The sequence below is a fragment of the Lissotriton vulgaris genome, chromosome 2_1, assembly GCF_964263255.1.
Source record: "Lissotriton vulgaris chromosome 2_1, aLisVul1.2, whole genome shotgun sequence".
Lineage (NCBI taxonomy): Eukaryota > Metazoa > Chordata > Amphibia > Caudata > Salamandridae > Lissotriton > Lissotriton vulgaris.
In genome coordinates this window covers 1,119,603,019-1,119,675,107 of record NC_141687.1, presented here as the reverse complement: position 1 = coordinate 1,119,675,107, position 72,089 = coordinate 1,119,603,019, and positions in this window count along the sequence as shown.

Genomic DNA, 72,089 nt, shown 5'->3' with positions numbered 1-72,089 from the left:
ATCACCAAATACCGGTCGTTAACGGCCGAAATCGGTCATTACCGACCGGTATTTGGTGACCTACATCTGGCCCTCAGTGACTAAAATATCTCTAGACATAGTATGATGTAAATTAGAAACAAATGTAAATTCACAAACATCTGGATTACAAGTTTTCCAGATGTCAAAGCAGTGGCCAATTGAAATGCCTTATTAGAGTTGTTGTGATTAAATTTACAATTGGATCTCCAATCAGTAAATGGATCTAACCACTGATTAAAGTCTCCTGCTACTCTAATATTAGGATTGTCAATTGAGGCCAATTTTATTTTAATATGATTTCAAAAATCAGGATCAGGTTTGACAGGACCACAGATATTAAATAAAGAAATCTGTGCATTCTGAATTATCACAGTAGCCAATACCCATCTTCCATCAGAATCACATTGAGATGATACAATCTGAGCACTTAGAACTTTATGAAAAAGTATGGCAAAACCATCTTTAAGGTTAATAGCAGCAAAATAAACAACCGCGTCAACCAATTGCCATTTTTACTTAAGTGATTCAAGATCTTTACAATGGTTTTTCTTTAAAAAAGTAACATGTGAATTCAATTTTGCCAAATGAGAAAGTACCTTTTGTCTTTTTACAGGGTGTCCCAAACTACGGACGTTCCACAAGATAACATTAAACATACTGGGAATTAGGAGTAGGGAGACAGAACTTGGATGACAAGCAAAAATATGAAGGGGAACACAAAAACACCATTTATTACCATCTACATAAAATGTGAACAGTACAACCATGATAACAATAGAGAACAAGAAACCACTCACACAGGGCGGAGCCAGGCCGGCGGCCAAGATGGCCGCACCGAGTCCCGGCTCCGCCGACCTTCTCTCCTCACCGCCTGTTCCGCTTGCCTGCCTCGTGAGAGCGCCGAGCTTCCGTGCGTCGGAAGGGACGCCGAGGTGAGGCGTCCGATTCCGGCAAAATTCCTGGCTCCGGGGACGGAGATGCGCTCTCCAGAGCAGGGCAGCCTGCCCAATGCAGGCGACCGGGACCTCGCGTTTCGCAGCACCCGACCGCCAATGCAACAACAACGGACACATCGACCTGTGGGGCGCCGGTCTCCCGCCAGGGAGCCTGAAAATACCCTCGACACCGCCGAAGCCCTTTCCAGGTGCAATGCACAATTCTCCTGTGCTGCTTGCTTCTCCCCCCCCTTACTTCCCCCCCCCCCCAGTGATTTTTGTTGGTTGCCGGACTCTGAGAATTGCTCCCTGTCTATCTGGAGCATTTTGCATGCCTGCAAATCGAATTGATGTTTTATCTCCAGCTCATGGGCGCTGGCGAGAGCACGATGTTACTGTGCCTTTTTGTGCTGGGGGGGCCCGCAAACAATACTCGGTGGTGGGGAGAAGGGCACCCTGTGTTGCCCATTGCTGATACACAGGCAATTCGCCATCTTGACTGGAAGGGGACCGAAGACTGCTAAGCCTGCCTTTACGGCACCGTGGCGCTGCTTGTTGGAACAGTGGCGATCCGATGGATTATACCTTGTGGCGGCAGCTGGGTGTACTGGAATCCGGGGGACGGCGACTGTGTTTCTCTAAGGGGCCACGGACCTACGTTCTGGTGATGGAGGGAAGTAGTCCTGATTGTTATTGAACCGATGTTTCATTGGGGCCGTCACCAGCTTCGTTCGCCACTTTCATTGTGGTAAAGGTTACTGCTATCACGGCGGAACTGCGACTCGACGTGGAGGTGGCTTACTGATGGCGACACTGTGGACTTGCTCCCTGGGGGGCCTTCCTGATGTCTCACGGCGGATCGGCTACAGGACAGCGTATTCCGTGGACTACGATCGGTGGTGGCTGATTGCTCGTTTCATGTGACTTTGGAGAGGTTTGGGTTATTCCTGGAATGCCATGACTGTTTCACTTTGTGATTTCTACCCCTGTCCGGCATTTTGGGGCGGGTGGGACCTGCATCATTGATCCTGTTTGCCTCTGAGAGTCGAGTGTGCTTAGGGCGCCGTTTCTGCGCCTGGGGGTGCATTATGCCCCCCCGTGGGACTTGGACTGCGTAGCGACTGATACATCCTGTTTAAGTAGGTGCTCCCGATATTGTGTATTTGCTCTCTGATTGATTTTAACGGTGGGCGAAGACGGGGGGAGGTTGGGGTTCCCGCACTGGGAGTCTCCCCCATGTTTCCTTCCCTATCGTGGGCTGTTGGTTACTTCCTTTCCTTTTCCTTTTTTATCTCCTTAGTTCTCTTAATCTCTTGTCTATATTTCGGGTTCACAATGGGCGACAGGCACGCTGCTGGGGGGGTAGGCTGTAGCCACATGCAGGTGTGCAGGGTGGGGGGATGGGGGAGGGGTGTTGTTGTTTTCCTATTTTTCTTTGTTTCTATGGCCTTCTTATTCTTTTTGTTCCTGGCTAATTCTATTTTCTCCTTTTCTTTATTCAGGATCTTTGTGGGGGTAGTTCTCTGCACACTTGCCTTACTTCGATTATTAAGGGGGATTTAGACTGCTTTGCTATGGCGATCGGGAACTTGTTGGTGGGCGGATTGCTTGTTCTTTGGCTATCCTGGTACCGAGTGGACTCATTACGTCCCACTGGCAGTTCTCCTGGACTACGATCATCCTGCCCCTTGAGCTTCCCCTGATTTGCTTTGATCTACATATACTGCCACAGATCCTGCCCCTCCTACTTTATTTTAAAATTAAACCTTCATTAATCCTGTTGTTTTCTGACAAAATTGCTCTCCTGGGTTGCAACCGAGCATTTGTGGGACGGAGCTTTGCACTGCCATGGTCTAATTGCTTTGCTCTGTTTGAACCTGTTCCGATGGCTGATTATGATGTTCTGCTTTGTATCGATTGTAACTGATCTCACTTCTAATAAAGGTTTTCCAAAAATTAAAAAAAAAAAAAAAACACTCACAGAAAAAACAAGCATTGGAATAGCCAATAGGTCTCGCTTTTTGGACCTTATAAGTGATTAGCCGTGCAACACTTGATTTTGTTTAAATAAATGATGGTTATTGTGCTGGATAATTAAACACTTATAATGTTCCAAAGGCAAGACCTATTGGCTATGCATTGTGGGGGCCTTATAAGTGTTTAGGTAGAGCTATTGACTTTGCCAATGTTTCTAAGCTGTGCTGTAGAGAAGCGTGGCTGCTGTGCAGCATGCTGAGAAGTTGCAATTAAAAAGTGTAAGAAGCACTGAGTGATGCTGTGCTGTTGTTGTGTGATGCTGAGTTATGCAGTGGTGGCGTTGAGTGATGCTGTGATGCCCATGAGTGATGCTTTGGTGGCCCTGAGTGATGCTGTGGTGTTAAGAAGTGATGTTGTGCTGGTGCTGAGTGATGCTGTGACTGAACACCTGACAAGCTGTCACGAATCACAAGGGAAAAGGACTCAAAGTGCTGGGGATCTGTGATATTCCTATGTTTGTGAGCTGCACAATACTCCAAAACTACTGGAAGGAGGTAAGTTACGTAATACTGCAAATTCTCTGGAAGTACGCTCACATACGGTTCTCTATGGCATCGACAGCCAATTAAACAAGTCAATATTAGCCAACTTGAAACAGCTAGTTTTTTATTGAATTTTTGTCACTAGGAGAGAAAACGTATCAAGTGGCTATCATGAACTCCTCCTTCTGCAAGGAATGTGTGGCCTCCGTAGATAAACTTTCCAAGCTGGACAGAGGAAGTTGTCGAAGTGAAAGAGTTAATTTTCTGTGATCTAAATTTTTAAAACGGTGAGAAGATCAGTCCAATGAGTAACCAAGGGAATCTGGTACAGCTCCAGTAAGGGAGTAGCCAGCTAAGCAGCATCCAGCAGAACTATGTACATATGAGTGGGCGCCCCAGCACGGATTTCATCTGACGAGGAGGGCAAAAGAAAACAAAAAGAGAGAGAAGAATTCAGAAATCAAGGCTTGATCTAAGCCGGCAGTTTAAAATCAGATGTAATATTTAGGAGTAACAGACAAAGGCCTTCTGAGGATCAAACATAGATCTACCCAATGGACTTTATTTGATTCCAGGGCGGCATGGAGGATTGCCCGATGGACGAGAACAAGAGACTTTATGCTATGTGTACGAATCTAACCATGCACTTATTCACATTCATGTTCTGGGAGCTGGGGACAGACAAACCATCTGTCACTGCAGAGAATAATATTAACAAACGTATTTAAAAGTAAATCCAGACCCCACATAGGCTTATGTACTGTATGACTCCCTACCACCAAAGTGCCTACAGTGGCTACTATGGAAAACCAGAGAGTCTCAATCCTAGTAAAGGAGCCCAGCTGGATTCATTGTGCAAGGTGTTCAATCATGTGTCACAAGTGTGGATGCCACAATCTGAACACATCAGTGAGTGCAGAGATGTACTCGGTGGCAGCGCTCTGTCGCAATTACTCAGGTCCCAGACCTTTAATGGATATAGAACAAATTCAACCAGAGGGCTGTCAATCTACAACTTGATTATTACTGCCTCATGAAATCCTGTACTATATATGAGCGTGAGACTTTGTAAACTCAATAAAAGGTGCTCAGCTCTGCATCAGGCCAGCACAAGACTCTAGATTTGAAACAAGGATCTGTAAACATCCCAGCTGGGGATTCAATGCAAGTTATGGTGACGTACAAATCTTTTTTAGGGCAAAAGAGCCAAATATGTTCATCTTTTAAAGGAAAAGCAATATGTTGATGTGGGGATGAAGAAATGTGATTCAGTCAGCACCACATAGCAATAGAGTTAACCACGTATGAACGTCTAAATGTTTGCTGAAATATTGGTGTGATCTTGTGACAATCAATGCATACATGTTAATTTTGTAAGTTTCCATAAAACAGATTTACATCAATGGACTGTGAGGCTTTACCACAGTGCCTACACATGGACAGCAAGTTACTGGTTCCTGGAAGGCTGCAGACACCTCAGGTCATTCCCCCACCGCTGCAGGTGCATCATTCTGGGCTGCGAGTCTGGGCCTCATGCAGGCCTTGGCTCTGCCACCACATTCCTTTTTTTAATTTATTTATTTATTTATTTTTTATTTACAAGCCGTAGGAAGATAAGAAAAATACATTGGTACATTAATTTCTTCATGATTAGACATACATTAGACAAAAATTTACACTATCCAAGAGACAACTCTAGACAATAAAATGCCACAGCGATAATACAAAAAAACTGCAATAATGCACAGCTAGCCTTATCGATATAGAAATACTAGTTGAAGAACAACTGATATTATGCTTCAAAATTTAAGCCTATCAAAATATTAGTTTCAAAACATCTTAAATTACCTAATATATAAACAACTGGTAATAAGCAGCATCGAGATTATTATTATTATACCGTTCATAAAGTGCTAGTGCAAAAATGGAAAGACTAACGCTTTAAAACCACAAAGAGAGAAAAAAAACAAAAAACATTAATATAATTCTGAAAGTGCTAGTGTTATTGCGTGCTAAATTTTGGCCTATATAAAGTGACTAATGCAATAAAGTGCCGATGTATAATATCACAAATAGTAATACATTTCATGAAGTGTAAATATAATGACGTACAAAAACTTTTTTTCTTTTCTTTTTTTCCCTCCCCCTCTCCCTCAATTGCAAATGTAATACCATCTTTCAATTAACTAAAATATAATATAAATTTGACCTATATAAAGTGACTTATGCAATAAAGTGCCGATGTATAATAGCACAAATAATAATACCATCATGTAATTAGCTAAAATATAACAATCACCTTCCTTTTAACAGTTCAAGCATGTTAAAATAATTCCAATTCCTTTCAAATCTTGCAATTGCACCCACTCTACCTGCATAGGCTCTCTCAAAATTATATGTTCTTCTCATTTTATTGACCCATTTAACATGACAAGGACTCACCATAGATTTCCAATTTTGCAAGATCAGGGACCGTGCCACAGCAGTGGAAATAAAAATAAAAACTTCAGATTCATTGAACCTGTTCCTTTCTTTAGCAATGCCAAAAAGAGCCACTTCTGCTTCTGGAAGAAGAGTTTTCCCAGTTGCTATCTCCAAATCTGCGAAAATTTCCTTCCAGAAGGGCTCTAACTTTGGACATGAGAAAAAAATATGATACCAACCACCCTGTCCCCTGGTTTTGCATCTAAAACATTTATTCTCACATTCAGGGAACATTCTCTGTAGAGCCTCCGGGGTATAATATGCCAACCAACGAGAAAGAAAGGACATTCTCTTATAGTTAGCTGCTCGAAGTGTTCTGTTTCCTAAATAACATATTGTCTCCCAGTCTTTATCTGACAATTCACACTGTAATGTAAGACTTATTTTCTCCAAGTGTTTAGTTATTATAGTAGATGATCCAGAAGGTAGTAGCTTTTTATACCAGAATGCAATACCCTTATGTTTCTCCCCATATAACGCTGTTAACAAAGCATTGGGTGTTGTATCTAGACTTCCTACTTCTTTTCTTATAAAATAGATCAATTGCAAATATTGGAAAAACATGAGCTGCCTCGGATGCGTTCTATCTCTAACCTTTTGCCAGCTAATTATCGTACTTTGAGTGAGAAGGTGCCTTATTTCACCAAATCCGGCCAATTCCCATTCTATCAGATGACTTGAAGAAATCATAAGACCCAATTTAGTACATTCTGACAGTTTCAAATAAATGGATCCATCTGAACCGTGTTTTTCAAATAGAAGCCGTAATCTCGATGAATACCCCACCAGTGTCTTATATCGTGTTCTCTTTGGAAGCTTTGCAGTTTTTAAGAAAATAAAAATTTGAGAGCCTGATTCCTCAAGCATTCTATTTAAAAAAAAGTTGTCTCTTGTCTGTCTAGCCTTTAGTAATCCTGCCATTATATCGAAAAAAGCTGCTTCGTAGTATGTATTAAAATGGGGAAGAGCAAGCCCGCCTTGGTTAACAGGAAGTTGTATCACCGCGAGTTTCACTCTGTTCGCCTTTTTGTTCCAAATAAATCTTCTCATCATGGATTCTAATTCGTAGAAAAAGGCCATATTGATTTTGATTGGAATATTACTAAACAAAAATAAAAGCAGAGGTAGTATGTTCATCTTAATCAAAGCCACTCTGCCAATCAATGATAAGGGCAGTATATCCCATTGTTCTAAGAGGCTCTTGATTTTAATCTTTGTTTTTATGTAATTCAATTGAAAAAGTTCTTGATAGTCTCTGGTCACATATATCCCTAAATATCTTATTGGGTCCCTTTTCTCTGCTTGAAACTGAAGATCTAGTGGAAGAAAGTCTAAATTTGAATTTAAAATAAGAACTTCCGTTTTTTTCTCGTTGATTTTATAGCCCCCTATCTTCTCATATTCCTGAAGCTCTTTAGTAAGATGTAAAATATTTTCTGTATCAGGAGCAATATACAGGATAATGTCGTTCGCGAATAAATTTTAACTTCGACATTCCTGCAATTGGGGAAGATATTGCATCATTATTTCTTATTTTTATTACCAGGGGTTCGATAAAAAAGGTGAAAAGCAGGGGTGATAAGGGACAACCTTGCCTTGTGCCCCGATTTATTTTAATCTTCCCTGCTTGCTTGGCGTTTATTATCACCTGGGCTGAAGCCCCTTCATAAATATTTTGTAGCATGCTAATAATAGGGGCGGGGAATCCAAAATAACCCAGGGAGAAAAATAACGTTGACCAGTTGACTAAATCAAATGCTTTTTCTGCATCAATCATAAGAATGCATGCAGAAATTGAATTAATATTAAAATAATCTATCGCCTGTATTAAATATTCTGTGTTGGCAGCCATACAGCGACCGGCTATAAAACCCGTTTGGTCTTGATGTATTACCTCCTGGGCAGCCAACACAAATCTTTGAGCCCAAATTTTCATAAAAACCTTAAAGTCAGAGTTTAATAGACTAATTGGTCTATAGGAATTTACGTCCTCCGGATTCTTGCCTTTCTTAACAAAACTAATAATTGTGGACTCTTTAAACTCAGAGGGAACCCTACCACCTAATCTAATATAATTAAATACATTTTTCAAAGGATCTACCAATTCCTTCAAAAAAACCTTATAGAATTCGATTGGGAATCCATCTATCCCTGAAGCCTTTGCTCCCGCTGTGGCTTTTATACTATTCTGGATTTTCAGATGACTTATATCGCAGCCTATTTGATTAGATCTGAAATTGGAAATTTGGGGGATATTCAAATTATCAAAATATTCCCTGATCAATTTTTCCTCCACTTGAATATCAGTAGAGTATATTCTCTCGTAATGATCAAGGAATATTTTCGCAATTCCCTCACTGCGAGTATCTATTACACCTAATGGGTCTTTGATTTTTACAATGATGGAAGACTCTTGTTTTTTCCTGATCGAATTTGCCAGCAGCTTACCCATGAGTTGACTGTCTTCGTATAGATTTTGTTGAAAGGCTTTTGAGCTATTTATCTCTTCGAGGATGAAGAAGTCCCTAAGCGATGTTTTAGCTTGTTCCCAGTTATTAGGTTTTTGATTCAGTTTCAATGCGTACTCATTCTCAGCAGCACACTGAAGGGCAGATATTTTACTTTTTCGATCCTTTGCTTTATTGCAAGAAAATGCTATAATCTGTCCCCGGGCTGCTGCTTTGAATGCCCCCCATACTGCAAAAGGCTCTGCTGAGTCCTTATTTACTAGAAAAAATTCCTTTATCCATTCTTTGAAACCCTCAACCCATTATTATTATTTATTTATTTGTGTATTTTGTAAAGCGCAACAGCTGCCCCAACGGGGCGTCCCGGCGCTGATAAATCATGGAACTTAGAGGCTAGGCACCAATGGGGCATTATATGGGGAAGAGATGTGTTTTCAGGGACTTTCGGAATGCTCATGTCATGTTCTGTAAAAGGGTATGATCCAACTGCCACCTAGATCGTTCCCCTGTCGAACCCTATAGTGTTAGTTCCACCTCAATCCTCCCATGATCTGAAAAGGGATTGCAGCCTATCAATGCGTTGGAAATTTGAAGCGATCTAGAGGATAAAAAGCAATCTATTCTAGAGGCTGTATGGAACCTATTAGAATAGCATGTGTAGGCCTCTAGATGGGGGTTTAGGGAGCGCCAGGAGTCCCGCAATTGATATCCTGACATGAAAGCCTCTAACACCCCTTTAGTCTTTGGTTTTAGTTGTTTCTTATTCTTGTTAGAGGTATCCCTCTTTAAATCCTGGATGTAATTGAAATCACCACCCACTATAATTTGCCCTGCAGTGCCCCTTAGTATTTCACTAATTTCAGTCAGGGCAGAGGTGTCATCAAAAATTGGGCCATAATAATTTACAAAGTTGAATACCTTTCCCAACAATTTTACTGCAACCCAAAGCCATCTACCTTTAGAGTCTCTTTGCATTCGCAAAATTTCCCAGGGTAGATTCCTTGAAAAATAAATAGCGACGCCCCTCTGGGCGACCCCAGCTGAGGAAAAAAACCCGTAGGAGAAGTATCTAGGTAGAAACAACCTTGGAGAGTTTGATTTCAGGTGCGTCTCCTGGAGAAAGACTACATGGGGTTTAAAGGAAATTGCCCATTTCAAAAGGGCTCCGTATTTCTGTTTATTTAGCAGCCCTTTCGCATTAATGGACAGGATATTACACAAGTCATGACTCATTTACGAAGCTATGAATTTCTAAACCTTTACTGTACCAACCAATGTTAAGAATAGAAAACCTACTTAACTTGTATTTTGTCTGCCACCACATTCCTGTGTCTGCACTCTGCATTCATGCCTCAGCAGCGAACCTGCCACCGAGGAATGCACCAGCCATCATTCTCAGGAGGTGTGGCAGTGCGGGTACAGTTCTGCCAGAAGCTTCAGAGGCCAAGCCTGCAGACAGAAATGAAGAAACTCCCTCAGAGGGCCTCGGATGCACTGGTGCTTTGGGCTGGCAGGCACATGGGCCATAAGTGACAGAGGTTTATGTGGAGTCTACAGGAACGCACAGAGCTGCCCTTTTAACCAAGCATTTGGGAGGTACCCGTCGGGCATGCAGCTTCTCTCCCTAGCTTCGGCCTGGTACCAATCTACATTGGTTGGTGCTTTAGGGCATGAATATCAACCTTTTATGTGAGAAATGTGCTTTTAAAGGGAAAGGGTAGCCTGAAGTGGTGTGAACATGTAATGATGTTTGTGTACATTAATTGCAGCATTGAGCTTTGTGTCGTTATTCTAAGTGACTGATAAGGTATTGTGTGCTTTGATGTTTTAATAGACACATTGCTTTAAGAAACTTATTTTAAACCAGAGCTGTCAATTAAAATATACAAAGTTAATTCCTTAGAACGGAGAGGGAGCGCTCCGAGACCCTCAACAATGAGTCAACAAAGTTAAACTTCTTAAAATGAGTCTGTTAACTAAATGGGCCATAGACCTGTCAGCTCCAACAGCACCCAAAGGGACTGACCCCTGATGGACACCAACAGGAGACCCGTTCTGTGTGTACAGGTTTAGCCACCGATACAAAAGATAGGCTCTAAGCTCAGCTGAAGTAACATGGCTCTCCACTTTAGAAGTGAACAGAGTCATAGGAAAATGATGCTCAAGTAAATGATAGTGTTTGTTGTTTAACTGAAAACCACTTTTCAAAGCAGGAAATATGACATTTCCATAAACAAAACACCAGCTGCACCTGTGAGACACAATACTAAAGAAATAAAGCAAGTGTAGAGTGGGAAAGGAAGCAAGTGCAAATAGCGTACAAATCCCCAGATACCACTGAAGTACGTTAAACTGTGCTGTCTGAAGTCGTGCCAGCTGGCAAGGAAGGATTGGAACCAGAGATTAAAACTACATACACAGTGATGCAAGCGAACTTATGGAAGGGTATAAAAATGATATGAAGACAGTTTTCTAAAGAAAAACACCAGATGTTGGTCATTGTTTTCTGCCCTAAGACATCCACAAATAGAAGATTACTTTGTGAGTTGCAGCGTCGCGCGGCGGTGCCAAAAGTGAAAGCATATGCAGCGTTGCGCGCTTGGCGCCGAAAGTGAAAGCAGAAAAGTGAAAGCAGCATCTGTTTGTAAGTGCACGCCCGCGCATAAGAGCAAGCTCATCGCCACAGTGGTAGCATTTTTGGAGCCCTTACTAAAGTCTCACCAGTGCAGCGCATGCGCTGGCTCAGGCGAGACCTAACAAGGAAAAGAGTAAGAGAGCAGGAAGAAGAGATAGAAAATGGCCAGTAAGGCAAAGAGATAGATCAAGGAAAGAGATCCAGATCTGAAGCAAAAAACTTGGAAAATGAGCATGAGATGTGTCAGCACCTAAAATAGTAACAGCAAAGAGACTGAGAAAAGAATTGGTTTTTTTTAAGATGAGAAGAACATGCATGTAACAGATTTATTAAGAACAGTAGTATTCATAGAATGAGATAAGATATTTTGAATGAACAATTTTAGTTTAGCAGGGTCAACAAAGGATTGTGAAGTGACTTCATAGGTAATAGTACATAGACAAGGATGCAGAATGACATAGTGAATATTCCACTGTCTCATGACATCAAAGAGCAAGGAATTCTCTTCTTCAAGCATTTGTGGCATTGGGGAGGACTTGAGAGATGAAAATATTGGGACCAGACAAGACAACATTTTTCTTTGCCTGCCTTCAAGACACACATCAAGTCAGTGAATTCCAGAAATAGCATTACAATGCCCTTTGGGCCTAGTAGAGTGAGGTTGGAGGGATCCTCAATTTATGAAAGTGTTTCTTTAGTGGCACTCATAAAAGGTTTTGGGCCCCTCACCTCATCAAGTATAGTATCCAAAAAAGGATTATGAGAAGACATAATGGGTGATGGAGGATAATGTTTTGCCCTTTTAGGTTTTGTGCCAGGGGTAAAGGCTTTGGAAGTAGCAAGAAGATCGCTGGTCATCTTAACATAATGCATAGAACTATGTGGAATCTTGAATGAATAAATGAATGACCTGTACTTATAAAGTGCACAGCTACTCAAAAAGGAGTTTCCCGGTACTAACAGTTCACACATGGCAGCCCTAGTAGGCGCTTAGCTCTTAAAAGGCCATGTTTTCAGATGTTTCTTGCAGTGGGTAAGATCTGTTGACGATCTTCTGGTGAGATTTAATCTTGCCCATACACAGTAATGACAGATTGTAAAAATATGTTGGTAAAATAAAACGACGTGTGGCAACTTATAAGATATAGATATTTGATAGCTGCAGAAAGTTGAGTTTATTAGCATAGTCGGAGTACCAGAGAAGACGCCTGGTAATATTTAGTCCAGCACAGCAATATAAGGGCTGTAGTATAAAAATGAGGCAATGATAAAAGGGAGAAAGAATAAAAATGCAGACAAAGAAAGTCCCTCTATTGTAATGTATATTAGGAAGAGTGCCACTGGAAATGAGGGTGACATGTGGAAAATAAAATTGTGAGGAACAGCTGGCACGCATACAATATTATGGCTGCTCATTGAGAAAATAGTACGTCACATATGCAGATTATAAATGAAAAGAAAAAGCTTTATTAAAACATGTGTGAGAGGGCAACTGCAGCGCAAATTTGTGATTTCCAGAGATACATATATCAGGGCATATGATGAGCAGAGAGTGAAGTGCCACATCGGAAAGCCAATGGAGTGAGCGGCACCCTAATAAAATGGTGGCCACTCAGGTCTGACAGGGACCTCTCTGCCATGGCTCCAAAATGAAGAAGGAGCTCCAACAAGGTAAATACTGGATCAAAATGCCGCAGGAATCATGGCCAGCATATGGAAAGGTTTCGGCAGTAAAAGCAAAAGTGACTATTTAACACAGAAGAGCTTTGCGCTGTAACGGAGCTCAAGGAAATGCCGCCATCTTGTATGGTGCATAAACCACGCCCCATCCCTCAATATTCTGTCTATAATATTCACATATGTTGATGTTCTTGGGCTTGATAGTCAGTAGTACAACACCATTGTCACTCTCATTTGCCTGCTTCTTATTTAATGACATGGGCTTGGCTCCCTCTTCCTGTGTTTGTCCCATACCCAGAACACAGTCTCTTTATGATCGTTTTGATTGGCTTACTTGGATCCTTCAACTGCTCACATTTAAGTAACTACCTTTTTATTTTTTATTCCGCACTCTATAAGAGTGCATGCATTTTCTAGATGCATCCATCATGTGTTATTTCACCTTTAAAATCCCACCCTGCACTTTCTTGCCCCCTACCCTTGCCAACTTGTCTGTAAAAGCACAGCAGCAGGGATATTTTTGGGGGGTATAGCCGAAGAGTAGACTTTAAGGGTTGTTCTTGTTTAGTTTCCTGCAGTCAACATATTACACAATAAAGCACATGCTTTGGTGGATTGGTGTCAGTACAACGCGTTGTGTTACAACGCATTCCGTTACAACGCAGATTTTACAACGCGGGATCCATTACAACGGATGTCAATACAATGCATGGCATTACATCGCAGATGCTATTACAACGCATGGCATTACATCGTAAGTATAGGTAAGTATCCCTTTTTTTAAAAATGTTATTTAGTTTATTGTAATTAATTTTTTTTAAATAATTTAATTAAAAGACATTTAAAAATTGTCATTAATTTAATTTAATAAAATAATATCTATTTAATAAATGTAATTTTATTAAAAATTGTAATTAATTTAAATTAATTAAAAAAAAGTAATTAGTTTAATGTACATATTTTATATAATGAAATTAAATTAAATTAAAAATATTAATTTATTTAATTTAATTAATTTAATTAAAAAATGTAATTAATGTAAAATAATTAATTTAATTTATTAAATATATTTTAAAATGGTAAATATAATTTAATTATCCCTAAACCCAAACCCTGCCCTTAAACCTAAAAACACCCCTGTACCCCAAAACCCAAACCCTGCCCTAAAACCTAAAAACACCCCTGTACCCCAAAACCCAAACCCTACCCTAAAACCTAAAAACACCCCTGTACCCCAAAACCCAAACCCTGCCCTAAAACCTAAAAACACCCCTGTACCCAAAAACCCAAACCCTACCCTAAAACCTAAAAACACCCCTGTACCCCAAAACCCAAACCCTGCCCTAAAACCTAAAAACACCCCTGTACCCCAAAACCCAAACCCTGCCCTAAAACCAAAAAACACCCCTGTACCCCAAAACCCAAACCCTACCCTAAAACCTAAAAACACCCCTGTACCCCAAAACCCAAACCCTGCCCTAAAACCTAAAACACCCCTGTACCCCAAAACCCAAACCCTGCCCTAAAACCTAAAAACACCCCTGTACCCCAAAACCCAAACCCTGCCCTAAAACCTAAAAACACCCCTGTACCCCAAAACCCAAACCCTGCCCTAAAACCTAAAAACACCCCTGTACCCCAAAACCCAAACCCTGCCCTAAAACCTAAAAACACCCCTGTACCCCAAAACCCAAACCCTGCCCTAAAACCTAAAAACACCCCTGTACCCCAAAACCCAAACCCTACCCTAAAACCTAAAAACACCCCTGTACCCCAAAACCCAAACCCTACCCTAAAACCTAAAAACACCCCTGTACCCCAAAACCCAAACCCTGCCCTAAAACCTAAAAACACCCCTGTACCCCAAAACCCAAAGCCTGCCCTAAAACCTAAAAACACCCCTGTACCCCAAAACCCAAACCCTGCCCTAAAACCTAAAAACACCCCTGTACCCCAAAACCCAAACCCTATCCTAAAACCTAAAAACACCCCTGTACCCCAAAACCCAAACCATGCCCTAAAACCTATAAATACCCAAACACCCCAAAACATATACCTCAGTACCCCAAAACATATACTCCTATACTCATACTTATTTAAAAAATCACTTAAATTAATATATTTAATTTATAATATTTAAAAACAAAAATATTTTTTTTTTTATTATTAATAATAATTAAATCAATTAAATAATATTAAATAAAATAAAAAAAAATTAAATACTTACCAATACTTACGATGTAATAGTATGCGTTGTAATAGCATCTGCGATGTAATGCCATGCATTGTAATGACATCCGATGTAATGGATCCCGCGTTGTAAAATCTGCGTTGTAACGGAATGCTACGTAAAAGTTGCGTTGTAGGAGTAACATACCGCTTTGGTACATAAAAGCTTTTATGGTGCTGGGGAATGCCATCTTCTGCACTCATTTCCCTTGCATCTCAGGCAAAAGGTGTGTTTAGCGTGACTTATCCTTTCCATTCTGACAATGTGTTATTCTTATAACATTCTGTTCAGAGTTTCTTAAGTGAAAAATATTGTAAAAAGAATCATGCCATTCATTCAAATTTGAAATATTGACTCCATAATACAATTTTGAGATACTATAGATATGTGTTTGCTTTTCTTCCTGTATTTTGATTGTTTTTTTATTTATTTGTTTTACTTTTTTTAAACAATACTTCCCTAACCATGTCAGAGACAACAGCTTGACACTTACTGTGTAAAGGTGAGCCCTACTTGTTTTTATTTTCTTTTTTTATATTCAACAGCACAATAACCGTTAATAGCATCAGTGTGCTTTGCAACCAGGAACTGCTTCAGTTCAAGGCAGAAAGAAAAACATATTTTCCAACAACATTTCATTAACTTTTAGCTGCTCGGTTGATGCAATTTTACTTGGTTTTATTTTACTTTATCATGTGATTTTAGGTAGGGTCTACTCAATAGTGACTGTCAATGGCAATGCAAGCTGTGCAACATTCACAAAGCTTTGCTTGTAGCCAAAGTATCAATGAAATATATGTTAAAAATGTTAAAGAGAACAAAACTAAAGATTATCTGCTGGCACGATGTGGATGATCTATTCTTCCTGTAACTAAAAGAAAATTCCAGATACCAAAATATCCAGACACTACAAGGCTATTGTAGCTTAGGCGAGTCGTAAAATAAAAACAACCTATGAAAGCATAACTTTCCAATAAACCTACCGAAACAAGAGCCAACCAGCTCCAAAAACTACATGAGAAATGGGATACACATATTCAATGAATACACTACTTAAGAATAACAATAAACAGGCGGCCTCATTTATGGGGAATTGGCGTAGGGAAGCACCACGTATCTCCTTGCAGTGCTACACTACAGGTAGTGAAAGGGCAGGAATGCTCTGTACTTATGAAATACGGTGCATGCCGGTCCTTTCCCCCTGCGCTTGCGTACACTTAGCTTCCTAGCGCCAACGTGGGCATCTTTCCACCATGGCGCAAGGATGCCTCCATTGCAGGTAGGATTGTTTTTGTGCAGGAAGGGGCACCTTCCTGCACAAAAACAATCCCAAGAGGCGTTTTCCTCTTTCTGTGTGTGTTGCAGAATGCAGCACACATTGAAAAATGAAAATAATAGGAGAAAGAATAATATTTCTCCTCATTATGCCTTTTCTGGAGAGGTGTACGTTTTTGATATTGTCCCAGCTTTAGGATATAAAGTCATTCTGGGGCAGAGTCAAAATCCGTGGGTGTCGTCACAAAACCCATGGAAAGCCTTCTTGGTGCAGATAAAGGCAATGCAGGAATATGTGCTGCATTGTCATACTCCATATCTTCGAGGCTATGCAAAGCGACGCAGAGTTGCTTTGCGTGGCCTCATTTATATGATAAAGAGGCTTACGCCGCTGGAGCATCAAAAAAGTGACAGTCCGGTGACGCAAGCTTCTCATAAATAAGCCCCTGAGTCCTTTTGACCCTTGCAAGTGAACCACCTGCCCACCAGAACAGCAGGTTCTGAGCAGCATATTTATGTCTATTGTGGCGCAGAGCAGTACAGCAAGTCACCTTGTTGCACTGTCCTGCATCACAAGGAAAGAGCAGGAATGCAGCATATTTATCCAATGAGACACCTTCCTGTCCGTTTTCGTTGCGCTGGTGCTGTTTTGGCAGCCTACCGCCAATGCACACAGCCTTGGTCGTAGGTGCAAGGAAACGTTCATTACATGCAGGATTGTTTTTGCGTGGGAGGGTGCACCTTCCTGCACATAAAAATCCATCAAGGCATTTTCCTCTTTCTATGTGTGCTGTATCCTTCAGCACACAAAGAAAGGGGAAAAAACAAGGAGAAATAAATGAATATTCTCCGTGTTACACCTCCTTGTGAAGACATAAGAATTTAGCATATTCCCAGGTTTACAAGAACTTGTAAACCTGGGAATGTTTAAAAAACCACAGGAGTTGCTTGAGAACACCCACCGCAATGTGCATGGAACACCACCCTTAGACAGAGCATGGCAACGCAGCGATTTATGCTGGGTTGTCTTAGTCCAGATTTTTTAAGCCATTCAAAGCCATGCAAAGTGTATTGGCGTGGCTTCAAAAATCGGACTTAGAGATTTGTGTCACGGATGTACCACATTGCTTGCTGCAAGCAGGATACAAGGCTCTCATAAATATGCCCTTGAGTTTCCCTTTTCTCAAAATGAGACAAGGGAACTGGAGGCCATATTTACAGTCAAGTCCCACAGGGCAGCGCAGCAAGTCACCATTCTGTGTTGCACTGCGTAACAGGGAAAGGGCAGGAATGTACTGTATTTAGATCAATATATTTAAATCAATATGGCCAATTTCGGCCTTTTCCCTAGGGTTGGCTGCAAAGGTGCAAGAAGGGGCTCCTTCCTGCACAAAAAGAAATATCCTCAGGGTTTTTCCTTTTTCTTTGTGTACGGCAGAATGAAACACACATGGAAAGAGATAAAAACGAGGAGGAAAAAAGATATTTCTCCTTGTTACGCCTCACCAGGGAAGTGTTCTTTTTTGGCACATTCCCAGGTCCACCACTTCTGGGAATGCCTCAAAATTCATGGATGTTGAGTTAGATCACCAATATAGCACCCGTGGAAATGCCTCCTTGGCATAGTGTAATGTAGCACAGCAAATTGTGCTGCATTGAATTATTCAAGATATATTAAGCCAATCGGGGCCATGCATGGTGGCCTTATGTGGCTCCATAAATCTAATTTTTAAGTTGCATTATTCCTGCATCACGTTGCGTATTGCAAGAGCGATGCAAAGCGGCTCATAAATATGCCCCTTGGTCTTTTTTACCGCTTTTGGCCGCCATAAGTGTGGCAGGGTATGCTCAGACATGAGTCCCTTGCTCACTTTGCCACTGGATTCAAGCAAGCCGGGCTGAAAACGTCTGGAAGGCCAGAAACCGGTCCTCCGAAGCTTGTTTCCGGTCCAGGGAAGACATGGCTTGGCAGTTCGGGCTGGACTGTTCCCATGAGGCACAGGGTCAGACTGATTTGCATAGAGCCATGTCTGAACTGGGGTGGCAGAGTGGGCTAAAGAACGGTGATGGATTAAACCCAGATCTTTTGACTGGGTGTGAGTGTTTGATTGATTCAGATGCTCCGTCCATCACCACCCCCTTTTGTACCGTCCTTGGTCTTTTTAGCGGTGTTAGTGAACCACCTATTTTTGATAGTTCACCCACTGTGCCAATCTCATAATAACCATCAAAAGCCCTCAAAAACATAAAATGTCTCCAAGAGACAATACTCAAAGGACTAATCTTCTCTGTGAAAGTCTGAAAACGACTATTCCACGGAGTTATTAAACCACTACTCTTATGTGGCAGAAACATATTTCTAGGGTGTTGACTTTCCTATGGTCAAAACAACACTAAATGTGACCCTTCTCTGCAAAAAATCTCCATATGCTACTCTGTAAAGAACCACTCAAATTTCACTGAAACTTCGCTAACAATGCTTTTTAATGACCCCTAAATTCAATATACATCCCACAAAAAGCAACAATAGCAGAGTACGAATTCAAAAAATATGATAATCTCCAGAAACAAGACTGTGTTAATAGAGAGAAACTGAGACTATAATAACATCTGAGAAATATCACAGAAGATTGTGCAATAACAGAGAAAAGGAAGCCTAGATCATTACAAGATGGATCTATTATCAAAAGAAAGAAAGCAAAGAATCACAGCACACTAGTAAATCCAAATAAAGGGGTGAGGCAGAATGGAAAACTATTAACTCCCAAGAAGAAACTAGGGGCACATTACCAAGCAATAGCGATAATTATCGCTATTGCTTGGTTAGAGACAAAACTTTACCGCTGAGCTGTGGCGATTTTTACCGCAAATAAACCTTGGTATTACCAAGGTTTAATCCAAATGCGATAAAAATCGCCGCAATGCATGAATATCGCTGAAAAGTCAGCGACATTCATGCATTACCGAGCTAATGCTCTTAGCCATGTTATCCACCTCCCATTGGATAACATGGCTAAGAACTGCTCAGGGCAGGTGTTAGCTTTTGGAAATATTTGCGCTTAGCGCGAATATCTCCAAAAGTTGGTAATACGAGATAGAGATGTTAGCTACTGTTTTCAGTCGCTAACATCTTGGCACGCCCACTTTGCATGTCATTAGTGATAAATATCACTGACATGCAAAGTGGGACCTAAGATGGTCGCTATCTCCTACTAGCTGTCGCTAACTGGTGTTAGTGACAGCTAGGTAATAGGGAGATAATTTTATCTCTGCTTGCTTGGCTTTTAAAGCCAAAAAAGCGGAGATAAACCCCCTTGATAATATGCCCCCTAGTGTTTAGCAGAACATTTGTCAACATTCAAGAATTCCGAACACTCACAATTAATGACCAAATTTGAAAGCACCAGCTACTGATTATATGTTGAAGGCAGATTTCACAAACAGGTCTGGAAACCAGATGGGCAATGTATTTCTGAACAATGTCACCTGGGCCTAGGAAATACAATTCTTTAAACATCACCCTAGATATATGGCAGTAGGGGGGAATATTTATGACCCGAATTGTTTCGCGTTTGTATCACGCAAAGTGATGCATGCACAATGCAAACCTCAAGTGAGATTTATGACGCAGTGTGTTACCTCACTCTGCCCTGGGAAGCATTCCTAGATTTACCAGAATTGTTAAATCTGGGAGTGCACCAAAGAGATAACCCATCTCACGGGAGGTATAGTGCAGAGACAAAATGGTATTTCTCCTTTTTATTTCTTCTTTCTATGTGTGCTGCAGCACACTAAGCGAGATCTATGTGTGATGCATTAGCAGCGCACTAAGAAAGAGGAATATGCCTCTCAGGATTGTTTTTGTGCATAAATGTGCCCCTTCCTGCACAAAAAAACCATCCTGCCTGCAACAGAGGCACCCTTGCACCATGGTGTAAGGGTGCCTGCATTGGCACTAGGCTCCCAAAAGGGAGCCAGCGCAGAAAGGGCAGGAATGTGCCATATTGACTCAAATATGGTGCATTCCTGCCCTTTCCCGGTCACACAATGCAGCACACAATGTGATTTGCTGCGCCGTCCTGTGTGACAATCTCGTAAATCTACCTCATTGTACCATTACTATATAAAATTCCTTTGCAATATTTGCAAATCCTGAATGCTGAGAGATTAACATAAGCGCCACGTCCAATTGTGGGAACATCCAGAGGTGGCATAACAAGCAGCAGATTACATTCCAGACTTAGGTGTGTGCACAGGTTAACCCATGGACTCTGTAGCAGGGAAAATTAAATCTGATTGAATATGGACACAGTTTCTTAAATGTAGCCTGCCACTGTGCTAATTTCAAGCCATGGGCTGTCCACAAATGAAGAGTGAACAGCCCTCTCGGAAGCAGCACAGATGGAGCATTATGCACAGCGCAGAGGCTGGTGTGCAGGGTGAGCTTAAGCTCTTCAACTGTACAGTGTTTCAGTAGTCAGTCAGTCAGTCAGGATTCTTTATTCGATGATTAAAAATCTATAACAATGGAGCGGGTGGAGGTTGTAACACACTGATAAGAGAACGGGATTGCAGATTGTGCCAGGATTCGGTTGGCGAAATTGGGAGCTTTGGGCAAAATATTCTTGTCATGGGGGACCTTAATTGTCATCTCTGTCCGATTCTTTTCCCTCTAGACAAGGCCTAGTCACGCTGCCCAGAGGATAACGGGGCTCATTTTGAGCGTTCAGCGGATGGCCATGCACTAACAAAATTTTTGCACAACCAAGACCTGGTGCATACCATGGATATGATGCATATACCGCAGGATGGTACCTTGCCACCAACCTTTAAGGGTAGGGGATGTTCCTCATATATCGATTATATTATTGTCTGAAGGGTTTTTAAAAATAGAATTTCTAGAGTTGGGATTGACTGGAACCCGTTCAGTGACCATAACCCCCTGGTACTAGATGTACTCTATTGGGCTTGTCCAAGAGGGAGTTAGCCTGATGCGATAACTGAGAGGGTCACTGATCAGGGCAGACGCCTCAGGTGGTCCAAAATTAATGGAGAATTGTTTTGTAGATCACTGATGGAAAAGGGGAAACCAGCTTTTGAAAAATGCTTAAATACATCAATAGAAGGGCAGCAGATACTTACAGCCTTGGATCAGATCGCTGGTTTGGTAGATGGCCTGTTAAAGACTAGCGCCCCGGTAAAAAGAATCTGTAGTCAGCCGCGGTGGTTTGACCGGGATTGCTCTAAGGCCCTGAGGGAGCTTAAAAATAGTATTAAAGTGAAGCCAAGGGATGCTTCCCGAGTTGCAATTTGTAGGAAAAAATACAGGAGTGAGCTGAGTAGGAGAAAATTGGCACTTCAAGCAGAAGGATGGGCAGACTTACTGGAGGCGGGGGAAAAGAGGGACATGACAGAATTTTGGAGGATTATTAATAGACCCACATTCCAGGATGACAGGGCACCTGAAATAGGAACGAACATTACACCTGACATGTGGATCACTCATTATAGGGGTTTATATAATCACGAAATGGAAACGCCAGGTGAACACGGGAATGCTGATCAGGGCCAGCCCGTAGTGTTTTCATTAAAGGAAATCAAGGACCGGATTGAGGGCTTGTCTAAAAACAAAGCCCCTGGTCCAGACAGCATTCCGCCAGACTTGTTCCTAAGCTCGGTGGAATTATGGACCTCTCTAATGACAAGAGTCATTAACACAGAAATTCGTTATGGTTTGCCGCCATCCTGGTCAACGGCCATCATTGTCCCTATTTACAAAAAAGGGTAGCGGAGACGACTCCCAATGCTATCGCCCAATCTCCCTGATTGACGTATCCGCCAAAATTTTAGGGAGGGGGATACTAAATCGGCTGTCGGAATGGACAGAGGCAAATAACATAATCTCAGACACCCAGTACGGTTTCAGGATGGGCCGGTCTACGAGCGACCAATGCCTGAACCTTTACATGCTAGCAGCCAAATACACGAAGGCCAGTAACGAATCAATTTATATGGGGTTCATGGACCTGGCAGCTGCTTTTGACCATGTAAATAGGGACAAGCTCTGGGACATGATGACCAGAATGGGGATAGAGATCGGCCTCGTTAACATTTTAAGAAAATTGCAGAGCAGTACTTCAGCGCAGGTTAGGTGTAACATTGAGGGTGGGGTATGCCAAGGTTGCATTTTGGCGCCGTTTCTGTTCTCCCTTTATATTAATAATTTGGAGCAGCATCTCCTACAGCTGAGAACCGATTGCCCACGAGTAGGGACCCGTCATGTTCCTGTGTTACTTTACGCAGATGACGCGGTCCTTCTTGGACGTACACCAAGGAGTTTACAGATTTTAATTGATGGTTTTGTACTTTTTATGGCCTCATTAGACCTATCTGTTAACTTGAGTAAATCCTATGTTTTAGCCGTCGGCAACAAGCCCTGTAACAAATGTACATTTACAATAGGGAGCCACAAGATAGAGAAAGTTAAATCATTCTCGTATCTGGGCCTCCTATTAGACATGCATTAAAATTTAATCGCTTGGTGGAGGAACGCTGCCGCAAGATGAATGCCACAAACGGGGCAATTGCAGGATACGGGCGAAGGTTGGGGAGATGGTGCCCTGAACAGGTTTTGAATCTGTATAACTCTATGTGTTGCTCTAAGGTCATCTATGGGGCAGAGGTGTGGGGCTTTGTGAACATTTGTCAACTGCAGCGGGAAGAGAATAAACATCTACGCTCCATCCTGAAAGCCCCACAGAGCCTAGCTGCATCAATTACACACAGGGAGTTAGGGATACCTTATCTTGAAGACCTGGTGAAGGTTAGGCCTATCTTAGCTTGGTTAAAAATCTGGGCCTTGGGAATTTATTCTCCGATCCAGCTGCAATTACCCCACAGCATAAAAGGACCGTAAAAAAAGCATTTCTGGCACACAAGGCCATACAGAGAACAGTGCAAGAAAGGCCTAAAACCACAGTGTGTGCCTATAACCTAGTAAAGATTAAAGAAGGAATGGAACCTTACTTGTATTTGATATATAATGCTCAGGACAGGTTTTTAATGAACCGTTTTAAGCTCAATCTTTTACCGTATTTATTGGCATTACCATTAGGGTACTCATCTACAATTGAGCAGACGGGAGCCTGCGGTTGCGACAATAGGTCTCCGCGGGATTCCCTTCATTTTGTATTGTTATGTTCTTTTTATTCTGAGCCCAGGCGTAGATTCCTGGTTGATATTTTAAAACAAGCTAATATAAAAAGTGCTCAAAAAGCTCTGATTTTTCTACAACAAGCGACTGATCCCCTTACATTGTGCTGCATTATTAATTTTATTAAAGTAGCGGTACGTCTGAGAGTTACTAGAGTGGGGGGGGATTGTGAGGTTTTATTGATTGCTGTTAAAGGCTAGTTATGTCTCTTTTAATATTGTGATTCGTCTGTATTAACATTGGGATTCATGTAAATGTAACTGTTTTTTTTTTTTTTAAATGGGGAAAAGTTGGGGGGGTGTACTTTGTATGTTTGTACTTTTATGGTGATTTTTAATCATCGAATAAAGAATCCTGACTGACAGTGTTTCGGTAAGAGAGAAGACCTCAAATGGGAGGATGATGTTAGGGCAGTGTGGGAAAGTGGGTTTCTGTTGCAATAAGCTCCCCCACTTTTTGCCAGATTTCTGATGCACATTGATTTGATGTGCCCAGGTTTGTGTTCTTTCCCAAAACTGTACCTTTGTAACCCCAATTGGCACCTCTCTGGCCATATGTACGTTCCTTTCAAAAGGTACCATGAGTACCAAGGGCACTGTGACCAGGGAAGGCCTCTAAGGACTTCAGCACATATTGTGCCACCCTTAGAGGTTCTGTACCTTAACGTATACACTCTGCCATTGCAGGCTTCATGTTTGGTGCAGAGAAAAGTGAAGAGTCAACATGGCCATGCATGCAACCCACTGCCTATGGTATAGGTAAGACACCCCTCTAGCTGGGTGCATGATACCACTGGCAAGGGTACAGTTGCATGAGCACTGTACCCCTACAGTGTCTAAGTCATTCTTAGACATTATAAGTGCAGTAAGCCCATAAAAACTATATGGTCTGAGAGTTTGTCATTACGAACTCCACAGCACCATAATGGCTTTACTGAATTCTGTGAAGCTTGGTAGCAAACTAATGCCAGTGTGGGAATTATTATACTATGCACTCAGCAGGCATCTTAGAGATGTCCCCTGAAGAGTGACCAGCCTCTGGTGGGTTCCCTGACACCACAAGACAAATTTCCGGACCCCTGTGGTGAGAGCCTTCGCTCCCTGGTCCCAGGAACAAAGCCTTTCCTGGACGGAGGTGGTCACGCCTCCCCCAGGTCAGGAAGATCCATCTGTGGCAGGGGAGTTTCAAAGGCCTTGCTGCCTTTGTAACACAACCCCCAGTCTCTTCTGCTATCAGGAGCAGCCCGCCTTCCTGTCTCACTCCCTTTTCGGAGGGAAGACCGGTGGGAAAAATTAGAGCAGCATCTCTGCAAACCCCACCCCTCAGGTGGGGAAGACAAGGTGAAGCCCACTCTTAAGTGCACCCCATCTTGCAAATGGCAGGCACTCTTGAATCAGGAATAGGGATTTGCCCACTCCCACACATGGGTTGAGTACACCAAGGGTGTAGTCATTCTAACGTCAGTAGCCCATTGGCTACTGACATCGAGACCCCCAAAATACCCCCTAAATACAGTATATATGGGGCATCCCTGAACCAAGAAGGCAGATTCTCACAACCTATGAAGAAAAAGGACAAATGAAGATACCCAGCAGAGGAGATTGCAGAGAAGAACTGACTTTGCCCCAGCCCTACCAGCTAGTCTGCAGTTTCCCGAGATCCTGTGGCAAACGTCACCTTGTCCTGCAGCAAGTGACCTCCAGAAAACCTAGGAGGATTGACTGCCTTTCACAAAGACCAGATCTCCTATGAACAGCAGCTCCATTCATAGGAGATCTGGTCTTTCATCTGAGTCCACCATGGGTTGATCCTTCCAGGACTCCCCAACGTCGCCTGCAGCCTCAGCACAGAGACTCCCCTAGCACGAGTGACCAGATAAGTTGAAATCCAACCTCAAAAAGCACCCCTGCATCCGACCGCCCCGCACCCTGGAGAAGTGAACCTGAAGTGCAACTACGTCTCTGAGCCCTCCAACTTACCTGCCCAGTTGTTGGTTCCTCCCGTTAGACTTCCTGGACCGAGCCTGCAGCTAAAACCAGCAACTCCCATTGAAAAAACAGGGTAGCCGACACCAAATCAACACTCTGCACCCGCTCGCCCATGTGACGGAATGGATGCACATTGTCTACTAAATCGATCCCCCTTTGCCCTGAGCTTAACTCCAGGAGCTTTGTTCCCACAACCTTGTGGCTTGCGCGTGAGCAGCCACTAACTGGAGGCCCCCTATCCCCATTGGAAAACATTGGGACTCAGCACTCTGCACCCAGCCGCCTTAGTGCAGCTGAATTGAAAAACTTTCTGTGTGGAGTTGGAAAATTGTATTAAACCTTAAGAAACTGTATTTTTACAATAACTCATTTACTCACCTTTTTTGTCAATCTTAGTAGAAAATGTTACTTAAAAACGAATCTGACACGCTGGGGATAATGGTTGCTAGAAGTGTGGGACGGCGGAGGTGCCGTCTCTGGCCGCATGGTGCAAGGACATGGACATGGCTATGGTGGCTGAGAGGACAGTGTTTATTAATCAGGGCTGCCCCCAGAAATGGAGCAAGGTGTGGCGAGCGTGGAATAAATTCAGGGGAGACATTTGTGAACCACCGCCGAAATGAAATGAGTGCAATTCGGAGGAGGAACATTAAAGATAGTAACATGGTCTATATGAGGCGATTGATTGTAGACTCTGAAGATCTAAATGAGAATGTGAACATAGTGTTTATACTACTGATATGGGAATGTGTAATAATGTGTTATAATATGACTGTAATTCACCTGAAATGTTCGGCAACGCTAATAATGAAAATAATAAAAAAAGAATTTAAAAAAAAACGAATCTGAAAAGCAACTTACAGAGTAATCTCAATAGTAACTGAAAATTAATTCCAACTGTTTTATGAACAAGTGACTTACCTGTATCCAATCCAATTGCATTCAGCTGCATTCACATTTATTTAACTGCATTTCTCTTTCAAAGTACTATTACATGTACCAGTACCTGGCATGGTTTGGTTCTAGAATTAAAATAAAGTAAATAGTATTTTAATACAAAACAAATTGGTCAAAGTTCAGTCTTTGAGTGTGCAACATCATTTCTTGCCTGAGTGTGTGCAATAAATGCTTAACACTACTCTTTGATAAAGCCTTACTGCTCACCCACACTACCACAAATAGAGAGTAAGATATTATCTACTTTAGCCTCTGCCTAACTTTAGTGATCCACTGGACTGTATGCACATTATACCTTACTTTGTATCGAGCCAGCTTTCTACAGGCAGGAATTGACAGCTTGAGCTTTGGGCAAGGAAAGTATCCGGTGTGGGGCATCATATAAGCAAGTTCTCAGGGGCAGTGTCCATCCATTAGAAAAGGTATCTTGCTACGTTTATGAGCCAGTAAGGCTGTTTTTTCTAAACTCTGCTCTGCTGGCGGAGTTAACTGAGTTTTGCTCACTCCGTACTCCGTTGTCCGCATGGAGTTCATTAAAAACGTCACCAACTGCTATATGGCTCAGTTTTTCTCACATGTAGCTCACCAATTTTAAGTTGGAGAGTGCAAGCAAGAAAAACGAGCACTAGACCACCTCATGGCAAGAACTCACAATGAAGGCATTTGTGGCAACCAGCTACCACTTGCATTGGGAATATTGCCTCTTGCTTAGCAAAAAACCTGCAGCTCGGGTAGAAAATCTACACGAGCGGCAGAAAAAAACAGCGCACTCTGGCAGGCATGGAGTGTCATCCATGCTGATTTTACAGTGTGGAACAAACTCCTGGTGCAAAAAAATGCTGGAACTCTGCCGTTCGTGGAATGTCACAGAATCTTGGTGAGTTTTTAGGTACCCGCGGATTTCTGCAGACCAAAACTCTGAATAATCTGCCCACCGTTTGTAACTTTCACATGCTTTTCACTTCTCAAAGGTGTTGTGTCTCGAGCCTGGAACATGTTCGTACTCTCCTAGACTCGAGCACTGCACTGTTGTGTTCTTGTGCTCGCGTACCGAGTGCATCCTCGCTCTGCCAATATGTCATCAATCAATGTGCATCCACGTTCTGCTGATGTGTTCATTCAAACTGTGGATGGGGCTCGTGATGCATGTTGGTGGTTGGTGGGCAGATCGGGTGAAGTGAGCTGGTTGGCGGCTGCGTCCGCGTCTCCTCTGGAATCGGGGTTATGTTTCTCAATAAAGAATAACCTGCAACTTTGACTACCTCTATTCTTTATAACAATGGCGACGATGGTACATAAGCCCTGAAGAACCTACGCAAGCGGCAATTTAATAAAGAATTTATGAAGACGAATTTGATGGGAAAAGGAAGTTTAAGGAGAGGAGGAGCACCAATTGAGGACACCCGATGTAAGTCACTGATTACGGTTGTAAACTTAAGCTAACGTAATTCGTTGAAACGCAATTTGAAAAGAAGCGTATATGTGAATTGATACTGATATGAAGTGAATGATCATTACGTTATTGAATTGATAACGCAGTTAAAAGTTAAAGTGATTTAACGCGCCGTAAAGGCTACGTTGTTGAACTTATTACAGCAGTTTGAAAGTGTTACTGACACGAAGTGAATTTCTGAAACTGCAATTTGAATTCGGAAATAACACGTAGCGTATTTCTGAAACTGGAAAGGAAATTGATACTGACAGGGTGTGGATAAACTTCACGATACGGAATTTGATACTGTAAAGATGGTTATGTATGACAGGCAGCAGGTGTGGTTGATCAAACTTGTATTTATTAATCATACAAGTAATTATTTCCGAGGAGCGCCGGCCGGCGCTCTGCTCCCTGCAGTTCTCAGCGCGCACTGAATGCGCGCGCATCCGGCGCCAAGATGGCCGCCGCACGTCACGTACGCGTGACGTGCAAAGACTAGACCGCTACATATCTCCCCCTTTTCCCAATGTCTTAATTAGTCACTTACTCTTCGTTGTCCAGCTCAAAGTCTCGAAATCTGGAAGGTCTTACCACTTGCCTCCCACTCCTGGTTACCTTACCAGTGTTCTCTTGAGTGCCTTGTAACTGCGTTCCGGTTCCTTCCATGTCTTCACTTACTGCTCCATCACCATTGGTATTTCCACCCGACTGAACCCTCTCAGCTCCTTGATTCTCCCTCTCTTCTTCACCTTCTCGTGTCTCCACTGCACTTGCTCCATCGCATTGTTCACTTTCCTCTTGCCCACTTTCCACGTTCAACTCATCCATGTCTTCACTTCCCGTTCCAGTTCGTTCCCACCTCAGTACCTTGTTGCACCGGGCCATGTGGTCCTGTGACCACACATTACCGTCGCTCAGCAGGGCTGCCCGATCATATACTTCTTTGACTTGTAACGGCTTGCTATATTTGCTGTCTCCTTTCTTTTGTAGAGTGGCTAACTTTACTCTCACCCACTCTCCCTTTTCCAGGCCAGTCTCCTTCACATTCCTCCGTTTGTTGTAGTGGTCGGTGTAAATTGTCTGTGCTCTTTCCAGATTTGCCCGTACCACTGCAGGGGACCACTCACTGGTTATCACCTTTTCCTTCCAAACCCTGTTGTCATGCGTGAAGGGTTCACGTCCTCTCAATATTTGAAACGGGCTGTACCCAGTGCCTGTGGGAGTTATTCTGTAGGCCCACACCATGTTCTCTAGCGCTTTTTCCCCAGTCTTTATTGCTGGATATGGCCGCTCGTATGGCTCCCATCACTACCCTGTTAAATCGTTCAACTAGGCCGTTTCCCGCTGGGAGGTAAATTGCCGTGTGTCTTATGTTGATGCCATTTCTCGCCATGAATTGCTTCCATCTGTCTGACGTGAATTGTGGCCCATTATCACTTAAGATGGACTTGGGGATTCCTTCCCTTGTAAAAGTTCCAGACAAAAACTTCAAAATGTTCTCAGTGTCCATGGATTCGCTCACCTTTATCTCTGGCCACTTAGAGTAACGATCTATGAGGACACACACATACTTCTGCATGCCCTGGTCATCAAGCACAGGTCCTAGGATGTCTATGGACAACTCTTCCCACGGGTTGGAGGGAGTCTCGAACTTTCCTAGGGCTGGACGTAGTGGTCTCAGTGTTTTGTCAGCTCCCTGACATTGTGGACACTCCCTGACATGCCTCTCTGCTCTTATGTCCATACCTGGCCACCAATAATTTTGTTTTGACCTGGCCTTAAGTTTTCCGATGCCCAAATGGCCTTCATGTAATAAGTCCAACAACTTGTGGATAAGGTTCCTTGGGGGAATCACTTTGTCTCCTCTGTATATAAATATCCCCTTATCTCCTACCGACAGTTCCCCCTTTACTTCATAATATGGTCTAAGGTTCGTCTTCACATTTCTCTTGTCTGGCCATCCTTGCATGATATGCGCTCTCACTTCCTTGATATCGGTATCTTCTTCATTTGCTTCAGTCCATTCTTGTTGGCTGATTAGCCTCTCTTGGTCTTCTATGAGAGCTACCATCTCTCCTCTGTCTGCCGGGTCTTCCTCTTCAGGCTCCATGGCCGCTGCTCTACTCAAGTAGTCCGCCACTCGGTTCCTGTTCCCTGGGATGTACTCCACATCGTACCTGAATTCCAGCAACTTTAGGGACATTTTGGATATCCTGGGTGTGGCGCTTGCATGTCCGCACGATGTTAATACCTTCACCAACGGTTTGTGATCTGTCTTGAGCAGGAATCGGGTACCCCACAGGAATTGCCGGAACCTCGTCATGGCCCACACCACCGCTAGCATTTCCTTTTCAATGACGCTGTATTTGCTTTCGGTATCCGTCAATGCCCTGAATGCGAAGCTGATTGTCTCCATGTCCCCTCTTCCTCGGTCTTGCATCAGTACAGCGCCCAGCCCTTTGTCGCTGGCGTCGGTGGTGAGCACTGTGGTGCCCTGTGGGTCATATCCTTTGAGCGGTATGGCTCCTGAGACCTCCTTTTTGATGATTTCAAACTCTGCTTGGGCTTCCGGTGTCCACTGAAATGCTGTGCTCTCTCTGGTCAGCAACCTCATGTTGTAGGTCTTGGAGGCAAAGTGTACCACAAACTTACTATAGTACTCCGCCATTCCCAAGAACGACCTGACTTCTTCCTTGTTCTTGGGGGGCGGTGCTTCAGCGATGGCCTTTACGTTCTCCGCCTTTGGTGTGACCCCTTGTTGTCCGATTTCATGGCCTAGGTATGTCACCGATTGCAGGCCCAACCGACATTTTGACCATTCTGCCGTAAGGCCCTTGACTTCCAGTGTTTGTAGCACTTTCTCTAGTTTCCGGTCATGATCCATCCTATCACACCCCATCACTAAGATGTCGTCCTGGAAGTACTGGACGCCCTCACAGTCTCTGAATAGTTGGTGCATCATCTTCTGAAAGACTGCAGCCGCCGAGGCCAGTCCGAACGGCATTCAACAGAACCGATAGCACCCAAACGGGGTGATGAATGATGTTAGGCTTTTGCTGTCCGGATGCAGTGCTATTTGGTGGTAGGCCGAGGTCAAGTCAATAGTGGAGTACCACCTTACTCCTCTGGTCTTGGCTAGCATCTCTTCGATTCTGGGAAGGGGGAATCTCTCCACTACGATGTTTTTGTTCAGTTCTCTCAGGTCCACACAGAGTCTGACCTTCCCATTGGGCTTCATCACGACCACCAGGGGCGCCAGCCATTCCGCACAGGTGATGGGTTCTATTATGCCCTTCTTCTCCAACTCTTGGAGTTCCGTCTGGACTGCTTCTCTCACTGCTATGGGTACGTTCCTCACTTGTGTGCAACTGGGGTAGCTCCTTCCTTAAGCACGATCCTGTGTTGGAACTTTTCCATTTTACCCACCGTGCCTCCGAACACCTTCGGGTAGTTCTTCTTCCATCTGTTCATGTCCGGCCATTCCTCCTGTTCCGTGAGTAGAATTTGTTCCTTCCCTCCGGGGTCTAATTTTATTCCTAGGTCACCCTGGTCTAGCCATCCTAGGACTGGGGGTCCTTTTTCTGCGACGTATAGTTTGCACCATGCCGATCGGCCTCTGAACTCAAACAACAGGCGTCGGAATCCCAGCATGGGAATGCGATCACCATTGTAGGTGACCGGTCGAATGTCTAGTTTTTCCAATTCTGGGCCCAGCTGGGGTTGGAACTCTACTTCCCATACTGCCCGTTGAATGATGGTAAATGGAGATCCGGTGTCTGCCACTACTGTGATGGTGCTGCCGCCCATGGACATGTCTAGGACAGGTTTGGTTGATCTTTTCCCGTCTACACTTAGTACCTGGTCGTATATGCATAAGACGGTGACCACTTCTTCTTCTGTGACTTCCTCTTGGTCATCTCCTTCTTGGTCGACATATTTCACCATTCCCTTCTGTTGTTTCTTCCGGCACACCTTCTCGTAATGGCCTATGATGCCACAGTGTAGACATTTTGCTCGGAATGCCGGACACCTTCTGTCGTGTGCTTCATGGGACCAGCTTCCGCACCTGTAGCACGTTTTTCTGCTCTCATTGTTCGCCTGCTTCCCTTGCCATCTGTTGGTTCCTTTGGTCCCTGGCATCTTGCTTCTTTGGTCTTTGCGGTGTTCCTCTTCTTGTATTCTGTTTACCAGGGTCGGGGCGGCTGCTTCTTTCTTGGTTGCGTTCGCACACCTCCGTGCGAGTTCCGCCCTCTTCACTATTACCAATACGTCTTTGAGTGTGGTGTCGCCGCTCGCCCACAGCTTGTCTTCTACATTTGCGCTCGTGGTGTGCATGACAATCTGGTCTTTGATGAACTCGTCCTCCCATAGCGCGTATTTGCACGTGGCCGCTAGTTTCCTCAGGGCCGCTACGTATTCTTCGATGGTTTCTCCCGCCTTTTGTTTCCTTTGCTGGAAATTGTATCTGTCCACTGAAACGCAGATGGTAGGACGATATCGTTCATCTAGGTCTTCCACAGCATGTGCATACACATCGTCATCAGTGTCTTCTCTCTTTTTCGGTACCAAACTTTTGTAGATCCTGAGTCCCTCCGGACCCAGATTCAGCAACAGAATACGTTTCTTCCTTTGGGGGGTGAATTTTTCTTCATTTTCATCCTCCAGGACCCCTATGAAATTGTCTATGTATTCTTTCCAGTCTTCCCACTTCATCAGTGGTTCTCCAGGTTTTGGTAGGAATTGTACTGGTGCTATTGCGTACCCCGCCGGTGTGCTCATTTTCACTTCCCTGGTGACTATTGCGTCAGTGCTTTTGCCGGTGGGGCTGCCTGGGGTGTTGTCCTTGAACCCTGTACTTGTATCTTCCTTGGGACTCTTGGTGCTGGTCCCCCCTTGCTCCTCTTTGGTAGCCAGCGCTACACCTCCCTGGCGTCGGTTATCAGGAATGCCACACGTGTGTGCTGTTGCCTTTGGGGTGGTTGCGCTGCTGCTCTGGCCTATTCGCCGCTTCTGCGCTTAGCTGTGGTACTGCCACGCTCCTCGGATTCCCCTCGTACCTCTGATGTGTCCTGCTGTGTCTCCTCACTCCGTTTCGTCGGCTGGACGGTGTCAGGTAGTTCTTGCCTGTGTCTGGGTAGGCCAAGAGGCTGTGTCTGGGTCCTTTATTCCTCGTGGCTGCCACGTGGGGCCGACGATTTTATATATGTCCTTTGTTGACGTCTGGCTGTACATCCCACCTTCGTCGCCACTGTAAAGATGGTTATGTATGACAGGCAGCAGGTGTGGTTGATCAAACTTGTATTTATTAATCATACAAGTAATTATTTCCGAGGAGCGCCGGCCGGCGCTCTGCTCCCTGCAGTTCTCAGCGCGCACTGAATGCGCGCGCATCCGGCGCCAAGATGGCCGCCGCACGTCACGTACGCGTGACGTGCAAAGACTAGACCGCTACAGATACCACATATTGTTATTCGTGAAGTTGCATAATCAAAATTGAAAAAAGGTTAACCTGTCGTTGGAATCTGTGTCGTCTAAAGGCTGGAACATTCTGTTTCAGAGCTGGAGTGGAGTGTTGAACACCGTTCATTGTACTACGCTCGACGTCATCACGTGTACCAACGCGAGGTCATGCATTGGATCAAGATACGTGACTCCATTTTGTATTTTAAAGGTTACCTAGCAACAGCCGAGTAACTCGGAAGTATTAATATACTATTACTGAGACACACGGACACGTCGGAATTCATACCGCATACTCCACACTTTTGGTTTGATTTGAGCTTCATTTGGATTCAGTTGAAAAGAATAACCGTGAAAGAATTACCCTCATCTCATCTGTGACACGCACACTATGTGTCATTTTGAAAATTCATCAGTGGCACGCACACTACGTGTTATTTCGACAGCTCATCAGTGATGCGCACACTGCGTGTCATTTCAGGAAGCTTTTAATTTTTCATCTGTGATATCGTGGAACTATTTAAAAAAGGTATTATGAGTGTATCATTTATTCACCAGTGATACACACACCGTCAAACAATATTGTTATTCAAAGCTCAAGTTAGTAATGTTATTATAATTCGATTCTGATTTTGTATGGTAAATTTGACTTTTGTGTGAGCATGAAACGTATTTAAGTGTTATACGCATATTGGTGCAAGTTTCAACTCTTTAAGTAATTGCTTTATTAGTTGACATCTATGATGGCAACTACTACAATGAATTTGCCGGCTCCACAAGCATTTTTGATAAGAGATGGGGAGGTTACGAGTCAGAGATGGGAGGAATGGAGGGATTATTTAATAAATTACTTAGAAACGTTTGAAAGTAAGGAATTAACTCCAGAAAGGAAGAAGAAAGTACTTTTGCATTGTCTTGGTCCGGGTGGGTTGAGAGTGTACAATAGAATTGAGAAAAAGATTTTAGGTGGAGGTGATAGTAATGTCTTTAAACAGGCTATAAATGATCTTAATGCTTATTTTGCACCCACCGTGTGTAAGGCAGTACATAGGTTTAATTTTTATCATAGAAGGCAAGAGCCTAATGAGAAGATAGAGGATTACATTGCTTCGCTAAGAAGACTTGCTTTGTTGTGTAATTTTGGTACTATCGAGGAAGATTTAATACGCGATCAACTTGTGATGCATTGCAACAATAGTGGGTTGCAAGATAAATTGTGGGTAAATGGTGATGACAGTCTAAAAGAAATCTCTGCGATAATTAGCAAAGCAGAATTAACCTCTAGGTGTGCTAGGACGGTGGTTAATAAGGCAAAGGATGAGATTAGTGGCGAAATAGTTAAAATAGTTAGGACGCCTGTTCAATCCAAGAGGAATACTAACCAAAGTAGGTATACCTTTAAGGGAAAGGGCGTAACGGGAGAAACTAGCAATGCCACTGCCTTTGAAAATAAAGGGGATTGGTTCCGTTGTGGTAGTTCGACACATCTTGCCAATGACAGAAGATGCCCTCCCTTAGGTCAGACTTGTGCATATTGCAAAATGACCGGTCATTTTGCAAGAGCGTGTAAAAATAATAAAAGTGTGAATTGTGTTGTGGAGGTGTGCGATGAGGATGATAGCGGTGAGCAAGATGTAGGTGATGTGGTTTCTTGTGTGAAGGATATGTGTGATGACAACTATGATAGTAGGGATTTGGATACTGATGATAACGTTGTACAAGATTTGATCATTTTATAAGGTTTGATCTGTATTGTCACCTTCCAAGTCTTTCGCGTGATGTTAAAAAAAAGGACAAAACTTCACGATGCAGTAATGTGCTGGAAGAGACATAATTGTAGACCTGCAATGTGTCAATAATTTTTTTTTTGGGGGGGAAAATGGACCACAAGTATAGTTCTATTTTTTTTTTGTTGTTAGTTTATGGTAAAGGGGGAGAGTCTGTGGTGTTGTTTATAAAGGGGGGAGAAGTGTTGTATCTGGAGCCTGGAACATGTTCGTACTCTCCTAGACTCGAGCACTGCACTGTTGTGTTCTTGTGCTCGCGTACCGAGTGCATCCTCGCTCTGCCAATATGTCATCAATCAATGTGCATCCACGTTCTGCTGATGTGTTCATTCAAACTGTGGCTGGGGCTCGTGATGTATGTTGGTGGTTGGTGGGCAGATCGGGTGAAGTGAGCTGGTTGGCGGCTGCGTCCGCGTCTCCTCTGGAATCGGGGTTATGTTTCTCAATAAAGAATAACCTGCAACTTTGACTACCTTTATTCTTCATAACAAAACAACGGCGGTTCTACCATGGGGGCGTTTGGGCGCCGCCCCCCCTGTTTTCTCGCCGTGCGAGAAGAAGGCAGAAACAAATGGTAGTTATTTATTTATAACTACCATTTGTTTCTGCCTGCCCTTCTCGCACGGCGAGAAACTAAAGCAGTCAGCAGAACTTGATTACTCGAGGCTCAGGGCAGGGGGGAGTGGCTTGTGGGAGTGGCTTGCCCAATGTTGTGAATACGGACTGTTTGGACAGCCTGAGAGGCTGTCCAAACAGACAGTATTAGCAACAGTGGGCAAGCCGCTCCCCCAAGCCTCCTCCCACTCTCCGTTCTGCAGCATGCAGAGCAAGAGGAATGACGTATTTAGGGCAGCCGGCCGAACCAATCAGCGCCGGCTGCCATGGAGGGGAGGGTGGGGAGGGAGGCTGCCTGCAGCCTTCCGTGACGAGAGCCCACACACGTCAGACGCGGCGGCATTCAAAATCGAGGACGCCAGTAAGTTTTTTATATTTATACTTTACTGTATGTATTTTGAATGCAGGTCGACCACTCCTTAACAAGTACCCTGAGAAAAGTACTAACTATGCAGATCAGTGCACCTGAAAGAAGTCTGAACAGTGCGGGCTAACATTAGAGGACTCGGCTCCATGGCGGCGGGATGGGGGGATGGGGGGCGGGGGCGCGGGTGTGGAAAAAACTGAGGGAAATGTGTATTGTAATCTGGCCTTTTCGTGCTCCTCGCCGTTAAGGTGCCGTGGTGATTGAGAATGTGGTATGTCGACTCTGAGACTCATCTTGCGGTTCATAAAGTGGTTATGAATGTCTACTAACAGAAACTAGGTTCCTGCACCCGAAGTTGCAGCACTGACTTTAAAATATTCATAGTGTGTGGTCTGTGTCGTCAACTTTGATTCCTTTCAGACAGCTAGACCCACTGCCTCCATGGCTCGAGTTATTAAATTAAGCCGAATGACCGTGTCTCTTTTCAGCTGTGAGCATCCATGTAAGCAGGCTTTCCATGAAACCAGCGGGGAGAAGTAGGTACACGTCGTAGACCGCGAGGCAGGAGGTTTTATTACGTAACAAGGAACTCTCCTATTTCATTATTTATTTCACAATTTAGTAGTTCTCAGCTAAATCACATTTATTTTGAAGGAAGCGCCAAGTTGAGCAGGTTCAACTGCCATTTCTAATTCAAGCTCAAGTAATCCCACATTATTCCCGCCCTAATTACTTTTGACCCAGCGTTTCTGTTGTTCCTCCGTAATAGCTGTCACAGTTGTGCCTGCGCGGTCAGGATTAAACTAAGTAAACTTTATTATTTATCCACCGTCCTAGCAGTTTCATGCATGGTGTGTTGTTTAAAGAATTAGCCGGTAGCGCTGCAGCGACACAGACTTCTGCATTGTTACTTCCTCTAGACTAATACCCTGTGCTGGGCGCAGCCAGCCTGCATCCGGAATTATAACCCATGCCCACAGCAGTGGTATGCGTCGCCCCTGGCTGCAGGGTTCCGCCTTTTCACCGGTGTCATTTATTGTTAAGACACAAAATGTAAAATAAAAAAATCAAGCATGCTGTGCTGTTGACTGAAATAGACTGTCTGAAGGTGTCGCACATAACGCTGGGACATTATACAGCCTTTGTTATGTCAGCCTTGAGTGGAGAGCGGGTGCCAATACAGGACAATAAGATATGGACTTTTCTCCACCGCCAATTTTACGCCTCGCCAATTTTACGCCTCACCAATTTCAAATGTCACCAGCCGCCACTGTAACAAAAGGTTCCATAGAAAACATTAAAATGTTGTGAGTTTGCTGACATTCCAAGCAAACTCCATGATAGTTTTACATATAGACATTTTTTTATTTTACATGAACATAATCTCACGTACATTCTAACAAATGTGTTTTGTGAATGTTTTTATGTCTAAACAATTTTTCGGGAAATATTTGCATGCAGGTAGAAAATCCATGCAGACCACATCAAAACATTGAGATAATATTCAATGGACATTTTCCACCGAAGGACATACTTTAGTTGCAGAAACACTGGAACAGGTATCCGGTGTTAATTATAGATGCGCAGGCGTATTTTGCATACAATTTTAATACAGTCACCCAAGTGTAAGTTATGTGATATTTCACCAAAACTACGTTTCAACAAATCATGCAATTTCGCCACCCACTGGTTAACTTGTGAATGAAATTGAACTGAATTGCATTAATTTCTAATTTAGAAAGAGAAGAGATGAGAGTTCTTAAATTAATAATAGAAGTAGGGAAACTGGGGAGTGGTAGAGAGATAGAAAGGTACAAGAACTCAAAGAAAGAAAGGAAATGAAGGAGCGGGGAAGAAAGAAAAAAGAGGAGCCTTTGGGGAGCGCAAGGAAAGCAAGGAAATTATGAGAAATGCGAGAGAGTGAGAGAGAGGGGGAAAAGGGAGAAAGCAAGAAGGAGTAGGTGGGCCAGCTAGAAGAAGGGAAGACAGGGAGTAAAAAGGAGTTAAACAGACAAAAGAAGGAAAGTGTATATAAATATAAAGGGAAAACGAGAGACTGAGAAGACAGGGATACCAGTGGGAGTGGGAGGGAGTGAGAATCAGAGAGAGAGAAGTAGCAGGAGCAATAATAAAGCACGAAGAAAGGGAGAACTTCTTCCAATGTAAAACCCTTGCAGAGCTGACAGAAACGAGAGGTGACACATTTTCAATATATAATTTCTCTCCTATATGCAGGTATGTCAAAATAGATTTTCTCAAATTAGAGTTCTTAGGAAAGAGAGAGACAGCGAGCGAAGGGACTGACAACGAAGAGGAGGAGAAGGACGGGATTGTCGAGGGATTCATGACGGATTCTTCCATGATAATCTAATGTTGTAATACAAACCTCAGAAACAGAAGGAGACTTCTGCACTCTAACTAGCGCGAGCTGACAGAAAATATGTGAGAAGAAATATTTCTGTCCATGCCTTCCAGCCTGCAAATAGGCTGCATTCTGCTGCTTTGGCGTAATCTGTTAACAGCAGCAGGGTCTTAGGAAATGGCCGCAGCGCGTGGTCAAAGTATCAAATAAGTACCGCCCGCAGGCAAATGGCTCTCTGAGGGGCATATTTGAGTGATGCACTGGCAGAGCAACCTGCTGCGTGATATTTACAAGCACACATAAAGGCACACTGCGGGGCTTTATGTGTGCTTGTAAATGTCGCCCCTTTTCATGCAACACTTTGCATGCAAGGGGTGTGACATTAGAGTTGCTGTAGGTGTTTACACGCAACATCCATGTCCACTGATGCATTTCCAGATATACGATCAATTGTAAACCTGGAAATTAATCAGAATTCTACGCCATACCCAGGGGTGTCATTGTGAGGCACAACGAGGAGACATTTTTAATTTCTCCTTGTTTTTTTACTCTTTCAATGCATGCTCCATTCTATAGCATGCATTGGAAGAGGAAATCACCTCAATTGAATGTTTTTGTGCAGGAAGGGACACCTTCCTGCACAAAAACAATCCCCCCCGGAGCGTGGCTAGCCAAAACCCAGGATGGCCGCAATGGAGTGAAACTTCAAGCTTCTAGAGATTACTTGTTCCCCAAACTCCGTTAAAATATCCGAATAACCTGCCAAAGTTACTGACCCGGGTGCCCATTGAGCCACGGAGTCACTCGGTCTTCGGTCAGAGAAGATCCTCTCACTCTGCCCCGAGATATTGGAGTAGAGGCTCCGGACCGAGGCCTGGAGTACGTGCTGGCCGCAGCGTCGTCCGGAGCCACTCTACGAGATACCCGCTGCTGCAGCCGGGCCTGCGGGCGCGGGGCAGCGCATTGCTTATGGCGCGGCTGGCTCTGGGCGACTGGGGACATACCGAGGTGCTAGTGGTGTCCCAGTTGGCTGTTCGTCAGGTCCAGGTGGGCTCCGGTACACAAGAAGACCTGAAGTCAAGCGAGCGCCATTACTCAGCCTCTAACGGTGCCTTGGATGTTGGAAGGAACTCAGGAGGTTTCTCTCACACCTCCAATGTGAGTTTTGCTACCACCAGTCATTTCAGGATATTTGAGGTGTTTTTTCGATAAAGGCTGCCATTGTGAGGTAGCACGGTGCCCCTCTCCCAGCAGAGCTGTGTGGCCTCTCCTTATTTACTTTTTGGGGCACCAACACTGTTGTATAGCATTTTAGGAACCTAGTGTAATTTTCCCAATTCATGCCCTTTTATAGGTATAAATCACCTTGTCCTTATATAGGCATAGAAATCATAACCATATTTAGACATAGCTCATGCAGTCCAAATACGGCATGGCTACTACCACTAGTTCCAAAAATCTACAACGATTTCTTGGAAAACTCAACTTCAGCAGTTAGGGACTTCCCCTTGCTTGAATATTGATTTGCACAAGAACTCATGGAGTTTTCAAAGAACTGAGACTCTTTGATGACGTTATTATGTCCACCTTTACGTCAAACGCAGCACCTTCAAGGTATAAATATGCCCACACTTGCCCAAGCAAACGCACGGGGTTGTATGTCGGAACAACGAGTTCCCCAACCACGACTTCCCTAACAACAAGGTCGCAACCACGACCTCCTCTAAACCACAATATTTTTTTTACCACACATTCCTTTACCACATTTTTTCGTTGTAAAGGAATGTGTGTTAAAAAAATTGCTTTCCAACTAGTACCCCGATTCTAACACCCATTTAAAACGAATTCCTTACACTCTAAAAATAAACACGTTCACCCAAACACACTAAACTAATTCTCCCATACCCTAAAATCAAGCACGATCACCCACAAACACATAAAACGAATCCCAAAGCCTCCTTACCCCTGCATATTAACACCCCGCCCTCTTAAAACAAATTCCTCTGCTCTATAAACATGATTACCTTCAAACCCTAATAAGTAAAACCCAACCTCTCCTACCTTTTCCTCTGCGACGCTCCTCTGGACTCGTGATGGGAGGAAAGGTCATTAGGCATATTTCCGCTGCGGATGTCGGATTCTGCTTTGTACTTTATTATGACCAGCCATGGATGACGGATGTAATAGGGTGATCTTTTTCCTACATGCCACGCTGATTAGCTTGAGACCGGCCCGAACGACGCTACGTGGGATGAGTTTCTTTTCTACTGACTGCTTTGGGCGGTAACATCAGCTTGATGAGACGATGGACTGTGGTTGGGCCCAAAGGCGGTTAAAGTAGGAAGCTTCACATGAGGCAGTAGTTCTCCAAAAACACGGAGGGCTCAAACAAGATCAGTTACGTTGCATCCTGAACAACGACAGAAGCTGAACTCCGCCCTGCCAGAACAGTAGACCGAACCAGCCTTAACCACGCATGTGGTTAAGGCTGAGTCGCTGTTCAGGCAAGTCGTTGTTTGGCTTGCGTGACTCCGTAACTCGTTGTTCCGGAGTCGTTGTTTAGGATGTTTCCCAAAACACTGTGGTTTGGAGCATTTCGACTATCTACTTGCCCGACGCATCTCGCTACAGCAAGTGCCGAAGGAAGCTGACCCTCCAGCAAACGCACTGAGACCCTGTCTTTTCTCTTACTGAGAAATCCAGCTCCAGTGTTTCCAAGCTACCCTTGCGGGTTGTTGGGAAATCGCGTCCTGAGGCTGACCTCCTTCATTCTAAACCAAGGTAAGGAGCTGATTAGACCCTAAGAGAAATCTTGGATAGATTCTTGGCAAAAGAATACTAAACTTATGCTACAACACACTTACTTGTTCCCTTGTACTAGACTTAGATTATGTACATTGGGGTAGGCGTATTTTAGAAGCACCAGTTGAGTACTTTTAGTCTTTATTTATTTATGTATGTATTTTATGGCTTAGAAACCATACCATGCTCTTACAGTATTATTTTATAATACTCTTCTTGCTGTATGCATTATACTTTACAGCCAGTATTACGATTGTAGCAGTTCATTTCTTCTGCATGAGAAAGAAGACTGTTCAATAAATACTTTTATTGAAAACGCCAGTTTCTCTATATCTCTCTGCACCTCTGATGAAACGAAGCATGCACATATGACTGAGTAAAATATCTATCTATTGTTTCCACGACTCTGAAGATTAGTTTTATCTTCATGAAACAAAGTTGTCATGTCACTTATGATGCCCCCTGAGCGACCGCGCAGCGGACGCGCTCAGCGGGAGCACCGATTGAGCACCTACGGTGCGCCAAAGGTAAGCCTGTCTGCGCCCGTCCGCGCCTGGACCGCGCCCAGTGCCAGGACCCCTGGCCCCGCCGAAGCAAGATGACCCGACGGACCTACGACCGCAACACTCAATGCACTCAACACTGGCCGGAACCCTGCCTGCTAACAAGCCACCCCGAGACGCACCCACGGACCCTTCGCCTGCCAAGCCTGCCGTTTCTCCTGCTACCGGACCTGCACGGCCACCGCCAAGCCCTGCACCAGCAGCAACCACCTGAAGTGCATCCTGCTCAACACCCGCTCCATCCACAGGCACGCCAGGAACTCTGGGACCTGCTCGACACGACAGCACTGGACGTCGCCTTCCTCACCGAAACCTGGATGAACGCCTCCTCAGCGCCCGACATCGCCATAGCCATCCCGGATGGATACAAGATCACCCGCAAGGACCGCGTCAACCAGACGGGAGGAGGCATCGCCATCGTACACAAGAACACCATCCGCATCTCAACCAACTCCAACGAAACCTTCACCGCCGCCAAACACCTGCACTTCCAGATATACACTGACCCCAAGACCACCCTCCACGGCACCCTCATCTACAGACCACTGGGACCACGCACACAATTCAGCGAAGACATCGCAGACTTATCAGCCCGCACCCCCTTCCCTCCGCCAACTACATCCTCCTAGGTGACCTCAACTTTCACCTGGAGAACAACAACAACAGAAACACCACTGCCCTACTGGACAACCTCGCCAACCTCTGACTCAAGCAACTAGTGAACACCCCCACATACTACTACGGCCACACGCTTGACCCAGTCTTCTCATCCAGCAAGCACATCTCCTTCAGCCACGCCACCGGACTCCACTGGACCGACCACAGCTGCATCCACTTCAGCTTCAAAAAAACTACGACCCACCACCACCCGCAACAGGTCCCCCGCCGATGCTGGAGCAAGATCACTGCCGAGCAGCTCACCGCCTCCCTCAGCCAGAACACTCCCACCAGCACAACGGACCCCAACGAAGCAGCCAGCAACCTCATCAAGTGGCTGACCGCCTGCGCCGATGACCTCGCACCACTAAAGAACCCTCCCAGCAGACACGGCAGCAAGAAAACCCCCTGGTTCACCGATGAACTCAAGGAGTCCAAGAAGAACTGCCGTACCCTCGAGAAAGCCTGGCGGCTTTACCACACCACGGACAACAGGACCGCCCTCAAGCACGCCATCCGCAAACACCATCAGCTGATCCGCGCCACCAAGAAGACGGCACTCAAAGAACGACAGGACAACAACACCCACGACAGCAAGGAACTCTTCAGCATCGTCAAAGAGTTCTCTAACCCCAGGCTGGAAACAACAACATCACTCCCTCGCAAGACCTCTGCAACTCACTCGCCTCGTTCTTCCACCGCAAGATCGCCGACATACACAACAGCTTCGACGCACAGACCATGCAACCTACCACCGAACCAACGCCCGCCACCACCACCCTCTGCAACTGGACCCCGATCAGCACCGAAGACACCACCCGCACGATGAACTCCATCCACTCCGGATCACCAACCGACCCGTGCCCACACCACGTCTTCAACAAAGCCAACGCCACCATCGCACCCCATCTCCGAGACACCATAAACTCCTCCTTTCACACAGCCACCTTCCTGGAGTGCTGGAAGCACGCCGAGCTGACCGCCCTCCTGAAGAAACCAACGGAGGACCCCACCGACCTCAAGAACTACCGTCCCATCTCGCTCCTTCCTTTTCCGGCCAAAGTCATCGAAAAGACCGTCAACAAACAGCTGGCCGCCTTCCTCGAGACGAACGGATCCCTCGACCCCTCGCAGTCCGGGTTTCGGGCTAACCACAGCACCGAGACCGCCCTGATCGCAGCCACCGACGACATCAGAACCCTGATCGACAATGGGGAAACAGCGGCCCTCATCCTTCTGGACCTCTCTGCGGCATTCAACACCGTCTGCCACCGAACTCTAGTGAAGCGCCTCAGCAACATCGGAATTCGAGAAAAAGCGCTGGAATGGATCATCTCGTTCCTCACTGGAAGAACCCACAGAGTCCGCCTCCCTCTGTTCAGATCCGAGGCCACCGAAGTCATCTGCGGCGTACCACAAGGATCCTCACTCAGCCCAACCCTCTTCAACGTCTATATGAGCCCCCTCGCGTCCATCGCACGCCAGAACAACCTCAACATCATCTCCTACGCCGACGACACCCAGCTCATCCTCTCCCTCACCAGTGACCCCACCACCGCCAGAGCCAACCTACACGAAAGGATGAAAAACGTCGCCGACTGGATGAGGAACGCCTTAAACTGAACTCGGACAAGACGGAAGTCCTCATCCTGGGATCATCACCCTCCGCCTGGGACAACTCCTGGGCACCACTCCCAAACCTAGGGACCACGCACGCAACCTGGCTTCATCCTGGACTCCTCCCTGACAATGACCAGACAAGTCAACGCCATCTCATCCTCGTGCTACAACACCCTGCGCATGCTCCGCAAGATCTTCAGATGGATCCCCACGGAAACCAGGAACACTGTCACCCAGGCACTCGTCACCAGCCGACTGGACTACGGGAACACCCTCTACGCCGGAACCACAGCAAAACTCCAAAAAAGACTCTAACGCATCCAGAACGCCTCCGCCCGACTCATCCTCGACATCCCCCGACACAGCCACATCACCGGACACCTGAGAGACCTGCACTGGCTCCCTGTCAGCAAGAGAATTACGTTCAGACTCCTCACCCACGCACACAAAGCTCTCCACTACCTGGGCCCCAAGTACCTCAACGACCGCATGACCTTCTACACGCCCACCCGCCAGCTACGATCGACCGGCCACGCACTCGCCACCATACCACGCATCCGCAGAGCCACCGCCGGAGGAAGATCCTTCTCCTACCTGGCAGCGAAGACGTGGAACTCCCTCCCCACCCACCTTCGGCGAACCCAAGACCACCTCACCTTCAGGAAGCAGCTCAAGACCTGGCTGTTCGAGCAGTAACTTTCCCCTCCCCCAGCGCCTTGAGACCCTCCCGGGTGAGTAGTGCGCTATACAACTGACGTGATTGATTGATCGATTGATGTTTATGCGGTTGTCAGAAACTAATCCCTTCTTGTGAATTCGAGAAAGTTTCTAGTGACCTCTGAGCTAGCTGGCACTCACAATTAAGTTTAATATATTTGATAGAGACCTAGTAGACATAAGTCCTACGTCACATCTATAGGATATATTATTCCAATGAGCAGGGCCTATTGGGAATATAGGAACTACACTACAACACAAAAAACAAAACGGCTCACTAATCAGAAGATACCAGTCTCTTGAAAGACACGGGGCCCAGCATCACTGACTGACACAGATAGATTGCGGCTGACCTGGATTCTTTTTTGAACCCATGATACAGAGGCACTGGGCAGAGACTGTTTGGGGTACATGCCTTATATCTTCTTCACATATTGTGGCAGTACAGTCCAGTGGGGGCTTGTCGTGAAAAATGTATTACTTTAACTTTCTTACCTCATTGTTGGCACCAGGCCCCAGTATATGTGCCCCATCAACCCGCACCTAGCTACTATAACCGATAGAGGATTCGAGGGCATGGCCACCAATAAAGGCTCCAGGCAATCCAGCTTGGGGAAACTTTCTAAATTTGCCAGCTCCAAAGTTGACGCAACAGAGGAGAAGCAAGTTGAGATGGAAGTGAAGCAGCACGCCACTGCAGAGGGCCCGTCTCTTGCTGACATTATGCAGGCTATCCAGGGGTGCGCTCGGCGCTGGAGCACAAGATTGACTCGGTTACAACAGAAATTACCCTCATAAATGCCAACCTTCGCAAAGTGGGAGACAGGTCAAAGAAACTGAAGATTCAGTGAAAACCCACCAAACTTCAACAAAGTCCCTTGAAGTATCAGTAAAGCGACTACAGGCCCAAGAATTGCACTTTGAGGCTAAATTGGAAGACTACGAAGGACGAGCACGAAGGAACAACATGCGCATTTTGGGGGTTCCAGAAATGTCAGAAGGGCAGGCTGCGGATTTGTTCATGGAAGAATTGATAGAAAAACACCTACATCCCCGGTCCCTCTCAAAGTATTTCTCTGTGGAACGGGCACAACATGTGCCAGGGTCCCCCCAAGACCTGGTGCCCCTCCACAATCCATATTGGCGAGGAGATTTCATTTTTGTGTTATAGATATAAACCTTCAAACGGCTAGGGCTGCCCCGCCACTTAAATTTGAGAACTCTACTATCACCTTTTTTCCAGATTTTACCTACAAAGTACAACAGAGGCGCAGATCTTTCCTTGAAGGCAAACAGGCGCTCTGTTATCACGACCTCAATTATTTAATGCTCTTTCCGGCTAAATTGAGGGTGCTTGCAGAGGGGAAATCGTGTTTTTTCCAGACGCCGGAGGAGACAAGGGACTGGCCTGAAAGTTGGCGCTCCTCAGAGATCCTCTCCGAGTCATGCGCAGAGACTGGACAGTCAGCAGGAATGAACTGTAAGAAATAGAAGTGAATGACTGTAGACTCACCTTCCTGCAGCAGAGACCCGATTTGCCTGGTTGAACTGTGATGGACCCATGCCAAGTCGTAGTCATGATGATTATTGATTGGTTTTCGGGAGGGGGTGCTGTTTGTAAAGTGTGTGATGGAATGGGGGATTGCCTACACTTTTATTTCAAATTGCTTTGGGGACTGGCAGATTGGCTGGTGGTGATATAAATGTATTACATTGACCTGTAACTATTAGGCATGGTGACGATTGGAATATACATAACTGTACGGTATGGTCTGACTCTGGGCTCAGGCAACACTGTATCTAGGGGCTTCTCCATTAGTTTTTTGGGGGGAATGGTAGTATAACTTTTTGAGTACTTTGGCTGAGTAAAGTCTCCCTCCATAGAATAGTTTTGATTGGTGTTTACAGGAGCTCTGCAAAAGTGGGGGGTGGGAAGTTTGAAATCCACGTTGCAGGGAGGCAAGGTAGGGATGGGAACAGGGGGTTGTTATTGGATGTTGTTGCAGTCTTTGTATAAGTGTTCAGTACAATTTTACAGATGAGGCTTCTTTCATGGCATATTGGGTCGTCCTTAATGTTGATTTCCATATTGGTCTGCTTGGGTACTCATTATTTTGGTGCTGCCACAGGGGGAGGTGCGGGAAGATTTGTCAGTACCACATCTCAGTGAATCATCATGTATCAGTGCCCTTTATTACAGGTTAAATGAGTGTTGAACAATGTTCAACCCCGCAACGTGGGCACCCTAAATTGCTTTCTTGGAATGTGAATGGCCTGGGTGATCGAATCAAGAGTGGAATTATACTGCAATATTTGAAACGACAGGCCCCTGATCTGGTTGTGCTGCAGGAAACCCATATCCTACTATTGTGCCCTTAACAGATGGGTATATAAATTGGTGGCACATGCTGGTTTTACAAGGGGGTCCAGAGGGGTGGGTATTCTGGTACGGAAGTCCCTCCCATTTCAAATACAACAAATTACCCGGGATCCACTGGGCAGGTTTTTTATAGTGTTGGGGCAAATGGGCGGGGAGATCCCTTAATGTAACCTCCTTTATGTATCCCTCCGACTTCATTCCATCACGCTTGTGGATCTGGAACCTTACATGTTAAACTTACCAGACGGTGATGTACTGGTGTGTGGTGACTGTAATGCTGCTCTTCATGGTGAACTGGATCGTCTGCCACCCAGGAGTGGAGAGCCGTCTGATAAATTATTAGCTGAATTTTTAGTGGCATTGGGCTTGATCGATGTGTGCGGACCTGTAATCCCACCTCCTTACAGTGCACTTTTCATTCTGGGGTACACTGAGGTCTGTCCCGTATAGATTATTTCTTCTGTAAAGCCCCTCAGCTTCCTATGCTTGATGGGACTTCCTTCCTTCCCAGGGGTATTTCTGATCATTCCCCAATTGTGACGTACTATGGCGATGTTCCCCGCCTACCAGACGCGAAATCGTGTTTAATCCTTGGTATCTTAAAGTGCCGACGATCAGAGAACAATTGGGGAAAGCCACCCAAAATAATTTTGCTGTAAATGATGAGTCGGTGACATCGGACGTAACTCTCTGGGAGGCCTATAAGGTGGTAATCCGGAGTAGTGGAGTGGCAGCAGTAGCAGGTCACAGAAAAGAGAAACGTTAGCAATTGGTGGAGTTAGAAAAAGAGGTGACTGGAAGCCGAGTTGGTGGCCTCCCATACTCTTGTTGCTGCACATAAATTATCCATAAAGCAAAAAGAATATAAAGATGTTGCTGAAGAGGCAGCTAGAACCTCAGTATTGAGCCACCCAGCATTGTATCTACGACATAGGAGATACGACAAGTAAGTTATTAGCTTGGCTGGACAAAAGAGAGTTAGCTAATAGATGGCTGGCTCAAATCATTAGGCAGGGAGGAGATATAATACAGGACAGAGCCAAGATAGCGGGGGTCTCTGGCAGGTATTTTAAACAGGTATATACATCTAGGCAGTCGTCTAAAAAAATAAAATCTCCCTACGATGCAGGTATGCTTGCACCATGGTGCAAGGGTGTTTAAGTCGGCGCATGGTAGCAATTTGGGCGCCAGCACAGTGAAAAGCACAGAGATGCAACATGTTGTTGTAAATATGTTGCTTCCCTGAGCCACAAAACTAAAGCAGTGCGGTGCAGCAAAATGACTTGCGGCACCCCGCTGCATTCGTTTCTCGTAAATAGGGTCCTTTGTGTACCGGGTAACAGATAGCAAAACCAAACATGGCGCACTCGTTTAAAAAGCTTGAGGGCTTATTTATATCATGTTGACACAACCTGCTGTGTGATATTTACAAGCACACGTAAGATTATCCTGTGTGGCTTTACGTGTGCTTGTAAATATCACCCCTTTTCATGCAACACTTTTTGTGTTAGGGTTGTGACATGAGTGTTGTTGTGGGTGTTCCCATGCAGCACCAATGTCCAGTGGTGCATTTCCAGATTTACAAGCAATCCGTAAAACCTGGAAATCCGTTTGAATGTCAAGCCATCCCAAGGGGTGGGGTAGCGAGGTGCAACCAGGAATTTTTTTTTCATTTCTTCTTAATTTTTTCCTCTTTCAGTGAGTGCTGCATTCTACAGCATGCACTGCAAGAGGAAATCACCTCAACCGATTGTTTTTGTGCTGGAAGGTGCCCTTTCCTGCACAAAAACAATACCCCATTACCCAGGCATCCTTGCACCATAGTGCAAGGGTGTCTGCGGCAGCGCATGGCAGCAGTTTTGTGCACCATCGCAGGGAATAGCACAGAGATGAGACACGTCATAAATATGTTGCATCCCATGGACTCAAAACTAACACAGCGCAGTGCAGCAAAATGACTTACAGCTCTGGCTGCTTTGGTTTCTCATAAATCGGGCCCCTTGTTTGTAAATAGTGTTTTAACATGCAGGAAATGGAGATGCTTATCAAGAGATACTTCTAATTCCCAACTCAATATTGACTGTCGGTCTATGGAAGAATAAGTGATACAAATGATTAAGATATATTAAGAAACCATTTTGCTCCCAGGTTCGGAAGGGTCAGAAAGTCTAAAATAAAGAGGGTGTGAAGAGCTATGGCTAGACGTCATATGCTGCAACAGAGAGCCATGACTGCTGATTCTCTTCATGTTATCAGCAGTTGCATGATTTCCAATTAATGTACAACCTTTCCTTAGAGGTGGTCTAGTGAATAATTCACTCAGGTATCAAAGTCTTACAGCCCACACAACTTATTAGTGTTAGGAGAAACCTAAAGTCACCAAGTAAAAGGGTATTCTGTTTTGTAAACATGCCTCCACAGATATAAGGTTAGGGCTTATATGAGTTTATTTCCTCTAGGAGGGAAAACACCTTAGTGACTTGCATCATAAAGTTGATAAAGTTGATGGTAATTCGAAACACATTCATGACTGTTGAACTAGCGAAATCGTCTACATGCAAAAAATGGTTCTTGTGCAAAACAAGGTGTAACTCTTTAAAGCATTGCCTACAAGAGGGAATATATTTGTATTATTATAATGTTATATCTGCATATATACATTTATGGTCAGAGGACAATGTCTTAATCTTAAAGCCATTCTGAACCCTGAAGTTTCACATGTATTAAGAAGCACTGGACTGATATGTACATTGTTTACCAGACATTCAGGGGAGTATTATTCTCAGATTAATATCTTTATTTCAACATGTCTAATTTGACTTAAAAGGTTAACATGGCCCCTTGCATGGTAGAATTAAACTCTTAAAAAATAAACTCCCTACTAATGCCTTTTTATATTCAGGCAAGGGTGAGTGAATGTTATGTTATGTTAATTTGGATTTATATAGCGCCAAATCACCGGCAGGTCTCTTAGCGCTTGCTTTGGGAACCCGTCCTGGCTTTCCCTGCGAGATAACCCCTATTGGGCCTCCCCAAGGGGAAGACCAGGCATCCCATCGCGGTGGGGCCGTAGTGGAGATTAAGCAAGCTATTGCCCAGTGTTGCAGAGTGTGAACCCATGATTCGAGTAGGCACCGAGGCGAGAATTATCGAGTCCGTGGACATTTTTGAGCCCAAGACCCTGCCGCGTCAGGAATTGAACCCTGGTCCCGGGTCTGACCTCTGCATCAGGGTCTGCCTCCTCTAACCAGTGAGCCACACTTCTCCACGAATGGCTTGCAAAATTCATATTTCATTTCTCAGATTATATTCAGCTGATGTACAATGGTGCAAAGTCCTTCGACTTGTAAGCTTACATTTCTAAATATGTTTATTTCTATATATAATATAATATACATGTATATGTTCACTGAAAAACACAAAGGGTAAAGTAACATTATAGTTAGGTGCAATGTACAGTAACAATGTAACATTTTAAACTAAAACACACATAAATTCAACAGGTACAACTTGTACCCTAAGGGCAAATCAATCAATCAATCGATCAATCAAACAGGGCTTGTAAAACATGGCTAATCACCCTGCTGTTATTGTGGGATCAGTTGAACTACCAGGTCTTGAGTCCTTTTCTGAAAAGCAGAGGGAATAAGTCTTGAGGTGAAAGGGGAGGTCATTCCAGTATTTTTCAGTGAGTGAGGAAGGAGAAAAAGCGCCCTCCGCTGTTGATTCAGCGGATGCAGGGCAGGGAATGTGACAGAGGGAGGCGGAGTGTAGGTGTCTGGAGGTTTGGTAGAATTTCAGGCAGTGGTTGATACATGCTGGTACTTGGTTGTGTAAGGCTATGTAAGTTGGGATCAGCATCTTGAACTGAATAACTATAACTTGCGCCCCTACCATGCATGGCTATCTTACTAATAATTACATTACAAACGTTGCAGTGATATTATCAATGATGTCACAGAGGATGTCATGTGTGATGCAATGTGTGGGATAGTTCGCAGTGCATGGCGAGGGTACGAGTTAGAGTTACCTTAGGGTACAAGTTATAGATACTAGAGATAACTATAACTATAACTGCAGAACGTCTCTGTTTTTTTTTATTTAAACAGTTACAGTATTACTGAACATTTCACCAAACTATAAAATTACTTTAACCTTTGGGTTTTTCAGTGAATTACCTTATGTGAAGCCAACGTCAGCCACTGTATCTAGGTCAGGCTTCCAACCTCCCCACAAGCAGCCATGCCCATTTAGCGAGGTTGGCCACAGAGCCTGGCCAGTGGTTAGGCCCTGTGGCCAAAAAAAACCCTCTCCGCATGCAGCCAACCTCATGCTGCACAAGGCCTTTGGCTGTGTGCAACAGGGAATTGGCCACAGGGTATGGCTGGCAAACCCAACTGAAGCCAGGCAAACACACACTGTCCACAGCCTTTGGCAGTGTGCACAAGAGGTTGGTCAAAGGGCCAAATCCCATGCTGTGCACAGCATTCCCCGGTGTTCAACGGCCTACCTCTCACAGGCAGCAAATCACATGCTGCACACAGCCAAAGTTAGCCACAAGGACTGGAATGCAGCCAGTCTCCTTGGTCAACGCATTCAAAGGCACCCAAACCCCCCTCACAGTCTGCCCACTCAAAGGCTGCCAACCCTAATGCACACACAGCCTTTGGTAATGTAGCATAGGGCTGTACCCATCCCCCCAGGTCTAAAACACATATTAAAAGGAGAGAGAGGTGCAGTCCACCCTCTCTAAGCCTTAATAGGCCCTGGGAACTTCATCCCCTTGGGCATGCCTTAAATACAGTTGGGTGCCCCTGGTGGTCAAACGGAAACAACCACCAATTACAATGTTGTGGGCCATGGGGCGGGCCCCCTCGGCAACAGCAGGCTCCACGCATTCCTCCCACCCAGAGGGAGCAGCTGTTTTTGCATACTCAATCTGGGCGGTAGCAATATATGTTCTGTTTCCCTGCCAGCAGGAGTGTGGGCATGGAAACAGAACACATCTGCTTCCAGCTGGCCCGAGCATGATTAAATCTACTGCTGGTGGGGAGCAGATTTTTATGTTTGCTCCTGTCTGGTTCTGGCGAGAGATTAAAAAATGCTGCTCCTAGACAGGAGAAAAAATATGTTTTCCTGCCTACATTGCTGCGGGCAGTGAACCTACTGCATACCGGGTGTTGATGTCCCTGGTGTTGGCTTTCCGGGACATAGTCACTGAGTGGGCCCAGGGAATGGGGTCCATGGGGCCTATAAACGCTTAGGGAGGCCCCCTTCCTTTTAATTTGTGTTACAGCCCTGGGGGATGCGGTCCGCAGAGACTTTTTAAGCTTTTTGTTTGCCTTTCGACCCAGAGGATGGAGTACCTAGGGCCTAATAATGCTCTAGCAGGGTTACCACAGGTCACTACCTTGACATAATTACTCAGCCTCGGGGGATGGGGTCTGCAGGAAATAATTTGGATGTGTGAAGTGGATGCATGCCCCCTCCCCTTTTTAAAGCATTTCGGCCCAAGGGGATGGTGGTTCCCTAGAACCTATTTAGGCTCTGGGAAAGGGGAAGCTTGCCCTCCTACCTTCTCTTTTTACTCAGCCCCAGGGGACTGTATCCAAAAGGCCTCTCAGAGGCTCCGAGAGGGGAGCCACAAACTTCCTTCCCCCAAAAATACCATCCGTACCCCCAGGTCCTGGGCCACCTTGGGGGGTTTTAATGAAAAAAGCATAAAGCCCGTGCTTTGTTTTTTGGGTTCTTTTTTTTTTTGCTGTGGATTTGCAGATCCTCTACAAAATTGTAGCAATATGGGAATTGTTATAGGAAGTTGATCTGATTTTTATTACACATTGCGGGGTCAAGTGAATTTAGCAAACTTTGGCCTATTTCAAAAAGACCACAATTTCCCAAGTCTGCTTTATTCAAAAGTGTAAGAAAAAATTTAACCAGCTCTAGTAAATAGTATACAAGTTAGGTTAAGTATTTTAACGGAATATAAAATAAGTAAATATGAGTACAGTGGTGCATTTTTACACCATGGTTTGCTGCTCATTACGCCAGTCTTCATTGGCCACTTCAAGTTATGTGACATTGCCAGAACTCCAGTCTTGTTTAACATACGGCGTCTTATAATAGGATACTAAAGGATATCCTAGCACACCAAGTACTAGACACATTAGTGCTGCATTAACAAACACCATTATGCCACACCAGCATCAAATACATACATCATATTGTCCCAAACAGGAATACCCTTTTAGTTAATGTTGATGCTTAAAGTATCAGACAATATACTGGAAAGGTCTCCTCCTGTTAACAGAAAGACAAGGATGGAGGGCAAAAGCAGAGTTTGACACTGACCACGGGTGCTCATGCTTTTTGACAACAATGAAGAGGATCCAGGTCTCATTTAAACATCTTTGCTTCCTCTAAAGGAATTTGGGAGAGTCCTATATCCATCTGATCATCAATTGTGTTGATTCTTTGATCGGTACCTTTTCTATTACAAATGTGATGGAAATGAACACTGACCATGATTCACGGTTGAATAAACAAAAAAACATGTTTTTCCATCAACTTGTGTGGCAGCACTCAGTGACTCAATTCACACCCTAGGTGATATTCTAAGCAAATAGTAATTACATTATCAGACTTTTAGCTATTCATGATCTGCTATTAATGGCCATTAATGCCACGCTGTTTAGGAGCAGCTATATTACGTCCAGGCTCACCGCCAAACTACAAGATGTGAACTTTTCGGTAAAAAGACAGCAGGTGCTTACCTCACGCCTCCTCAAATATGAAACAAATAAAGAAGAAAAGAGTGAAGGAGAGAAACAGTGAAAGACCAACGGGGAATCTTTTTGAAAGCTAAAAGCAGGTCAGCTAGTGATGGATGGAGCCGCATGGGTGCATTTATCATAATAGCGTTCCATGCAGTGGGAAAGCACGTGCACAACGTGTTTTAAAATGCCAGTCTCTGCTTCCAGATCGTGGGGGTCCAATAATTGATTGCATCTGAGAACTTTTAATCTCCATTTGTAATGCTTCAGTGGGATACAAAGCTTCATACCCTAGTGAGCACCAAGTCATCTACGCAACACAAAACAAAATCTTTAATACACGGTAGGTCATTGTGATGGAATACTTTTATCAACTGTTTTCGCAAGTTTTTTTTACATATTGTTTCATATGTTTCTCTTTCAGGTAGTTTTCCATTGTCCAGTCTTACAGGTGAAGACCCCAGACTCAGCATTTCACAGATATATAGCGTGTGTGTGTGTGGGGTGGAGGGGGGGCGGCATGGGGGAGGAGGGGGGGGGGGGTGCGTGTCTGAGGGTTTTGCAAGCCTGAAAGTGAACCAGGATGTGCATGCTTTTGTGTACGTGCTTAAGGGTGCATGCAAACACGTGTATGCTGATGTGTTTGTGTGTTCATGCTTGTTTGCTCTTGTGTGTCTGTGTTAAGCATTTGGTGGCATCAATGCATCTTTTTGTCAATGTGTATGTGGGTGCAAATGTGTATGTGGGTGCAAGCATGTATGTAGATTGTCAAGTCTGAATATGCCAAGTGTTAGTTCATAATCGAAGAAAAGGACACTTAGGAATGCTATATTATATTTCTTAAAGTTGAATTTATAGCCAATTTCAGTATATTCCAATATAATGCAATACACTCTGACCAAGTGTGTATTTAACTCATCGTGCGTGCGATAGATATCATGAACATAGTATAAAGCATCAGGGTCAATGTCATGTAGAATTGACCCAATGTGGGCAGCCTGGACTGTTCTTATAGATCATTAGGAGTGACGTTGAAAGCCAAACGCCGAGACAGCAATCTAATCTCTGCTTTGAGGCTCTAAATTCTAACTGAAAAAGCCATCGGAAATATTCTAGGTTGTTATATTTTTTTTACGGACTATTTATTAGTGTCGTATTGAGTGTATTTTGTATTGCAAAAGTGTGTGTATGACTGTTTAAATCTCTATAGTCTAAGACTATGCGATATGAATGATCCGGTTTCCAAACACAAAAATGTGGTTATTCTTTTGAGAGACACAGGGCTCAATTACTCCCTGGTACTTCAGTTGAGAGAGAATTTCTCTTACAAATGCTTTAGCATCCCGTTTAATGGGGTATTGTAGTTGAAATTGCGGGCTGGCTCTTATTGGTATCACACGAGAAGGAGATTCCTTATCCCAGCCAATATGATTGCAGTGTAAAGCAGAGGCTAGTGCATGAGCCAATTCTGCTGCATAATCTTGTTCGACTTCTTCAGGGACAAGAGCAGAAAATGAAAGAAGTATTACATTCTCACCCTGTGGGAATGTTGGTCAAATAGTGGGGGCCAATTGACTTCTGCTAGAACAATGGCAGAAGACAAAGTTAAATTCTCCCAGACAATTACTCGAATGGTGATCTGTATGTCACCCTTAATTAGTATATCTAAATCATATAACCTATCTGGAGGGGCTACAAACCTGTCTGGGGTTTCAACTATAACAAAGGTTTCAGTTGCTCTTGCTGCCAGATGCTCCTGTATATTTTGGTGCTCCATAGTGACTTCTGCTGCACTGTAGAGGAGAGTCACTGCCCAACTACAGTTCAGGAGGAGGGTTTGGAGTGTCTGTTGCATATTTTGCAGTTATAGCAGCAATTGTCTTTTTCTGAAAGGGGGCTTGATACTGAGGAGGTTTTTCCTCCTTTTTTATCGTCACATCTGAAAAGCATTGTGTCTACCTATTTGGTTTCACATCCTCTTCTTGTCAGCACTCATAACGCCCTCCTCTGTCATACTTCTTGTCAGTCAATTCCTGAAAGGAATGTGGAGAACGTGTATCAGAATCTGATACCTTTCTGGAGCCTTGATTTTAGTGCAATCACAAAAACTGTAACACCTCCCGGAGGGCTCAGGGGTGGAGAACGTCAACAAGGTTTTCTTTTCTGTTTTTGTTTATATTTATCCCATGGTTTATTAACAAACTCAGTGTTCTGCTTGGCATCCTAACCTGAACCAGGTTTGTCAACCGGTGGCTTAGTTGATCTGCTTCCCAAATTCTTGCATCCAAAGAATGTGTACACATCGACAATAATTATAGGCAGCTCACATTCATGGTCGGCTTGTGCAACCAATGCAAGCCGCTGGCATATAGCCATAGATGCCATTTCACCTTTTGTGTTGGACAGAATCATTGCAGACTCCTCTGGAACATTTCCCATTAGATTCATCCTCAAATCCAGAGCAGCAGCTGTCCCATGTTATTTCAGTATTATTTTTAACATGTCTTGCAAGACGAATATGAACGAAGTACCATGACAGATAGTATATACAGCAGCAAAGACTGCCCCCAAGTATTACAGTCACTTACAGCCAGAACCATTCCATGGGGTGAGCACATATTCAAAATTCTGTGTTTGTATTGTGGTCCCGTAAGGGGAAACACAGCTTTAATTTGGTCTATTTTTTGAGCGATCCGAAGTGGAATTTCCTTTCGATTACTGTGAATTTTGCCCATACCTGAATAAACAAATACAGGACTTAATGTAGGCACTGTAGGCAACTGGGCTTGCCCTGGCAGGCCAGCCCTTTATTGTACAGCCAACAAGGTGCAGGAAACATATTGAGTTAAGTGTCCATAAAGTCTAACTAAATTAGCTTACAATGGCTGTAGCTGTTGAGCAGTAACATTTGAATAATCAGGGTATGGTGTATATCCAGCTACAGCCGGTCAGATCACCCCTTTATTACTTAGGAGATCTATACGTACTGGTGCAAGTACATGGGAAAGGGCTCAGAGGAAACAAGTAGTCTATTCCCAATTATACAGTGGTATTTCTATGAGCAAATATGATCTGTATCGTGTAGGGGGTGCAACAACTGTATATTCATGAAATATGTTTGTATTTGTATCCAGAGCCGGAAATTTGACCCAAGAATAAAATACAGCAAAGCAATAGCCTTTGTGGGGTTCAACTACGAAAACAAAGTCACCGCCTGCATCAGTAAGGTCATGTGTAGTAGCATGTGCATGGACAGCAGGTCTGCAGTTAGCAGGTACGGCAATAGGTTGTGGCTGTGCAATGATAAAAACAGCAATGGAAACACAGTGCAACAAAATGGGTAATGTCCTTTTAAACTTTCAAACTTGAAAAACCAACAGAATTAGGTGCTTCATAAAACACTGTGGAGGATTAATGGATTAATGGTTAACGACCACCTGAAGAGCTCAAACTGAGCGCCCGACGGGCGGAGAGGCAATGGAGGAAAAATTACTGTCCTCTATCAAAAACTCACTTCCTCACATCACTGGCCAAATATAAAAAAGCAATCCTTGCCGCAAAAACCACCCATTTCTCTGCAAAAATAACGTCCGCTGAAAATAAATCCAGGGACATTTTTGGCATAGTGAATGACCTGGCATTCTCAGATCGAACCTCACCCCAAATCCCTCCCTCCCAGCTTCTTTGTGATCAACTCAACGCCTACTTCCTGGAAAAGATCGTCACCATCAATGCCAACATTCCACCACCTTCACCTGCATTCGTTGATCCTTCCCCCCCCACCGCTCAATGCCCTCTCACCTCCATTCCCCCCCTTACTCAGGAATCATTTTTGGAGATTCTTCCCAAAGTGAAGTCGGGGTCTCCGGCGGATGTCTGCCCGGCACGTATCCTGCAGCAAATTTACTCCTGCTGTTCTGAACCCCCCATCGCCTTCCTCAACAGCTCCCTAGCACAGGGTGTAGTGCCCCCCGCGCTAAAGGCAGCCACTATAGTACCCATCTTGAAGAAACCTGGCGCGGACCCTTCCATCTCGGCCAACTATCGCCCCATCTCCTTGCTGCCCTTCTTGGGCAAGGTGATGGAACGCCACGTCACCGCGGTACTCAGCGCCCATATTGAGACCAATGGGGGGCTGGCATCTCGCCAGGCCGGTTTCCGTCCCAGACATTCGACCGAATCGGTTGTGGTCTCAGTCCTAGACAACCTCAGAAAGGGTATGGATGATAACAAACACCAGGCACTGGTCCTCCTTGACTTGTCCGCCGCCTTTGACACGGTGGACCATACCATCTTACTGTCCCGTGTCAGGGCGGCTGGAATCGGGGGATCAGCCCTGGTTTGGCTCTCCTCCTTTCTGAGGGACCGCACCCAGGCAGTGCGGCTAGGCGACTTCTCTGCCATTCCCTTCCCTGTCACTTGTGGTGTTCCCCAGGGATCCTCTCTTTCCCCCCTGCTTTTCAACCTCTATATCTTTCCTCTTATCTTCGCGCTTCAGCAGCTGGAGGTCACCGTGTACAACTACGCGGATGATCTCCAGCTCATCTTTGATCTGTCCTCCTCTCCTCTTTCTGTCTCTAATTTCCAGTCTACAATGACATTCATCAGGGACTGGATGAACCACAACCACCTTAAGCTGAACCCGGATGAAACCGAACTGGTTCTCACCGGTGGTTCATCCAGCCCCTGGAACTCTCTCTTCTGGCCCTCACCTTCCCCCTCAACCACGGTCAAAACACTGGGTGTCAAAATGAATATTCAGCTCACTCTTCATTCACAAATCAGCTCCGTGGTCTCCTCTTGTTTCCTCACTCTCCGCACCATCCGCTCTGTTTCCCGTTTCTTTTCCCCTCAGGCACTCAAGATCATCATGGCCGCCCTGGTGATATCAAAGCTGGATTATGCCAACGCCCTCTATCATGGCATTCCAGCTTACAGCCTGCGAAGACTTCAGTCAATCCAGAACCAGGCGGCCCGGCTGGTCTACGGCCTCCCACGCTATCACCATTCAACCCCCCTTCTTAGGGAGCTTCACTGGCTTCCCGTAAAAGAACGCTCCCTTTTCAAGACTGGCTGCATGGTCTTCCAGGCCCGCCAGGGCACTGCCCCCGCCTTTATCTCTTCTTTAATAAAACCCTATGTTCCCACAAGAGAGCTCCGGTCTTCCTCTAAGTCCCTTCTTCAGATCCCCCGCTTCACACATAAAAGTGGGGTGGGGCCAACTTCTCCACCTTGGCTCCAACATTCTGGAACTCCCTCCCTGACCATCTCCGTTCTGCTACCCAGTACCTCTTCTTTCGCAAAGATTTAAAAACCTTCCTCTTCAAGAAGGCATTCCCCGCTTAGCTCTTCACTCCTATCACTCTTGTCTTTCCCTCAGTTGCCGATCCTGCCTACTAGCGCCAAGAAACCGCATGGTGTACGCTGCGCTTTAGAAATGTTTTAAATTAGAAATTAGATTAATCCCCAACACCACAGATGTCTCTGGAGGTAGGTGTAAAGGGTATTATGGACACAAAAAAGTATTACTCAGGAGACCCGTGAATAAGTATCAGACCAAATGTTGACTGTGCCATGTTTATTGAAACTATGATCTATCATGTAGCAAATGTGCTACAATTAGAAAAAACAAATGCAACTGAGCAGTGTAATTAGCATTACTAATAAACCGCATACCATGAAAAGCCCTATCATGGCGAATTATATATCTGCGTAAGCCTAGCCTCACTACATGAGCACAGTGATACATTAGTGATCTCTGCGATTAACACTGGACCACGTCCTTGGCATTTACCGTTTGATGGTCTGCTTCTCAGATTGTGCAGAGCTGGCATGCTCATCCCTGGACCCTTCCTCAGCTTGAAATCCTCTTCTCTGTTTTCAGAATGGCAAGTCTCGGATTATATGAGAATAATTGCCATGTTAGAAAACAGCAGTTGGGTCTCTCTATTATGACTGTATGTTAGTAACTGACCACAGAGAAAAACAGGGCACGATGTTGTTCGACTTTGTTTGAAATGTGTAGACCAAGCCCTAGGAAGAATTCATGATCAATAAAAACATTTGCAGTTTATTTCTAAAAGAATACAGTGGCACAAACACAAACATGTTATTATGTAATGTGTGCAAAGCAATGTGGCCTTCAGCATGTGCAGTTAGGCAAATATAGGAGATAACTACAGTGGGCCCTTAGGGGAACTCACAACATTCTAATACACTCAAGATACTTCTATCTGAATTGATTATAATTAGAGCACTTAGTTCTGTGACATTTATTTTTTTGTCATTGCCATCTGTAAGAATCCATGCTAATTTTATTTGCATTTTTCCAATTCTTTTTTGTGATTCATTTAAAACATTAAGCTGCAATGGGTAAATACACGTTTATTACACATTTTAACTCAGACCCTCTGTTGTGAAATGCAATATTTCCCCCAATTAAACAGAAGATATGAGCTAAAAATCCTGTGAAGCCCACTTTGCAATGTTTGGGCTCCCTTTTTTTTCATTCACTACATGTAGGTTGGAGGTTAGTGTAAACATATTTCCTGGGATGCTTTAGGTTCTTGTCCAACACTGGCCCCTATCAGCAAGAGGAGGAACGTTTATTAAAGGAAGTGACACTGTCAGAAATCACTCAACCCATTAATTCATGGATATTGGATGTGTGAAAGGAAGACAGAACTGCAGGAGAGTGATTTTGAAGTAGGGCTTGGTGAAATTGTGTAATTATTTCTAGCAAAATCCCTTAAAATATTTGTGAAATTCAGTTGTAGCAAATAGTGATTTGCCAGTATCTTGCATAACTTTTTTGCAAAAGCACAAACCTCATGAAAAAAAGTCTCACAAGATGGAAGCAGGAGACAGATTTGAGTAGTAAATATCTGTTGATGAGATTTCTTTGATGCTAACCAGTCTCCTGCTGGTATGTCACAGGACTCTTTAACCCTTTCGATGCTGATGACGAGCTCAGTTCGTCATCACCCACGGGTGGCGTGTGCTGATGACGAGCTGAGCTCGTCATGTAACGCGGCTTTTGAAAAAAAGCCGCACAGCGCAAACATCGCCGCAGCAGCGATGCGGTTAATGGAAGATGCAGGAAAAAGTATAACACAAATTAAGCAAAATCCACCTAACTCAATATTTGGGAATTTTGGAATTTTACAAGTGAAATTAGATATTCTCCCAGGCCTCATTTGAAATCGTTACATAGCAGGCAGGCAACTTTTGTCAAAGGAGAGGCAATAGGCAGAAAACCAGTTTCAGTTGGCTTCCTTTTGAATCTGGAAAGGTTGTACTTAATTAGAAAAGGGGGACTGACAGGCGGGATGTGGGACCTTGTCTGCAACACCCCTTTGCCACACTGGAAAAGGAAGAATTATTGCTTTCAGGGGTTACTTATATCAGAAAATTGAGATAATATTAAACAAGCATTTGCAATGCAATTGGTCTCACCTTTGGAACCGTACATGTATTTTTCTATTCAGTACATTAGCCTGGGTGCTGAAACATCTACTGTTCTTTAACATGGAGGGAAAGTAAGCACCAAACTGAAGAACATGCTAGGTATGTCAACACATGGAGAGACATATAGCACCAAAGCGGAAAATGGTATAGTCCAAAGCTCTGTTTTCCATATAAAATCAGGGCCTTCTGTGGTCATATAACTGAAAATACAAGATTTGAATAAAATATTATTGTCTATGGGTGTTCGTGGAAGACAATTTCTATGGACTGGAATCTAGAGAATGCTAAAGTGATTCTGGTATTTTACTGACCTCTACTGGTTGTTACACAATCAAAACATTACATAGAGGCAGTTGAATAAGCAGAAAGCAATTCTGGCATTTTACTGACCTTTACTGGTCATTTCCTATCAATACAATTAAACAGAGGAAGTTGAACAGAAAAAAAAGTCCCTAAGCAGAAGCAGATAAGTCCTAGGGATGATCTCTAGAGTAGATGCACATATAAGTATATACTAAAGTATATATAGGAGGTCTTGAATGCTTGACCTAAAAATCAGACAAGTGAAAATATCTGCCTCTCTGTGAAGTTGGAACTCTGTCATTTTTCAATTCTAAAATGACTAGACAGGGAGTCAATGTTGCCTGAGGAAGGTGCACTTGAAGTGGGTATGTAGGGAAACACTCTATACCCCACAGTCAGAACAATGACCTGCCTTTACAACACAATCACTACTCCAACTGCAACATTGCCACACGTTCCTTTAACCCTCAAGGTGTTACAATGACTTGCTTTAGGAGACGTGCTGTTGGAGTTGTGCTGTATTTTGAGTCCAACACCTTTCCTACTGTTTTGTAGACTGGAGTTGGAATATTAATTTATTCTATTCAAAAGTCCAGCGCCCCAATAAGGCAAGTCGCTGTATTGACTTGCATGGTAAAGTAACACGTGGTAACATCGCAGTCGGGGAAGTGACTGCATTGTAAAGGAATGCAGGATAAATTCATGTGGGTTTACGTCATACAACCAGACACATTTTACGTATTTGGCCAACTTGGAACATTAAGGGTCCGATGTAGGTCGATCGGTAACGGCCGAAAATCGGTATTTTCGGCCGTTACCGATCGGTAAATAGGTGAATGTATGTAGGGGACATTATTTTACCGAATCGGTAAAATTACCGATTCGTAATTTTACCGATTCGGTAAAATAAAAAATCGGTAAATTTACCGATTCTGAGCCACCCATATGTAGGTGGGACTCTTCCGAGTCCCAGGAGCATTAACGAATCGGTATTTTACCATCAAATCCAATTTGATGGTAAAATACCGATTCCGGTGTGCATGCACACCTATGCCATGTGACAGGCAGACCTGCCCTTAGGGCATGTATGCCTGCCACATGGCACCCGAGCCGGTTTTGGGGGTGCCAGAGGGTGTCAAAGTGACACCCCCTGCACCCTTGTGAAAATCGGTATTTACCGATTCGGTAAATACCGAATCGGTAATGCCCATTCATTCCTATGGGCTTCAAAGCCCATAGGAATGAATGGGCATTACCGATTCGGTATTTACCGAATCGGTAAATACCGAAATCATCCGATTCGGTATTCCAGCACATCTGGAATACCTACATGTCGACACCATAGATTTACCGATTTTCAATTACCGAATCGGTAAAATTCGGTAATTTAAAATCTGTAAATCTATTTCACCTACATCTGGCCCCTAGTCACAAAGTTTAAGGCTGCTGCCTAGTTACATAAACTAGGTATATTACTATGTGGAGCTCTGTTCATCTGTAATTACCAGCAGTGTTGAGTTTAAAAATGATAAGCTCCATAAGTGTGGTATAATTTTTATCGGGAGGCCAAGGAGAACACTGGGTGGTAGGACATTTGTGCTAGCGTGTCGATCCCAAGCAGAAATGTAAGGAAAATGTGGTTTTTTTCAGCTAATTTTGAGGTTTGTAGGGGATTCTGGGTAGGTAAACGTTGGGGGATCCACGCAAGCCATGCCTCCCTGGACTCCCTTGCATGTCTAGTTTTTAAGAAATGTGTGGGTTTGGTAGGTTTCCCTAAATGGCCACTGAGCCCAGGATCAAATACGAAGGTGCCCCCCTTGCAACCAGGTCATTTTATGAAAGATAATTTTGATGTCTCCACAATACGTTTTGGGTCATTTCCTGTAATGGGTACTTGGCCCACCCACAAAAGTGAGGTACCATTTTTATCGGGAGACCAAGGGGAATGCTGGGTGATAGGAAATTTGTGCGGGCATGGTGATCCCACACAGAAAAGTAAGGAAAATATAGTATTTTAGCTATATTTAAGGTTTGCAGGAAATTCCGAGTAGGAAAACTTTAGGGGATCCACCAAAGCCACACCTCCCTGGACTTCCCCCAAAGTCCAGTTTTCAGAAATTTGTGGGTTTGGAAGTTTCCCTAGCTGGCAGCCGAGTCTGGAACCAAAAACGCTGGTGCCAACCTTGCAAAACCATGTTGTTTTGTGATCAATAATTTTGATCTATCTACAATAAATATTGAGTACTTGCCTGTCACAGGTACTTGACCCACCCACACAAGTGATGTTCCATGTTTATTGGGGGACCTGGCGAAATGCAGGGTGGTTGGAAATGTGTGTCACTCTGGCAATCCCACAACTTTCCCACACAAAATGTGAGAAATATTTTATTTTTTTCAGCTAACACATTGTGTTTTGGGCCGATTCCTGACACCTGTCACAGGCACTAGGCCTACCCACACAAATGAGGTACCATTTTTTTCGGTAGACTTGAGGAAATGCTGGTTATGTGTAAGGTTGTGGCTCCACACAGATTCCAGAGCTTTCCATCATAGAAATGTGAGGAAAATTATTTATTTTTTACAAAGTCTGAGGTTCGCATTGGATTCTGGATAACAGAACCTGGTGAGAGCCACACAAGTCACCCCATCTTGGATTTCCTTGTGGGTGTAGTTTCCAGAAATGTATAGATCTGCTCAGTTTCCCTAGGTGCCGTCTATGTCTGGGTCCGAAATCCACAGCTAGGCACATTGCAAGAAAAGGGTCAGTTTTCACTGGAAAAATATGATGTGTTCATGTTGTGTTTTGGGCCGTTTCCTGTTGCGGGTACTATGCCTACCCACACAATTGAGGTCCCATTTTCATCAAGAGACTTTGGGGAATGCTGGGTGGGTTGAAGTATGTGGTTGCCTGCAGATTCCAGAACTTTCCATCACAGAAATGTGAGGAAAACGTGCTTTGATTTTTTTACAACGTTTGCGGTTTGCAAGGGATTCTGGGTATTAGAACCAAGTGGGAGCAACACAAGTCACCCCATCCTGGATTCGTTGAATGTAATTTTGAGTGTGTCCCCCTCCTTCTTTTTATGTTTGAATAAGCAAGAAGGAATCTCAGTTCCTTTTTTAATAATCCTGGATTCCAATGGATGTCTGATTTTAGGAAATGTGTAGGTTTGCTACATTACCCAAGGTGCCTGGGGAGCTAGGGTCCAAAATACTCAACTAGACACAATGCAAAAAAAGGGCCAGTTTTCACTGGAAAAATGTGATGTGTTCACATTGGGTGTTTCACCGTTTCCTGTCGCGGGCACAAGGCCTACCCACACAAGTGAGGTACCATTTTTATGAGGAGACTTAGGGGAACACAGAATAGTATAACAAGTGTTATTACGAATTGCCTTTCTTTGCATTTCTGCCATCTAAATCAAAGACAATGTGTAAAAAGCAGTAATTTTTAAAAATGTCCTCAAATTCACATGCTTGTATGGTCACCCACAATTTCAGAGATGTGCAAATAACAACTGGTTCTAAACTCTATATTTTCTTCATATTTCGGAAATATATAGGTGTCCTTGGTACCTATTTTTCACTCTTTATATTTTACTAAATTAATTGCTAGTACACAATGAAAAACCATTGCAAGATTCAGCTCAGTTATTTGCTCTGAATAACTCGGGTTCTTGGTGTACCTACACGTCCTATATATCCCAGCGTCCAGAAGGGTACAGCAGACATAACAATACATTGCTTTTAAAAGTCTGCCATACTTAGAAGAAGTTACAGGTGAAAATGCTGGCACAAATGTCTGTTTTTTACTTTTTTTCAAGTGAATTTTGATTTTAATTGTTAGTTTCTGTAGAAAAGCCTTGAAGGATCTACACAAATGGCACCTTTCTGAATTTAGAATTGTGTCTACTTTCCAGAAATGAATAGTTTTCTAGGATCCAATAATGTTTTCACACCCATTCTTACCACTGACTGGAAGGAGGCTGAAAGCTAAAAAAAAAAATAGGAAAAATAGGCCATGTCCCAGTAAATTGCCAAAACTTTGTAGAAAATGTTAGTTTTCCGACAAATGTCTGCCTGTTCCTGAAAGCTGGGAAGTTTTTGATTTTAGCACCACAAACCTTTTGTTGATACCTTTTCCAGGAAAAAGGCCATGACGCTATCTTCTTTAGCACTTTTTCCCATTTGTCCTTGCCAAAAAGAATTCCCTGTATTTTTGCTAATTTCTCGGTTCCCCTCCAAGGGAATCTACAAACCCTGGGTACCTTTAGAATCCACAAGATGTTGGAAGAAAAGGATGCACAATTGGTGTGGATACCTTATGTGGACAAAACTTTACAGGGGCGGAAGCACGAACTACCCCAAATAGCCAAAGAATGGCTTAGCAAGGAGGGAGGCCTAGCAGCGAAGTGGTTAAGTAATGTGAAATTGACTGTATGTTCAAGTTTCACTGTGCCTTTTCACTATGAGTGTCATTATTGTGATTTGTTTGCCTTATACTGTATGATGAATGCACTGCATGGTCTGATGTAAAGATCCACTGCAACAAGTCTTATTTTCGCAGAACTTTTATTATTTATGGTTGTCTGTCTATCATATGTGTGCCAGTATGTAACATGGATTGTAGTGTAGTTCCTAGTTTCCCACTAGGCCCTGCGCATTGGAATAACATAAAGTGTAGTATCGACGTTGAAGTGTGGATCTTCCAGGCCTCCACTGACTATGCTAAACTTAATTGGGTGTGTTACCAACTAGCTCAGAGGTCACTGGAAACTTTCTTGACTGAAATAGGAAGTGATCAGCTTCCCTGGCACAGACAAGAAGGGATTCAGTTTTCCAACAACCGTGCAACATGACAACTTTGCTCCTCAGATTAAGAGTCAATCTCTAGGGTCGTGTGAAACAATAGACAGTTATTTTACTCAGTCAGGTTGGTGCAGTTTTTTTCACAATATGTAGAGAATAGAGAGACGAGCGTTTGTCAATAAAGGGTTAACATTTATTGAACAGTCTTTCTTCTCGTACAAGAGAAATGAATTGCCACAATTGCAAGACTTTTTATTATAAAAAGTACATACAGTAAGATAAGTATTGCGAAATAATACTGTGAAAGCATTGATATGGTTTCTTAGCCATACAATGGTTTAAAAGTAATAAAACATATATACAGTCATATATCCATTGGGCTAAAATACTCAACTGGTGCTTCTAACTACGCCTACCCCAGTGTACCTGACCTAAGCCTAATACTTGGGAGGGGAGTAAGTAAGTAGCTTTAAGTTAAGTTGGTTTTGCCAAGGTTTGCTTCAAGAATTCTCACTAAGGGTTTAGTCAACACCATACCTCTGAATAGAATGATGGAGGTCTGGTATCTCCTTCAGGGAAACTCGGTATCCCAATCACCCGCAAGGGTAGACCAGAAACGCTGGAGCTGGATTTCTCGGCAGGAGAAAGGCAGAGTCTCTTCTTCAGCGCGTCGAGGAGGAGGAGGGGGGACAGCGTCCGCGGGCAGCTTGCATCTGCTGGGCTCTTGCAGAGGGACGGCTGTTCAGCTCCTAGTTTCACCACACCATCGTTCGCCAGTTAGCAGCGATAGCAGTAGCGATAGCAGTTATGGTATCATCAGCATGACAGCTTCTTCAGCAGCAGCGAGATAGCTGGCAGCATCAGCTTCACCACCAGCAACGAGACAGCAGCAGCTTCAGGCGACGGGCAACAGGGTGCTAGCTTCAGCGAACCACAGCAAACAACGTCAGCAGCAACACAGCATTTGCTTAAGGCAACGTTGGTAATATTTATACCTGAAAGGTGCCATGTTTGACCTAAGTTTGCTGGACATAAGACGTCAATTAAAGATGTCACTAGGAAGTGATCGCTATCAGTTGCTCATTAGAGTTCTATTACTAATCAAAACACAGCAAGCGGGGATTTCCAGGTTTGCTGAGTTTTTATCTTGTTGAAGAACTCGGAGTGTTAATCTAGGAATCTCAGATAGTGACTTCTGCTCTGTCATTGCACTAATTGGTTGCAAAGGAAGTGGCAGAGAAAACTATTCTGGAATGTGGCTCTGTTCGTGTGAGGCCAGAGATGAGTTTCTGAATATCGCACTTGAACGGTTATGCCAATATAGGGAATAAATGGATTTATAGCCAAATAGGGGCATAAGGTCACAGTATCGATCAGGATCCTAGATAAGCACGCAACACCCACTCCATGGGTTCATGTCCATCAAATTACTAAAACTAGAGCAATAAGATGCATGTGTAACATTGCCCACCCCAAAATACATAAATGCATTTGAAATAGGCGTATATTGTAATACGTGAAAATGATAGGTACTGTACGTTTTCGAAGCATAGAAATCATTCAAAAATTATAGCATATGAAATCAATGAACGATTATGCAAAAAAGAATGACACATGAAATATCTCTGAAACAGAAGAAGGGCGAGATAAATCATCACATATAAATGCATTGCAATAACATGTGCTAGAGGCTGGTGTAAGGTTGTTATGTCTCTAGATGTGTTTAGAAATAGAAGCTTCTGTTCTCTAAGAATAGTTTTTACTTTAAGCAAAGAATTGTTCGTGCCAAAAAGGGTCAATATTAAAAAGTGTTCAATTCAAAAGAATTAATGCTTGAACGGGGAAATAGAGTTCCAACGCTTTTAGCAGTTTTTGTTGTTCAAAACTGAAGGCCGAATTCAGAGTTCATGGGAACGCTGTGTGTCGGAAAGCTTCTTCAAAGTTATTATTTCTGTTTGGGTGAGAACATCGTATCAGACAGGCTCTCAAAGAATTGGTCTACAAAATCAGGTGACAGTTCAACCAAATTCGATAGTGCTGTAACTTGGCAGGTGTGAGAATGATTGCTGACATCATAGTCAGGATCAGCAATGCTCACAGATGGTCGTACCTGGGTGATGTTGCTTTTGTCACTCGCTCCACTGTTACCACCTAGTCGTAGCACAGGAGTCTCAACGAATGCCGTCATCAGGATTGGTAGCCGCTGGGGACAACACAATGCGTGAGCCGTTATCGGACTGAGCAAAGTATCGACGTCCATTGGTACTGCTGATGGAAGTGAAAGACAGATGTCCAACACGCACTCATCTCCGCATAGCATACATCGTAGTACCGGTAAGATACAGTTCTGCCATATAGGTCTGAATGAAAGGAACCAGGTCATGCTTAGATCTCTCAGCCTGGCCAATCCAAGGACGTTAGTTAACCTGTCCCGGTAGCGCATTGCTAGGATTGTCTCTTCCATTCCCATGGGAGCTATGTCTGAGCTTTGGCTTGCCATAACGAAGCAGGATGGTCAAAAATAAAATCCCTGCTACAAGTCCCAAAAATAAGGGTATGCTGCCAAAAACAGAGTGGACAAAATTAGGAACGATTCCCAAAATTGCTTGAAAAGGTGTTAGCAGTCCCGTAAAAATCGTCTTAAATATGCCTGGGATGCCTGTGGCACTAGACATGTTAAGGAGTTGGCTAAGCATTTCTAAGAAATGCACGGGCAATTTGTTGATAAAAGTTCATGAACCTCCGTAGCTGTCCTTGCAACTAGGAGATCATACGTCTCTTTTGATGACGTTATGGGCACTGTTGTCTGTAAAAGCACAGACTTCATTTTGCTTAAAGTATCAATTCGTATAGAATAGAGATTCAGATGAGGCCAGATGGGAGTCTCTGTGTCTACAGGCCGGCTTGGAAACAATGCCTGCATACAGCATTTGACCATGGATGTTACTCTTACTAGATAACTTTTCCCTGGCACAAGGCCACAACATCTGTGATCTGTTATAAGAATGTAACTCCCGTTTGCAAGTTGCATAAAGAAGGGCTCTATCTGAGTTGCAGGTGTGACTAGCTGGTGGCATGAAAGGTTGTTAGAATTTCCATCACAAGCTCCTTGTAAATGAATACCCTGGCACAAAAGTATTCCGCTTAGTGAATGTTTACAATTTTCACCACTAAGAAATACATTTTTGTCGCTGTCACTATAGCATGAATGTGTGTATGGTAATTTCCATTCTGATTTTACATAACCTTTACCCAATCGTTCATACTGGCCAGTAGGTATGTATTCAAGGCACTTTTTAAATCGGAAAGTTGTTATCGGAATAGTGATAATTCCGTGTATTATCCATTCAATGACAGGACTTTCTGACATTGTCAATGGTAATCTCTCAAGTTTTTCGATGCTCAGGATTGTATAGTCTGCTCCTTTCTGTGCCAAACTGATTTGTTTATCAGTAAGGTTAAAAATGGAAAATAATGACGTTGTGTTTATTAAACGCCAAGGCACATAGCCTGAACGAAGATTTTGCAGCGTCCAGCCCAATTGTACAATAGAACGTAATTGAGATTGGCCATGTTGTAATATTAGCAAGTCTCTGTCTATTATGTCAAAGGCAGAAGATACAATATTGTCCAACGAATATATTCTGGAGGACAGAGTCATTAACCCATTGTCCACTACAGAAAGTGATTTTTCCAAATTAATACAATCAATTTCTCGTATTTTCTCAGCTGTTTCAATTTGTGTGACTTTCCAAGCCTCGTTGTACGCAGCATAGATACTGGTCGCTATGAAACATTTTTGACGCTGTTTGCGTGGTCCAAGAATGAAATCGCGCAAATCAGCACCATCTTAAGACAAGTGTTGCTTAATTTCAGCCAGTGTGGATGATGTTAGCCATTCGAGGCAGAGTTTCCCTACACTGTATGTTGTTACTATCCCTGGATGTTGTCTCTGGGAGTATCTAGGGTCTTGTCTGGTCATTTTTAACCCCTGTGTTTTATTCAGGAATCTATCTTGACAGTTGTTTGTGTCAGTAGGCCAGATTACCCACTTTTTCCAATCAGGATGTGTTCTGTTAAAATGTAAAATTTGTGATACGTCTAACTCAATATCTGTAGTTGTATTTTCAGGTATTGGCTTTGGAATAGACGGTGTGTTAAGGTCTTTGATCTTAGCTAGGCCAAGACAGGATGTTTGGTGTATTGTGTCATTTAAAAACATCATTTGTTCTGGTATCATGCAGGTTCTGAATAGTGCTTCAAGGCATTGTACCTGCCAATCTTTTGTACCCCAAATGGTTTTCGTTTCAATGTTATTTTTCCAATAATCAAAACCAAATGTCATCATTTTGTCATAAAATGCTTCTGAATATATCAATCTAGAATTTGTCAGCATTGTTTTCATTCCTGTTTTATCTAACAGTTTGTAATAAAACGTTTCTGCATCACTGGTGTTAAACCCTGAGAAGTATTTGAATTTTTCAAAAAATGCTTTAGAACTGCTTTTAGGTGGTGTAGCACAATGTTCCCATTGATTATACATAAAAACATTTTTAGGCTGTGCAGATTTATGCAAGTAATGATCACCATAATGTGTGTAGCAGAATAATTGCTCATAACTAGATGAACCTTGTAAATAATCATGTTCTGTGAATCTAGCTGACATTACTAAATCAGACATCATGTCATTAATACCGTTAAAGTCCCAATCATCAGAGAATGTACTAGGTTTTACAAAGTCACTTAAGGAAACCTTCAGTTGATGATGATACTTCAGGATTTCGACCGGACCATAGATCTCATAGTCAGTTTTCTCCCATACTACCCCACCAGGTATTGCAATTGCTGTGACATTTACTGTTGACAGTTCTCTTTTCTTCATGTGGGATGATCTGTGTGGTTTCAGGACTAGGTTGATGTTCTGACTTGCTGTGTCCATTGTATTATATTTTCCCTCAATGAATTTTCCCAAACAAAGTACCATGATGAGCCAAAGCAGGAGGAAAAATATCCCTAGACCGAACCAGAACTCTAACCAAGGGGAAATAAGGTAGATTTCCTTTAGTTGATGAAAGAGTTCCGTTGCTTTTTCTTTAAAAGTCTTTTTTGTTTCTGGCATCATTTCGGGGTCGTTTTGATCTTCAGAGAAGTTGTCGAAGTTGATGAAATAACCAGAGGCAGTTCTGTCAATTGATGGGATTGTTCTTTCAATCTGTCTCTCGCTAGCATTTTCTGATGCCACATTATTGTAGACTGGTGTTTCTTGATGAACTGTTTCAATCTGTGTCTCAAGAGGCACGAGTTCCATGGCAATATTGCATAGTCCTTCACTGTGCACTGCAGGCTGATCGAATGTGATTAGTCTTTCAGTTTGAACCTCTTGGATTGTTGCAAGTTTGGGTATTCTGTTGTTTCTTGGGAGTCCACTGGGCCAACTGTTGATTATAGGCCACATGCTTGTGGTTTTACCAGGTGGATAGACACGACTCTGTTCTCCTTTTTACCAGCAAGGGGCGGTAGTACAACTGATCTTGTTCCGGTGACTGCCAAGGCAGGTACTGCTTTTC